Source organism: Scyliorhinus torazame, chromosome 9 (assembly GCF_047496885.1).
Source record: "Scyliorhinus torazame isolate Kashiwa2021f chromosome 9, sScyTor2.1, whole genome shotgun sequence".
Classification (NCBI taxonomy): Eukaryota; Metazoa; Chordata; class Chondrichthyes; order Carcharhiniformes; family Scyliorhinidae; genus Scyliorhinus; species Scyliorhinus torazame.
Genome location: NC_092715.1, coordinates 175,674,064 through 175,745,760, shown reverse-complemented (window position 1 = coordinate 175,745,760; position 71,697 = coordinate 175,674,064). Strand labels below are relative to the sequence as shown.

Sequence of the window (71,697 nt, the reverse complement as noted above, 5' to 3'; positions counted from 1 at the left end):
GAACTGTTTTAATAATCAGAGTATCCTACCTCCTCCCGTACATTGGTACTGAGGGGAGGGTACCCCGGTTCTCCAACACAAAATTAGTGTTTGTACTGTTTGACCTTGTATATATTTTTTACTGTTTTAATAAAAAGATATGACATACACGGCTGACCCATCTCCAGAGGTGCAGTGCAGCAATGCTGGTGTCGGTCTGGTTTGATAACGAAAAGCCCGTTTGACACCGGTCAGCATTATTCCCAAAGATGGGAAATTTAAGGCCATATTCCAGTCCAGTTATTGGGAAGATTCAGCAAATCCACCCTCAAGATTGCTGTGAGCCCAGAGGGAAGGCCTCCAGTCAGCACAATGCCAGCAAGGGACTTGTGTTCACAGAGCAAAGAGGGGCTTGGCACGAAGCTTGATAACGGCGGAGAGACTTTAACGAATAAATATTCATTTAGAAACACAGTGACAGGAAAGGGGTTGAGGAGGTTCGCTCGATCCCCTCAGTGAGAGGGTCAAGGAGACCCTTTCTCTCTCTAACACACCGCCTGGCTTCTGGCTTCTACCTTATCGTCTTCATACAGGAGGTCGCACGGGATTTCTTTACGAATGATTTTCCCAAAGATTGTGTCGCCCCCAGCTTGAGCATTTCGCGCCTTGGCGGTCTCCGCAGCCATTGCTCCAGCCTCGCACAGCCCGACACCGGAACAAGCCCGGATCCCCGCCCCGCTGTCAATCACCGGACCGTCCCGCTCCCTGATTGGACGGGGCGGGGCTCTTGTCTGATTGACAGCTGTACTGGGCCACTTGCCTTCAGCATGAAGTGTGACCGTTCTCTTCTCCCTTGACACACATTTCATTTATCTAGGGTTGCAATCGGTGTAAATCGTCTTCTGTTCAGAAAGCCCCGAGTCCCTGATTCTGCAATATTGCTGCACAACAATGCTTTTATAATTCTGAGTTTCACCAAGCACAATTAATAAGATTTGCGCTTGCAATAGTTCTGTGTTGATTCAGCAACTCACATTGCCAAGATTGCATTTAACAATCGAAACAAACCTGTTGGACTTTAACCTGGTGTTGTAAGACTTCTTACTGTGCTCACCCCAGTCCAACGCCCGCATCTCCACATCATGCATTTAAACTGGTCTTAATAGCCGGATTTAAGGGATTCCTAGTCTTGCAGTTGGCTGCACATGTCCCACACTTTAGCAATGCACAGAGCCCGGCAGAGAGTCACAGGGGCACATTTGTTAACACGTTCTACAATCAATTATGGGATTATAAAAACACATGGGGAGGGGTTGATTTAAACTTGGTTTCTGGATTGCAATTCAAAATTCTCAGATGTTCTGTCTATTAAAATCAAACATGGGACTGTTGACAACTGCAGAAAACTTAGATTGAGATTTATTGTCACGTGTACCGAAGGCAAATGCACATCTCTGCACAGGGTAACTTGATAAGGTGGATTCAAAATTGGCTTAGCTAAAGGGGACAAAGGGTGATGACAGACAGCTACTTTAGTGATTGGAAGACAGGGCCCAGTGTGATACCACAGGAATCTGTGCTGGGTGTCCTATTGTTTGTCATTTATTTAAATGACAAACTGTCATTTATTTAGATGACTATGTGGGAGGTAGGATCAGTAAATTTGCGGATGACACAAAGATTGGCTGGCTGGTTAACAGTGATGTTGAATGTTTTGGATTACAGGAAGATATAAAGTACTGTATTTAGCTTTAGCTTTCACATTTATAGTAGAAATCTAGTGCTAGGAAACAGATAGTTAACAGTAACTTAAATTTTTTTTCAAAACTTTTAACTTTAATTTACTAATTAATTGACGCAATGTCAGTTAGAGGGGTGCAGTGCTCTGACTGTGAGATGTGGCAGGTCCGGGAGGCTTCCAGCGTCCCGGATGGCTTCATCTGCAGAAAGTGCACCCAACTGGAGCTCCTCACAGACCGTATGGTTCGGTTGGAGCGGCAATTGGATGCATTTAGGAGCATGCAGGTGGCGGATAGCATCACAGATAGCAGTTATATAAATGTGGTCACACCCAAGGTGCAGGCAGAGAAATGGGTGACCACCAGAAAGGGCAGGCAGTCAGTGCAGGAATCCCCTGTGGTTGTCCCCTTCTCGAACAGGTATACCCTTTTGGATACTGTTTGGGCGGGGGATAGCCTATCAGGGGAAAACAGCAGCAGCCAGAGCAGTGGCACCACGGCTGGCTCTGATGTTCAGAAGGGAGGGTCAAAGCGCAGAAGAGTAATAGTCATAGGGGACTCTATAGTCAGGGGCACAGATAGGCGCTTCTGTGGACGTGAAAGAGGCTCCAGGATGGTATGTTGCTCCCTGGTGCCAGGGTCCAGGATGTCTCCGAACAGGTAGAGGGCATCCTGAAGGGGGAGGGCAAACAGGCAGAGGTCATTGTACATATTGGTACTAATGACGTAGGCAGGAAGGGGCATGAGGTTCTGCAGCAGGAGTTCAGGGAGCTAGGCAGAAAGTTAAAAGACAGGACCTCTAGAGTTGTAATCTCGGGATTACTCCCTGTGCCACGTGCCAGTGAGGCTAGAAATAGGAAGATAGAGCAGCTAAACACGTGGCTAAACAGCTAGTGTAGGAGGGAGGGTTTCCGTTATCTGGACCACTGGGAGCTCTTCCGGGGCAGGTGTGACCTATGTAAGAAGGATGGGGTGCATCTAAACTGGAGAGGCATAAATATCCTGGCCGCGAGGTTTGCTAGTGTCACACGGGAGGGTTTAAACTAGTATGGCAAGGGGGTGGGCACGGGGGCAATTGGTCAGAAGGTGAGAGCATTGAGGGAGAACTAGGGAATAGGGACAGTATGGCTCTGAGCCAGAGCAGACAGGGAGAAGTTGCTGAACACAGCGGGTCTGGTGGCCTGAAGTGCATATGTTTTATGCAAGAAGTATTACGGGTAAGGCAGATGAACTTAGAGCTTGGATTAGTACTTGCAACTATGATGTTGTTGCCATTACAGAGACCTGGTTGAGGGAAGGGCAGGATTGACAGCTAAACATTCCAGGATTTAGATGTTTCAGGCGGGATAGAGAGGGATGTAAAAGGGGTGGCGGAGTTGCACTACTAGTTAGGGAGAATATCACAGCTGTACTACGGGAGGACACCTCGGAGGGCAGTGAGGCTATATGGGTAGAGATCAGGAATAAGAAGGGTGCAGTCACAATGTTGGGGGCTTACTACAGGCCTCCCAACAGCCAGCGGGAGATAGAGGAGCAGATAGGTAGACAGATTTTGGAAAAGAGTAAAAACAACTCAGTTTGTTCTCACTGGAACGACGGAGGTTGAGGGGCGAGCTGATAGAGGTCTACAAAATTATGAGGGGCAAATTCAGAGTGGATAGTCATAGGCTTTTTCCCAGGGTAGAGGGGTCAATTACTATGGGGCATAGGTTTAAGGTGCGAGGGTCAAGGTTTAGAGTAGATGTACGAGGCAAGGTTTTTACACAGAGGGTAGTGGGTGATGGGACACTTCAACTTCCCCAATATTAACTGGGACTCACTTAGTGCCAGGGGCTTAGACGGGGCAGAGTTTGTAAGGAGCATCCAGGAGGGCTTCTTAAAACAATATGTAGACAGTCCAACTAGGGAAGGGGCGGTACTGGACCTGGTATTGGGGAATGAGCCCGGCCAGGTGGTAGAAGTTTCAGTAGGGGAGCATTTCGGGAACAGTGACCACAATTCACTAAGTTTTATAGTGCTGGTGGACAAGGATAAGAGTGGTCCTAGGGTGAATGTGCTAAATTGGGGGAAGGCTAATTATAACAATATTAGGTGGGAACTGAAGAACCTAGATTGGGGGCGGATGTTTGAGGGTAAATCAACATCTGACATGTGGGAGGCTTTCAAGTGTCAGTTGAAAGGAATTCAGGACCGGCATGTTCCTGTGAGGAAGAAGGATAAATACGGCAATTTTCTGGAACCTTGGATAACGAGAGATATTGTAGGCCTCGTCAAAAAGAAAAAGGAGGCATTTGTCAGGGCTAAAAGGCTGGGAACAGACGAAGCCTGTGTGGAATATAAGGAAAGTAGGAAGGAACTTAAGCAAGGAGTCAGGAGGGCTAGAAGGTGTCATGAAAAGTCATTGGCAAATAGGGTTAAGGATAATCCCAAGGCTTTTTACACGTACATAAAAAGCAAGAGGGTAGCCAGGGAAAGGATTGGCCCACTGAAGGATAGGCAAGGGAATCTATGTGTGGAGCCAGAGGAAATGGGCGAGGTACTGAATGAATACTTTGCATCAGTATTCACCAAAGAGAAGGAATTGGTAGATGTTGAGTCTGGAGAAGGGTGTGGAGATAGCCTGGGTCACATTGAGATCCAAAAGATAAGGTGGTGGGCGTCTTGAAAAATATTAAGGTAGATAATTCCCCAGGGCCTGATGGGATCTACCCCAGAATACTGAAGGAGGCTAGAGAGGAAATTGCTGCGGCCTTGACAGAAATCTTTGGATCCTCACTGTCTTCAGGTGATGGCCCGGAGGACTGGAGAATAGCCAATGCTGTTCCTCTGTTTAAGAAGGGTAGCAAGGATAATTAGGGAACTACAGGCCGGTGAGCCTTACGTCAGTGGTAGGGAAATTACTGGAGAGAATTCTTTGATACAGGATCTACTCCCATTTGGAAGCAAATGGACGTATTAGTGAGAGGCAGCATGGTTTTGTGAAGGGGAGGTCGTGTCTCACTAACTTGATAGAGATTTTCGAGGAGGTCATAAAGATGATTCATGCAGGTAGGGCAGTGGATGTTGTCTATATGGACTTCAGTAAGGCCTTTGACAAGGTCCCTCATGGTAGACTAGTACAAAAGGTGAAGTCACATGGGATCAGGGGTGAGCTGGCAAGGTGGATACAGAACTGGCTAGGTCATAGAAGGCAGAGAGTAGCAATGGAACAATGCTTTTCTAATTGGAGGGCTGTGACTAGTGGTGTTCCGTAGGGATCAGTGCTGGGACCTTTGCTGTTTGTAGTATATATAAATGATTTGGAGGAAAATGTAACTGGTCTGATGAGTAAGTTTGCAGACGCCACAAAGGTTGGTGGAATTGCGGATAGCGATGAGAACTGTCAGAGGATACAGCAGGATTTAGATTGTTTGGAGACTTGGGCGGAGAGATGGCAGATGGAGTTTAATCCGGACAAATGTGAGGTAATGCATTTTGGAAGGTCTAATGCAGGTAGGGAATATACAGTGAATGGTAGAACCCTCAAGAGTATTGAAAGTCAGAGAGATCTAGGTGTACAGGTCCACAGGTCACTGAAAGGGGCAACACAGGTGGAGAAGGTAGTCAAGAAGGCATACGGCATGCTTGCCTTCTTTGGCCGGGGCATTGAGTATAAGAATTGGCAAGTCATGTTGCAGTTGTATAGAACCTTAGTTAGGCCACACTTGGAGTATAGTGTTCAATTCTGGTCGCCACACTACCAGAAGGACGTGGAGGCATTAGAGAGGGTGCAGAAGAGATTTACCAGAATGTTGCCTGGTATGGAGGGCATTAGCTATGAGGAGCGGTTGTAAACTTGGTTTGTTTTCACTGGAATGACGGAGGTTGAGGGGCGACCTGACAGAGGTCTACAAAATTATGAGGGGTATAGACAGAGTGGATAGTCAGAGGCTTTCCCCCAGGGTAGAGGGGTTAATTACTAAGGGGCATAGGTTTAAGGTGTGAGGGGCAAGGTTTAGAGTAGATGTACGAGGCAGGTTTTTTACACAGAGGGTAGTGGGTGCCTGGAACTCGCTACCGGAGGAGGTGGTGGAAGCAGGGACGATAGTGACATTTAAGGGGCATCTTGACAAATACACGAATAGGATGGGAATAGAGGGATATAGACCCAGGAAGTGTAGAAGATTGTAGTTTAGTCGGTCAGCATGGTAGGCACGGGCTTGGAGGGAAGAAAGGCCTGTTCCTGTGCTGTACTTTTCTTTGTTCGTTGTTTGTATATAATGGGATGGTCAAATGGGCAGAAAGGTGGCTGATGGAATTTAACCCTGAAAAGTGTGAGATGTTACACTTTGAAAAGAGTAATGTGGCAGGGTGTGGTAGTCACCACTGTTGTATTGTATTGTATATACTGCACTGCAAACGAGGGTATTACGGTAAGGCCCCTGTTCTACAGGTATGGGGGTAGATCCCTGTCTGCTGGCTCCACCCAGTAGGCGGAGTATAAATGTGTGTGCTCTCCGAACTGCAGCCATTTTGGCAGCAGCTGTAGGAGGCCCCACATCTCTGTGTAATAAAGCCTACTCCATCGAGGACGCCAGGGCTGTCACCAGAGACTGCCAGGTCTGCACGGAGTGTACATCGCACTTCTACCGGCCAGACCAAGCGCGCCTGGTGAAGGCCTCCCGCCCCTTTGAACGCCTCAGCGTGGACTTCAAAGGATCCCTCCCCTCCACCAACCGCAACACGTATTTTCTCAATGTGGTCGACAAATATTCCAGATTCCCCTTCGCCATCCCAAGCCCCGATATGACGTCTGCCACCGTCATCAAAGCCCTCAACACCATCTTCGCTCTGTTCGGTTTCACCACCTACGTCCACAGCATTTCCTCATTTATGAGCGATGAGCTGCGCTGGTACCTGCTCAACAGAGCCTCGAGCAGGACGACCAGCTACAACCCCCGGGAAAACGGGCAGGTGGAGCGGGAGAATGGGATGGTCTGGAAGGCCGTCCAGCTGACCCTACTGTCCAGAAATCTCCCGGCCTCCCGCTGGCAGGAGGTCCTCCCCAACGCACTTCACTCCATTCGGTCGCTCCTGTGCACTGCGACTAACGAAACCCCCCATGAACGTCTCTTTGCCTTCCCCAGGAAGTCCACCTCCGGGGTTTCGCTCCTAACGTGGCTGGCAACTCCAGGACCCGTTCTCCTCTGCAAGCACGTGCGGCTCCACAAGGCGGACCCGTTGGTTGAGAGGGTACAGCTACTCCATGCAAACCCGCAGTACGCCTACGTAGCGTACCCCGACGGCCACCAAGACACAGTTTCCCTCAGGGACCTGGCACCAGCTGGGTCCCCAGACACCCACCCGCCACCCTCCCTCCCCCCAGTGCACCCCATCACAGCCCCCACTTCAGGACAATCCGTCCTCCCCTTGGTCCCACCCGGGGATGAAGAGAATGTCGACACGCTCCCGGAGTCACCGATGACCGAGCCGATGCCTGACTCGCCACCTGCACTGCGGTGCTCTCAACGACGGATCAAGGCGCCCGACCATCTAAATTTGTAACCTTCTCTGAAATTTTAAAGACAACCTGTACGTAAATAGTTTTTCACCACCCCCGCTGGACTCATTTTTAACAGAGGGTGAATGTGGTCGTCACCACTGTTGTATTGTATATACAGCACTGCAAACGAGGGTATTACGGTAAGGCCCCTGTACTACAGGTACGGGGGTAGATCCCTGCCTGCTGGCTCCACCCAGTAGGCGGAGTATAAATGTGTGTGCCCTCCGAACTGCAACCATTTCAGCAGCAGCTGCAGGAGGCCACACATCTCTGTGTAATAAAGCCTCGATTACTCTCTACTCTCGTAAGTGATAGTGCATCACAGGGAATATTCAATGAATGGCATGACACTGGGAAGTTCCGAGGAACAAAGGGACCTTGGCTTGTTTCTCCATAGATCTCTGAAGATAGAAGGGCAGGTTAATCGGGCGCATGGGACACTTGCTTATATCAATTGAGGCATAGATTACAAAGGCAGGGAGGTCATGTTGGGAGTTGTATAGAACTTTAGTATGGCCACAGCTGGAGACTATGTGCAATTCTGGTCGCCACATTATAGGAAGGATGTGATTGCACTGGAGGAGGTGCAGAGGCGATTCACCAAGATGTTGCCTGGGATGGAACATTTAAGCTATGAAGAGAGGTTGGATAGATTTGGGTTGTGTTTGCTAGAGCAGAGAAGATTGAGGGGCTACCTGATCGAGGTGTACAAGATTATGAGGGGCATGGACAGGGTGGATAGGGAGCAGTTGTTCCCCTTCGTTGAAGGTTCCGTTAAGAGGGGACACAAGTTCAAGGTCAGGGGAAGGAAGCTTAGGGGGGATTTGAGGAAAACCTTTTTTACCCAGAGTGTTGTGACGGTCTGGAATGCACTGCCTGGGAGGGTGGTAGAGGCGGGATGCCTCATATCCTTTAAAAAGTACCTGGATGAGCACTTAGCACGAGACACTTGGCACGTCAAAACATTGGTGGCCATTTTCCACAATTCTTTGGACTCTGGAATGCTTTGTACAGGTTGGAGAGTAGCGAATGTAACCCCACTATTTAATAAGGGAGGTAGAGAGAAAACAGGGAACTGTAGACCAGTGAGCCCAACATCAGTAGTAAGGTAGTTGCTGGAATCCATTATCAAGGATTTCATAGCACAACATTTGGAAAGCAGTGGTATAATCAGACAAAGTCAGCATGGATTTACAAAAGGAAAATCATACTTGACAAATTTAGTAGAATTCTTTGAAGATGTAACTAGTAGAGTTGACCAGGGAGAGCCAATGGATGTTGTTATTTAGACTTTTAGAAGGCTTTCGACAAGGTCTCACACAGTAGATTACTATTTAAAGTAAAAGAGCATGGGATTACGGGTAGTGTCTTGAGATGGATAGAAAGCTGGTTAGCAGACAGGAAACAAAAAGTTGGAATAACTGAGTATTTTTTTGAATGGCTGGCAGTGAGTAGTGGGGTAACTCAGGAATCTGTGCTAGGACCCCAACTGTTCACATTATATATTAATGATTTGGACGAGGGAACTTAATGTATTATCTCCAAATTTGCAGATGATACAAAGTTGGGTGAGGGGGTGAGCTGTGAGGAGGATTTAGAGATGCTTCAGCGGGAATTGGACAGACTGAGAGGGCACATGCATGGCAGGTGCAGTATAATGTGGATAAAGATGAGGTTATCCACTTCGGTAGCAAAAATAGGAAGGCAGATTATTATTTGAATGGGTGTAAATTGAGAGAGATGGATATTCAGTGAGACCTTGGTGTCCTCGTGCATCAGTCTCTGAAAGTAAGCGTGCAGGTACAGCAGGCAGTAAAGAAAGCAAATGTAGTTGGCCTTCATAGCGAGAGGATTTGAGTATAGGAATAGACATGTTTTACTGCAATTTTATAGGGTATTGGTGAGGCCACACCTAGAGTATTGTGTGCAGTTTTGGTGTCCTTATCTGAGGAAGGATGTTCTTGCTATGGTGGGAGTGCAGCAAAGATTTACCAGGCTGTTTCCTGGGATGGCGGCACTGTCATATGCAGAGAGGCTAAATCAGTTAGGATTATATTCATTGGAGTTTAGAAGAGTGAGAGGGGATCTCATAGAAACGTACAAAATTCTAACAGGATTAGACAGGGTAGATTCAGAAAGAATGTTCCCAATGGTAGGGAGAATCCAGAACTAGGGGTCATAGTTTGAGGATAAGAGGTAAACCTTTTAGGACTGAGATGAGGAGAAATTTCTTCACCCAGAAAGTGGTGAATCTGTGGAATTTGCTACCACAGAAAGTAGTTGAGGCCAAAACATTGTGTAATTTCAAGAAGGAATTAGATATCGCTCTTGGGGATAAAGGGATCAAGGGATATGGAGGAAGGCAGGATCAGGATATTGAACTTTCTAGTCAGACTTGATCAAAATGAATGGCGGAGCAGGATTGAAGGGCTGAATGGCCTCCCCTGCTTCTATTTTTTATGTTTCTAAGACTATGGGTCAAGTGCTGGCAAATGGAATTAGGTAGGCAGGTCAGGTGTTATTCATAGAATCTCTAGAGTGCAGAAGGAGGCCATTCGGCCCATTGAGTCTGCACCGATCCTTGGAAAGTGTATCCCACCTAGGCCCATGCCGGCCCTATCCCGTAATCCACTAACCCTACCTAACCTTTTGGACACTAAGGGGCAAATTAGCGTGGCCAATCCACCTAACCTGCACATCTTTGGGCTGTGGGAGGAAACCAGAGCACATGGGGGAAACCCACTCAGGCAAGGGGAGAAAGTGAAAACTCCACACAGACAGTCACCCAAAGCCAGAATTACACACAGGTCCCTGGCACTGTGAGGCAGCAGTGCTAACCACTGAGCCACCATGCTGCTGGGATTCTGTGATGCTATAAATACACAATGTAAATACATAAACGTAGACATCAGGTGCAGGATATGGAAAGTAGAGCTACAACTGTAGAGAAGATGCGTAGAAAGATCGGTTCAGTCCATTAGAGGGCTTTTCAGAAGTCTGGTAACAGCGGGTTTAAGCTGTTTTTGAATCTGTGCGTGTTCTCAAACGTTTGTATCTTTTGTCCAATGTAAGAGACTGGAAGAGAGAATAAGCCGAGTGGGAGAGGTCTTTGATTATGCTGCCTGCTTTCCCAAGGCAGTGGGAGGTGTAGACAGTCAATCGATGGGAGGTGAGCTTGCGTGATGGACTGGGCTGTGTTCACGACTCTCTGTAGTTTCTGCAAGAAGAGCTAACTGTCCAGCCCATTAAATGTTACAGTGGGTCATACACAGTTGAGACCATCATGGACCCTGTGAAGCCTGCCTGGGTCTGCACTGTGCCGGTTGCTCCCACTGCAGACCACTCGGCCATACCACTCCAGAATTGGTTAACCTCCCCTTCAGCCACGCTGTGAAGCTCAGTGGCGCCTTTTTCGGCATACTCCATGACCTGAGGTTATGGATCCCACAAACTAGTGGGTCGTACAACATGTCACTAAGCACGGTTCCAAACTCATAGTACTCAGCAAGCTGGTGAAGCCTGGCTATGAAGGCTGAGACAGACTCTTCATGGTCCCTCACGGCAAAGTTAAACTTATAACATTGGAGGATAATCAAGGGCCTTGGGTTGAAATGTTCTTTACCAATTTCACTATCTGGTCAAAGATCTTTGCGTCAAGTGTCTCCGGTGATCTGAGGTTCCTAATCAAATTACACATTTGGGGCCCGCAAGCTGTCAGAAATATCATCTTCTGCTTGTCCTCATCTGTCATCTCGTTTGTGGTAAAGAAAAAATGGAGCCGTTCGATGTACTGACTCCAAGCCTTGGCCTTTTGGTCAAATGAGTCTAGTTTCCCAATGATAGGCATTTCCACTCGCGGTTTAAATAATTCTGACTCTTGATGACTCTCTACTTCCTCAACTGTTCCTCCCTTCCCTCCTCGATCCACGACGACTGTCGGCTGTGACTGAAAACCTTTACCTCGTCGCCAAAGTGGTGATTCGAGACATACACTGGAGGCTTCCAGTAGTTAACAAAGGGGTTTATGGGGCCAGTTTAGCTCAAATAGCTGGATAGTTGGATTGTAATGCCGAGTACAGCCAACAGCGTGGGTTCAATTCCTGTACTGGCTGAGGTTATTCATGAAGGCCCCACCTTCTCAACCTTGCCCTTCGCCAGAGGTGTGGTGATCCTCAGATTAAATCAGCACCAGTCAGCTCTCTCCCTTAGAAGGGGAAAGCAGCTTATGGTCATCTGGGACTATGGCAACTTTGCTTACTTACTTATTGATGAAAGGTAAAGGCAGTTAAGTAACAAGCATAAAACACTATACAACAGGTCGTAACACTTCAGCTCCCTGGTCCACACTGTCCGGGCCTGCTCCCAGATCCCACACAAACTCCCCATTGGCCGGGGTTGGCAGTCTCCAATGTCTTTGGCCCCAAGCCAGTCAGGTGTTCTGTGGAACCCACCCCCTTAAAGGGGTCATGTTACCACAAAATTAAAAGAAATAAGCATGTAATGTTCGATGCTTTGGTCATTGATCACTCTCAATTCAAGGATTGCTATTCAGGAAAAGCTATTCACTTGCTTGTCATGGGCAAAGCTCCAGGTGCTGATGCTATATCTCCAGAACGTATCCAGCATGGGAACCACTTCTGTAGCATCAGCCCAAACTTCTCTATCCCTGCTGGAAGAAAGGGGCACTTTCTCAGGATATGCACGAGGCAAAGATTGTGACCCTGTATAAGAACAAGGCTAACCTAGGGTCACAATCTTTGCCTTCCAAAACAAAGGTGTGCCAAATCCTCACCAAAGTGTTGCTCTACTCTGATGATGCCTCATTAGCATTCCACACAGAGGAACACATTCAGTGGTAAACAGGCTCGCTCACACCTGGAAAGAGTTTTGTTTGACCGTGAGCATCGGGAAGACAAATGTCATTGCTCAGGATGTTGTCATACTGCCATCTATCAGCATTGTCAATGCAATGCTGGAGGTTACTGTTAGCTTTACATAGCTCAGCCCCACAAGCACCAGCGATCTGTCACTTGATGCTTAAATCGACACACGCACCGCAAAAGCTGCAGCTGTTATGTCCAAGCTGAGTAAGTTAGGGCCAAGCGGAACAACAGTGGTCTGACTGTGAAAAATAAACTACCAAGTCTGTGTCCACAGCACACTCCTCTACAGTGCTGGGACCTGGACAACATACATTACACATGGGAAAAAGCTGAACAGTTTCATCTTTGCTGTCTCAGACGTATCCTTGACATCTTGTTATAATTGTGAGGTTTATAAGATTATTGTGCCTGGACGTCTTCTGGTGCAGTGCGTAACGTCCCTGCCTTCCTGAGTCAGAATCTCGGATTTAAGTCCTACTCCAGGATTAGATGGCCAAGGAAGGTGCATTCATAACTTGCCAAACATGTTGAGTATCAACCTGCAAATCCTTTCAACATGGCAGGTGGTAAGAGGGAGAAATTCCTGATCAGCTATATGATAAAAAGGAAGTTGAAACCCCCACCAGCATTATCCATGCCTCTGGGCCACAGCATATATGTAAATGTACATGTTGCCATAGCAACTTGGACTCCTTGGGGGGCCTTGGTATGGATCAGATTGGTACCAACAGGTTCAATCCCTGTTCTGGCCCTGTTCTCGGGTTATGCTCCCTTGTCCTACCCGTGGTGGATGTCGTGCCGCTATGGGTCTTTGGGAAGAGAGCTAAAGAAGAAGATTATTGTATTTTGAGACTATAGCTTTAAATTTAAGATAAATTATGGGGTTCACATGTCCTGCTCTGAAGTCTACCTAACAGTAAAACTGGGTGGTTTGATTCTTAGAGATCAAAGGAAGGCTTTCTTTAGATTTAGATTATTTTACTGAGAAGAAGGCGCAAGACTTGGAGACAATGATAACAGTCGCTAAGTTTACAATGAGTCATCTTTGTGTCTTATAAAGTCCATGAAAGGTGTTGAAGGCACTAAATTGTAAATAGTGCTGTAAAAAGACAATTCGCTTCAAAGATGGAAGGGTATTTGGGCTTGCAAGTAGCTAATTACCTGGATGCAAGGTTAATCTGTTTCACGTTGGCAAGGGATGGTGGAAACCATTTTTGAGATCAGGTTACAAGCTTCCCTTCAAATCAATGGATATCACAGACTGACGGCAGTTCTGTACGGTCAGCAGAGAGAGGTCAGCTGCTTGGATTTATGGGATGTAGGAACGCTGTGCCTAGAAACAGCGGCTACCGGCCCGGGCCTGGCACACAGAAACAAAGTGTCCCTTCTTTCCGCAGCCTTTGCAGGTTGCACTCCACACCTGCAGCGCTGCCGGGGATGTTTGTTCTGCCCGCAAAAATAGCCTTTGGGCCCCCCGGGGTTGGCTGGCTGCCACGTGGCACAGGCTTGCGGTGAGCTGGAGTCGGTAGCTGGTGGGGCCCACGATATCCATGAGGGTGCCGTGCAGTCGGGGGCGTACGACTAGACGTTACGGGAGGCCACTGTTAACGAGTTTGCGAGCTGCTTGGTTCACGCAAGATCAAGCGTACCCCCTTCCAATAGGCGTTGGCGAACGTACGCAGGCCTCATGCCCGTAACGAAGGTGTCTCGGATTAAAAGTTCTGTTGCTGGACTGCCGAAACTGCCTGGCAGTCACAGTTCCTCCCCAGGATGCGCAGGGCACGCTAGAAATCGTCTAGAGACTCACCGGGGAGTTGCTGTCTCGTGGACAGGAGGTGCCTGGCGTATAGTTGGTTGACTGGCCAAATGTAATGTCCCTTCAGGAGCTCCATTGCTTCGGGGTAAGTGGGCGCATCCCGGATGAGAGGAAAAATGTCAGGGCTCACCCGTGAATAAAGGACTTGGAGCTTCTTTTTTTTTTTGGAATATCACTTTTATTGATAAGAATTTACAGCATCATTAACATTTCCATGAATGGATAGAAAAATATTAAAGGCAAAGAAACTGGAGGAATCACTGGACACTAGATGGCGATTTTCCGTACAAACTTCTGGAACCACATGTAGGACGTCGCTGCGCACAACCCATACCAGGTTAGGATATACTGCAGATGTTCGTTCCTCAAGGTGACTCTTGTCTGTCCTCCGATTGGACCTCCAGGGACTGTGCTATCCAAGTCTGCATCGATGAGGATTGGTTCAGTGCCCACAATCTGTGCCATTGACTACAAATCGCGGTAATGCCAGCAATTATTCTTAACGTCATTCTCCGGCATGAATGGTTTGCGAGTTTCCGTGAGTCGAACAACCCCAATAAGCTCGACCTCTTCTGTAATCTGTCCTTTGCTTCGTGTTTCTGGTCTGATCCTCGTTCTGGGTACGAAACCCCTGTTCACAGGAATCCTCACCCCCAGGTCTGAGCAGTTGAATGCTGTGACTACATTGGCCCCAGTCTCTGTGCTCGACATGAGACGCCCAGCTTCCTGTTTCTCCTTGTCCGGGTCCACCCGAGATCGCGGCATGATGTAGAGCTCCTGGGAGTGGTCAAATCTCCCTCGCACCCTCACTCGCCTGTACTCCAGCTCCTTCAGCTCCAGCTGATCGAGGGGAAGGGGCAGTGGATCAGAGCGAGATCTCTCCTTCAGCTCCTTGAATAGCTGCACTTTCAATTTCCGCCGTTGAACCTGCCAGGTTCCAAGGCCAAGGGTGGCGACTGGGATGAGGAGCGGAGCCCACTTCAGGATCGAATCATCAGCACTTCCGGCAACTGCTGTCGTGGTGATGTGCGCCCCATTGTGTTTGACAACAATCCCATTTAACTTTGATTTGACACTGGGCAAGATCAGTTCAGTCCCAGTGACCACTTGCGCTGAGCAAACTTTCAAAACCCGGCGGCTCAGAACCCGCAGCATCCTGAACCGGAACCGCGGACTTGGAGCTTCTGTGCGTCCGAGGGTTCTGCGGCAGATGTTCGGAGGTAGCTTCCGAAGCAGTCTAGCCAGTGGTCAAAGGTGGGCGTAGCATTGGCTGCTTGAGGGCTCAGCTGCAGGCGATCAGGCTTGATGCGAAGATACATCGTTTTAAAAATCTTTGCTCAATAAATTGATGCACTATCAATTATCAGACGAGAGTAGTGGAATAATGGAGGCTTTATTGAGCAAAGATGCTGCGCCTCCGGTAGCTGCTGCCAGAACAGCACCGGCGAGCACACACATTTACACACCGCCTACTGGGCGGAGCCAGCAGGCAGGGATTTACCCATGTACCTCTAGTATATGTGTCTTACCATAATACATATAATACAGCCAGTGGCGACTACCACAATGTTCATTTGATGGAAATTTGCATCTTTCATGTAATACGATTGCTTTACACTCTTACAAAATGCCCTCTTCATGCAAAACTGATTGCTTCGTCTTGGTGCTGCTCTGCCTCTAATAAAGTTGCAGAATTGCGATTTCGACAAGGCTGTGTGTCCTTGGGCAGCGCCAGTACGGAAGAGGATTGATACATTGGAGCGGCAGTGGGCGTGAATGAAGCTGGGGACATGTGGGATGGATACTCGCAGCAAGGTGAGTGTTGCCTTTATCCGAGGGGACAGGTGTGAACCCGGGTTAACATGGGCAGTGCTTGAAGAGGGACGAGCTCGCCTGTTCATGTTCACACGAAGCGGTGAGAGATCGCTCCCGAGTTCCATTGACATTGAACCCGAGGTGATTTGACCTAACGCGGCGATTGCTGCAACTACTGAGATAGGGACGGTGCAAATGTATTGTGCTTCGTGTTGGGACTATCGCTTTCAATATTTGTTTCTTTCGCTGATGGATCTTGTTAACTTCTCCCAGCCATGCAGAGTAAGTAAACCTGAATTATTTTACCAGCTGAACACTGCTGTCCAGTCAATATGCACAAGCCACACTTCTTGAATTTTACGTTAATTCATTGGCTTTTTCACTGGTATTGAGCAATTTACAAGTTCTCAGGTTGTACAGCAGACCACTTTGAAGTTCAACATAAGGGTCATTTGGACTAGAAACATTAATTCTGTTTCTTTTTCCACATGCAGCCAGTGTTACTCAGATTTATCCAGCATTTTCTGTTTTAATATCAAATTTCAGCATCTGCAGTATTTTGCTTTTATGTTTTGAAGCTTGTTTTGTACCAGCTGCAAAGATGAAGTGGTTGTGCACCTCTTTGCAATATTCAGTGTGGTTGGCTTTACTACAGAGTTCTAAAACTGCAATATGTTGACACCAACTCTGCAGTAAAACTAGGTTGTGTGATAATGACAGACCTGTTCATAGATTTGTTTTCTTCTAAATTGATGGTGATAAATTGCAGGTTATAGATTGATAATTTGTTTGAATATATCTGTTCTTTGTCATTTTGCTTTGGAAGGTATTGCAGCTTTTCAAGGCTTTACATAGAACAAGGAAACAAGTATTTAAAAGTGACAATCGAGCTCTAGAAGGTAAACTGAATTAAATGTGATTATAATACTACTTTTTTAAAAAAATGTTTATTCTCCTTTTTCACGTTTTCTCCCACATTTACACCCATTAACAATAAACAATAATCAACAAGATATGTCAATCCCCATAATAACAACGATCCCATCCGCCCACCAACCCCCAAACCTCAACCCACATGTTTACATAAACAAATGACAAAAAGGAATCAGGGATTACCCGTAGTCACCCTTAATCTACACGGCTCTCCACCCCCCCCCCCCCCCCAACCAATGCCATCCAGCCTCTAAGAGAGTACCGTGCATGATACCCCACAGTTGTACCACCCCCCAAGTCTCCAGCTCCTCCCGTCCACTGCCTCTTGTAAACCTCCTCCTCCCAACCTCGGTTCCCTCCCCCCAACTTTCCACCCCGGCTAGACCACTCGGACCCTGTTCTGCCAGGCTCTGATGGCCGCAGCCCCGCCCCCCACCTCACTCCCGTTCACTGGCCGGCTTAAACCGGCCAGCGTGGAGGCCCCCGCCCAGGTCCCTTTCCCCCTTGCCCGGCCCTAGGAAAGCCCAAAGATCCCCTTTTAGCACACAAACCCCACATATCCACCTACACCCCGAAGAGCCCTCCTTTCGAATGAAAGTCCCGTCCCTTCCCTTGTCCAAATATATGCAACATTGGCTCCTTTAGCCTCTACCCCCGCGCGCAGTGATACAAAAAAAAAAGAAGAAAATACAGTCATGAGGTTACATCGGCACATGGCCATTTCTCAATTTCTCAGTTCTGCCACAGTCCTTCTGCCTTCGCAAACTCCTCCGCTGCTTCCGCCGTTTCAAAATAAAAGTCCCTGAGCTTGTAAGTCACCCTCAGCTTCGCTGGATATACAATGCCACACTGCACCTTGCCAATGTACAGTGCCCTCGTCACCCGGTTGAAGGCAGCCCGCCTCCTTGCCAGCTCCACCGTAAAGTCCTGGTATACACGTATACCAGCTCCAGCCCACTGAACCACCCGCTTCTGCTTGGCCCAGCTCAGGACCTTCTCCTTCACACTGTACCTACGGAAGCACAGAGTCACTGCCCTTGGCGGCTCACCCGCCTTTGGTACAGGCCTCCACGACCGATGAGCCCGATCCTGTTCATATCGGGAGGGATCCTCCCCCTCCCCCAATAGTTTTGCCATCATCGCGGCAAAATACTCAGTCGTCTTCGGTCCGTCAACTCCTTCGGGCAGCCCCACGACCCTCAAATTCTGTCGCCTGGATCTGTTTTCCAGTTCTTCCATTTTTCCTCACAGATCCTTGTTCGTATCCCATCACCTTCCGCATCTCCTTCCCCATCGAGGCGGGTTGATCACCGTGCTGCAATACCGTCTCCTCCACATCCTTCAGCGCCTCCCCTTGCTCTCGCACCTCCGTCACTGCGCTCGCCAACGCCGTCTTCACCGGGGAAACCGCCTCCTCCACCAGCACATTCAAAACCTCCCGCATCTCCTTCCTCACCATCTCCATACATTTCTCAATCTGTGCCAACTGCTTTTGGAATTCCGCAGCCATCACCTTAGTTAGTTCTTCAGCCGTAAGCACTGTGGCCTTCCCTGGTGCTCCAGCCTCCATCTTCTTTGTTGACCCCGCGGTGACCTTTTCCCCCCTCCAACGGACTTTCAGCCGCTTTTTTCCCGGCCGTTTTTTTGGGTGTTTTTTGACATCCTTCTTCTCCTTGCGCTATCTCCCGACTTTTACTGCCGTCGCTGGCCCTAGGACCGGGCGTTACTCCCCGAAAATGCCGTTCCCGAACGGGAGCCTTCCAATGTGTGGCTGCCTCCCGCCTGCCATCACCGAAAGTCCGATTATAATACTACTGATATGGAGGGATGATACTGTGGAGTAGTGGTTAGCACTGCTGCCTACAGCACTGAGGACTGGGGATTCGATCTTAGCCCCGGGTCACTGTCCATGTAGAGTTTGCACATTCTCCCCGTGTCTGCATGGGTCTCACCCTCACAACTCAAAAGATGTTCAGGGTAGGTGGATTGGCCACGCTAAATTGGAAAAAAGAAAGAATTGGGGGCGCAATTTTCCGCTCCCGCGCCGGTTGGGAGAATCGCCTGGCATGCCATTTTTTCACATGATGCCGGTCCGACGCCCTCCCATTCACCCAAGCGGAGAGAACGGCCCCGTCGGGTTCTGTGCGTCGCAGGCCGGAGAATCACCCGACACACCCAAAATGGCGATTCTCCGCTTTCCCCGCTATTCTCCGGCCCGGATGGGCCGAACAGCCTGCCCAATATCACGGGTTCCCACCGGCGCCGTCCACACCTGGTCACTGCCGGCAGGAACAGTGCGGGAATGCTGGGGGGATGGCCTGTGGGGGGGGGGGGGGGGGGTGGGGGGGGTTCCTGCACTGGGGGGGGGGGGGGGCCTCAAATGGGGTCTGGCCCGCGATCGGTGCCCACCGATCAGCGGGCCAGCCTCGCTGAAGGAGGACCTCCTTTCCTCCGTGCCCCGCAAGATCCATCCGACATCTTCCTGCGGGGCGGCCTCGGGGAGGATGGCAACCACATGCACGGGTTGGCGCCGGCCAACCCACGCATGCGCGGGTGACGCCAGTTACGTGGCGCTGGTCGCGTCATTTACGCGGTGCCGCTTTTACGCGGCGCCAATGCCCGGCGCGCGCTGATGACGCTGCTTTCGCAACACGCCCCCCCGAGTTCCTCGCATCCCCGCTCCTAGCCCATTTTTGGGCCTTGAATCGATCACGATCGAGGCCGTTTCGCGCCGTCGTGAAACTCGACGGCGTTCACGACGGCGTGGGCACATAGTCGCGGGAGCGGAGAATCGCGCCCTGGGTACTTTGAATTTATTTTAAAAAAGAACACTGCTGATAGAACTGGTGTGGATGTAGTGTTTAAAAATAAGTATGTTACATAGTACAGCAGTACTAGATTTCTTCTCTTACCTGGTGCATGTGCCATCTAAAACAGAAAAATTCACCTATGGAAGTAAAAAGGAAAGGTATTGTGGAATTTAAATATATATATTTTGTGGGATATGGGCTTTGCTGGCTCGGCCAGCATTTTTATTGCTTATTGCTAATTACCCTTATGGCGGTGCTGGTGAGCCATCGACTTGAACCACTGCAATCCCTGAGGCCTAGGTATGCACACAGTACTGTTAGGGAAGAGCTCCAGGATTTTGGCCCAATGATAATGATATATTTCCAAGTCAGGATGGTGTGCGGCTTGGAGGGGAACGGGCAGGCGGCGGTGTTCCCATGCATCTGCTGCCCTTGTAATGCTATATGGTAGAGGCCGCGAGTTTGGAAAATGCTTGCTAAGGAGCCTTGGTGAGTTGTTGTAATGCAGGTAGTACAAAAGGTTACAACTGTGTGTTTGTGGTAGAGGGAGTTGGGGATGCCAATCAAGCAGGCTGCTTTGTCCTGGATAGTGTTGAAAGTGTTGTTGGAGCTGCACTCCTTCAGGCAATTGGAGAGTATTTCATTACACTCCTGACTTGTGCCCTGTAGATGGTGGATAAGATTTGGTGGAGTCAGGAAGTGAGTTATTCTCTGCAGAATTCCCAGCATGTGACCTGCTCTTGCAGCTACAGCATTTATATGGCTAGTCCAGTTCATTTTTTGGTCCATGGTAACCTCCCAGGGAGGTTTATAGTGGGGGATTCAGCAATGGGAATGCCATTGAATGAATGCCAAGGGGAGATGGTTAGATCCTCCCTTATGGTCAATACTTGACACTTGCATGGTGCAAATGTTACTTGCCAATTATCAGCCCAAGCTTGAAAGTTGTCCAGTCTTGACACATATGGGCACAGACTACTTCAGTATCTAAGGAGATGCAAATGGTGCTGAGCATTGTGCAATCATAAGTAAACATCCCTACTTGTGACCTTATGATGGAAGGAAGGTCATTGATGAAACAGCCGAGAACACTACCCTAAGCCACTCCTGGGCCTAGAACATTTCCCTAAGCCACTCCTGCAATGATGTGCTGGGACTGAGATGATTGACCTCCAACAATCATAATCATCTTCCTTTGTGATAGATATGACTCCCCGATTCCCTTTAAATCTAGTTTTGCCCGAGCTCCTGTATGTCACACTCGTCAAATGCAGTCTTGATGTCAAGAGCAGTTACTCTCACTTAACCTTCTGCCCCTGGTGTTCAGCTCTTTTGTCCATGTTTTAACTAAGGCTGTGATGAGGTTAGGAGCTCAGTAGGCCTGTCAGAACTCAATCTGAACATCAGTGAGCAGGTTATTGCTGAGTAAGTGCTGCTTGATAGCACTGTCGATGACCCTCTTCATTCACTTTGCTGATGATCGCGAGGAGACTGATAGGACAATTATTGGCTGGGTTAGATTTGTCCTGCATTTTGTGAATAGGACATACCTGGACAATTTTCCACATTATTGGGTTGTTATGGGCGAGGCCTTTTCAGAACCCCAAAATGTATCATGGAGTTCAACCAACCTCATCCTTTAATGTATTTGTTGCTTTTCCTAGCACACGGCTTGTTCCCTATATGGACACGTGGGTTTTTAAACACAAAACACTGTTTATTCCATGAACTCAACTTAACATCTTAAATAAACATTGGATCTCTTAACACCCCTTACTTCAAAGATAACTCAGAAAATTTTGCAACAGTAAATAATTCCTCAAAACGTTCCTTCAAACTTCCAAGAGACTTCACACCTTTAAACAGAATCCCATCAGGTTAAAGGCTTTACTATTATGAGTTTAAATCACCCAAATGATCCAGAGATAGTCTTTCATGGCAGAGATCCAGCTCACTGCAAACACAGACACGCCCAAGCTCTTTTCAAACTGCAAAACTGCAGCTCTCTGGAAACACACAGACACACACCAGCTCTTTTTCAAAACTGCAAAACTAAACTGCAAAATGGCTGACTTGACCTCCGCTCCACCCACTCTCTGACATCACTGTTTTCTTAAAGGTACATTGCTTAAACATCCATGTCTTAAAGGTACTCACATGACAGGGTAGATGCCAATGTTGTACTGGAACAACTTGGCTAGGGGCTGTTATGACTGGTTCTCAGTGAGGTCCTCAAATTTGTTACCCACCATCCCCTCTGTGGAAATTATTTTGGCATGAGCCCCAATTTATTAAACCCCAGATGGGATAGCGCTGGGTGAGGAGGGATGAACCGAGTCCCTCTATTTTTATTCAACCCCCTCAGTTGGTTGCAACAAGATTGCGAATGCTTCAGCCTTATCTGTTGCACTGATGTGCTGGTTCCCCCAACATTGAGGATGGGATATACGTAGAGTGTCCTCATTTTAGTTATATCTATCAAACCTCCATATATTCTTCAGAAGTCTGCATTGCTGGAATTAAGAACTTCCAACGGCTGCAATATTTCACCATCAACTCCACACGGTCAAGTCAAAGATTGATTCTTTTTTTTTTTGTTAATACTTAATTTTGGAGCCATTTCTCATTTCTAATCTGTGTGAATGTATGCAAATGCATTTTAAAAACAATTGTTCCTCCTGTTTAGTAGCTAATAAACTCACTCTTTCCTTAACTCAAAGCCTGGTTAAAATGGCTCCTTTGAAAACATAAATATTTGAACGGGGAAAAGGGATCTGCAAGGGAAGGGAACTTGTGAACAAGTTTACAGCTGTTTTTTTTTTATTAGAGCGGTCTCCTGTGTGTCCCTGGAAAAGGGGAGACCCCACAACAGGTCTGGGACATAACTTTGACAAAAGGTAATCTGGACTCGAAACGTTAGCTCTTCTTTCCTTCCAGATGCTGCCAGACCTGCTGAGATTTTCCAGCGTTTTCTCTTTTGGTTTCAGATTCCAGAATCCGCAGTAATTTGCTTTTACCCTGGGACATAACTTGCGGGATGTGATTCTTGCTGAGATGATCGGCTCCTGTTATCTCCACAGGATAGAATCATAGAATTTACAGTGCAGAAGGAGGCCATTCGGCCCATTGAGTCCACACCGGAAAGACGAACCCACCTAAGCTCACACCACCACCCCATCCCCACAACCCAGTAACCCCACCTAACCTTTCTGAACACAATGGGCAATTTAGAATGGCCAGTCCACCTAACCTGCACATCTTTGGACTGTGAGAGGAAACCAGAGCACCCGGAGGAAACCCACACAGAAACAGGGAGGACGTGTAGACTCCGCACAAACAATGACCCAAGCCGCGATTCGAACCTAGGACCCTGGAGCTGTGAAGCAACGGTGCTAACCACTCTGCTACCGTGCTGCCCTGTTAGTTGCTTCATGCCTTTGATGGTTTGCTGTCTGGAAAAAAAGGGTGTGATATCCCACTATCTCTCAGGACTTGGCATTATCCAGACAGGAAATTGTTAGACAGTCACTAAATTTACATTTGCAGAATTTATACCCTCAGCCGTCTTTGGCTTGTACGTCTAATTTGAAAAATACGTCATATTTAAAAGTTTAAAATGTTCAAACATAATTCGTAGTTTTGGTCTATCATGACTGAGAACAGCTAATTCTGCAGCACAAGCACTCCGCATTGTTGCTGGAATGTTGTCATATAGCTTTTGCAGTAATCCAGTGCCTTCAGCCATTTCTCGACCATGTGAAATGAATCGAATTGGCTGCAGGCTGGGAGCTCTGGTTTTGGGGACCACTGGAGGAGGCCAAGATGGATCAGCCACCTGGCACTTCTGGCTGAAGATTGTTGCAATTGCTTCAGCCTGGTCTTTTGCACTGGTGTGCTGGTCGCCCCCGGCATTGAGGGTGAGCATATTTGTGGAGCCTCCTCATTTTAGTATGCCTGCCAAACTTGCATTTATTCTCTTCGATCTTGCAATGCAATCATGAGCTCTATATTACTGTAAGTACACACATATGGACAGCAAATACCCATACTAAGTTAATTTGAAAAGATCCAATCTGCTAAAGATCGAAAAACCTGACCTTCACAAAAGCATTTTACAAAAAATATATACATTTCTCTCCTCCCCCCATTCTTGAAGGTGCTGGTTAGGTCTTCACAGGGAAATGCAGTCACTTGGTACTTCAGCCTTGTGAGCATTCTTGATTTGTGTGTGCCTTGCCCGCGCAGTGTCAGCAAGCCTGATAGGAATCTTATGTGCTTTGTGGCACAGGATAACAATCCAGAATGTTCAAGCTAGATTATGTCTATAATTCAAATTTGAAGATTCAGCTCACAACTTTGACGTGGGCATGAGTGCTCCCAACTGATTTCAGCTGACACTGAGATAAGAACAGGTCAGGGAAACATTGTAAACGTGGAATTTTTGCGATGAAAGCAGATTTCTGTTCTTCACATTGAGACAAAGAAGTTTCTTCAACTATCTTGTGTTGACCTTTTGATAGAAAAGGGCATGGAATTGTAACTTCACAAATAGTAGTGCATTGGGCCTCTATTTTGGGAGACAGAATCATAGGAATTCACAGCACAGAAGAAAACCATTCAGTTCATTGTGTCTGTGTCCCCAGATTAAAAAATATACCTGTTGACCTAATCCCAGTCTCTTGTCTCGCCTTGCAGGCTGTAGCACTTCCAAGTGTTTTGTTTCCATTTTTAAAAATAAATTTAGAGTACCCAATTCCTTTTTTCCAATTAAGGGGCAATTTAGCGTGGCCAATCCACCTACCCTGCACATCTTTGGGTTGTGAGGGTGAAACCCACGCAAACACGGGGAGAATGTGCAAACTCCACACGGACAGTGACCCAGAATCGAACCGGGGGCCCCAGCACCGTGAGTCTGCGGTGCTAACCACTGAGCCACCGTGCTTCTGAGTGTTTTTTAAACATGATGAGGATTTTTCCTCTCCCACACTTTCAGGATGAACTCCAGACCTTCACCACCCACTGGGTGAAAATATTTCTCCTAAAGTGTTGGAGAACACTTTTTTAAAAGCTTCAAAAGTCCGAACACGTGACGTATTGAAGAAGTCATTAGTCTTTTGCACATAAAAAGGGGCAGTCTTTTATTTACAGCCTGTTGAGTAAACCTCCTCATATTTTTACCTTCGTGGTCTGCAAGCCTATCTTTTAAAAATATCACATGAACCATCCACCAACCAGTTCTTCCACCTATTACTTGAAAATGTATGACCCTGGTTTTTGGCCCCTCTGCTGAGGAAAATGGAGCCCTCCCATTCACTCTATCCACACCCCCTCATAATTTAATACACCTCAATTAAATCTTCCCTCCACCTCCTCTGTTCCAAGTAAAATAACCCAGTGTCACAAATGCGTAGATGTGATATTATGGATTTGGAAAAAAAAAGCTTATCTTTCTTTTAAATGGACAAAGTAGTTGAGAAAAAGGCTGCCGAAATGCACTTGACTTTTTATGACTGCAATGTTTGCCAAGCTTCTAGGAGGCTCCAAGTTGGAATGTAAATCGACACACGAAGACACTTGAAATTCAATGCGCTTTCCCACAAGGGTAAACGGGAACTCATTGACGATGCCTTTCTATGAGGTGCGACTAGCTCTTTCCAACTTGCCAAACCTGGAAGAACAAGAACCATTCAAATTAAAGGCTGAGGCATTTGAAAGGTTAATTATCTCCGCGCGAGAACAATGGACAAGACTGCGCCCCCAAACCTGAGCTAACCCAACACACAATATGGAAGCATAATTTGAGGTAGTTTGGGATAGCAGCCATTGCGTTTTGAACTATATATAGAGTGGCTGGCAGAGAACCCAGAAGACCTCTGGAAGACAGGCCCAGCCCACAGCTCTCGGTTGGGCTAAGTGTGGACAACATGTGAGGGCTGGATTTCTTCCTGTCACCAGTAGTCATAGAGAAGTTGTCCAGAAGTCATTCTACTTTGCTGAAAAAGGAATTCTGGCTGTTAAGTGCCATGCCAGCAAAACCAATAAATAAAAGAGACCTTCACTCCCCTATGCTGCTCGATCTGAAAAGGGAAATGCTGACTATTCAACCATGGAAGCCATCACAGCTGTTGGACACAACCTTTTAACTTCAACCCTTTGCTCCAGACAACTGGCATGCCAAGCTAAGGGCCTGCAATACCTTCAAGGACTAAACTGAATCTCATCTTTGCATGCATCTTTTATCCTTATCTGCATTTAACCTTTGTATGTATTTAGTTACTAACTTTATTATTTCTATTGAAGTAACATACAGCAGGTAGTTTTGTAATAAACAAACCTTTATCTCGTTTAAGTCTAAAGCTTTGCTGCTGGTTATTTTTAAATTGAAACACTCACCAGTTCACAACACACAAAGAACAAAGAAATGTACAGCACAGGAACAGGCCCTTCGGCCCTCCAAGCCCGTGCCGACCATGCTGCCCGACTAAATCTTCTACACTTCCTGCGTCCGTATCCCTCTATTCCCATCCTATTCATGTATTTGTCAAGATGCCCCTTAAATGTCACTATCGTTCCAGGCACCCACTACCCTCTGCGTAAAAAAACTTGCCTCGTACATCTACTCTAAACCTTGCCCCTCTCACCTTAAACCTATGCCCCCTAGTAATTGACCCCTCTACCCTGGGGAAAAGCCTCTGACTATCCACTCTGTCTATGCCCCTCATAATTTTGTAGACCTCTATCAGGTCTCCCCTCAACCTCCTTCGTTCCAGTGAGAACAAACCGAGTTTATTCAACCGCTCCTCATAGCTAATGCCCTCCATACCAGGCAACATTCTGGTAAATCTCTTCTGCACCCTCTCTAAAGCCTCCACATCCTTCTGGTAGTGTGGCGACCAGAATTGAACACTATACTCCAAGTGTGGCCTAACTAAGGTTCTATACAGCTGCAACATGACTTGCCAATGTCTTACTTCGTTAACCACGTCGAAGAAACACCTTTTACATGGTTGTGACACCAGGTAATGTAATCTTTCCTCGTCCTGAATCTCCCCTCTAGTGCAATCACATCCTTCCTACAGTGTAGTAGTGTATGTAGCACAATCAATCACTCACGAGACGAGATGAGAAGGAGTCAATCGATGGCTTTATTACGCAGAGTTGTTCCCCAGCAGCACAGTTACAGAATGCGGCTGCCGGGAGAACCCGGGCTCTTATACTCCGCCTTACTGGATGGAACCAGTAGGTGGCTGATCCAATCGGGACCCTATCCACCAATAGCCTCTCAGCATCACAGGGTACCATAATACCCCTAATGCATACCCACCACATTTACCCCTTGTTAAAAAAGAACCCGGCCGGGCTAGTGGGCCGTATGGTGGTAGGGGTTTACAGAATCGGTACCTGGGATGCCACTAACACAGCGGCTATGCTCCGATATCAAACTACCAGCACTATTTACAATGCCGCTTTTACTGGGCAACTGAATTATTTACAGAGGCATTTCTTGCTTTGTTATAATGATTCGATGAGTCGAATGGATGCCCTGGTCATCCTCCCCGATCGTCTCAGCCCCGGCGGTGATGCAGGCGCTGGCTCGGGCACCATCGTCTCTGGGAGCGTAGCGATGTCTCTTCCTGCTTCACTACTCCTAGGCGGGTCCGGGGGAAGGACCGATCCACCCGGGAAGGGGGCGGCTGTGGGGCGAGCCGGTGGGAGGGAGGGGGTGATTGGTGTTGGGGGTGTGTGTGTAGATCCAGCAGGCGCCAGGTCCCGCAGAGAGACCGTGTCCTGTCGGCCGTCGGGGTACGCGTACTGAGGGTTCGCGTGGAGGAGGTGAACCCTCTCAACCAACGGGTCCGATTTGTGTACCCGCACATGTTTTCGGAGCAGGATGGGTCCCGGGGCTGCCAGCCAGGTCGGGAGTAACGTTCCGGAGGAGGACGTCCTAGGGAAGACAAGGAGGCGTTCGTGAGGTGTTTGATTTTTTGTGGTACACAGCAGCGACCTGATGGAGTGAAGGGCGTCCGGGAGGACTTCCTGCCAGCGGGGGACTGATTCTGGACCGTAGGGCCAGCAGGACGGTCTTTCAGACCGTTCCGTTCTCCCTCTCGACCTGTCCATTATTCCGGGGGTTGTAACTGGTCGTCCTGCTTGAGGCAATGCCCTTGCTGAGCAAGAATTGACGCAGTTCGTCGCTCATGAAGGAGGACCCGCTATCGCTATGTATATAGGCGGGGAAATCGAACAGTGTAAAGATGATGCAGAGGGCTTTAATGTCCGTGGCCACGGTCATGTCGGGGCAGGGTATGGCGAATGGGAAACGGGAGTACTCGTCAACCACGTTCAGGAAGTATGTGTTGCGGTCGGTGGAGGGGAGGGGGCCTTTGAAGTCCAGACTGAGGCATTCAAAGGGACAGGAAGCCTTTATCAGGTGCGCTTTATCTGGCCTGTAGAAGAGCGGCTTGCACTCTGCGCAGATTTGGCAGTTCCAGGTGGCTGTTCTGACCTCGATGGAGTAGGGCAGGTTGTGGGTCTTCACGAAGTGATAGAACCGAGTGACCCCGGGTGGCAGAGGTCCTCGTGGAGGGTTCGGAGGCGGTCCACTTGTGCGTTGGCACATGTGCTGTGGGAAAGGGCATCAGGAGGCTCGTTTAGCTTCCCGGGACGATACAAGATCTCATAGTTATAGGTGGAGAGTTCGATCCTCCACCGCAAGATCGTGTCGTTCTTGATCTTGCCCCGCTGTGCATTATCGAACACGAAGGCAACCGACCGTTGGTCAGTGAGGAGAATGAATCTCCTGCCGGCCAGGTAATGCCTCCAATATCGCACAGCTTCCACTATGGCCTGGGCCTCCTTTTCCACTGAGGAGTGGCAGATTTCTGAGGCATGGAGGGCGCGTGAGAAAAAGGCCACGGGTCTGCCCGCTTGGTTGAGGGTGGCCGCCAGAGCTACGTCGGACGCGTCGCTCTCGATTTGGAAGGGGAGGGACTCGTCGATGGCCTGCATCGTGGCCTTTGCGATATCCGCTTTGATGCGGCTGAAGGCCTGGCGGGCCTCTATCGACAGGGTAAAGACAGTGGACTGAATTAGCGGACGGGCCTTGTCCGCGTATCGTAAAATTTACAGTGCAGAAGGAGGCCATTTGGCCCATCGATTCTGCACCGGCTCTTGGAAAGAGCACCCTACCCAAGGTTAACGCCTCCACCCTATCCCCATAACCCAGTAACCCCACTCAACACTAAGGGCAATTTTGGACACCAAGGGAAATTTATTATGGCCAATCCACCTAGCCTGCACATCTTTGGACTGTGGGAGGAAACCAGAACACCCGGAGGAAACCCACGCGCACACGGGGAGGATGTGCAGACTCCGCACAGACAGTGACCCAAGCCGGAATCGAACCTGGGACCCTGGAGCTGTGAAGCAATTGTGCTATCCACAATGCTACCGTGCTGCCCGTTGGGGACCCACTGGGCATAGTTGGGGACCCACTGGGCGTAATAAGAGAAAAAGCCCAGACAGCGTTTCAGGGCCTTGGAGCAGTGAGGGAGGGGGGAACTCCATAAGGGGGCGCATGCGTTCCGGGTCTGGGCCTATAACTCCGTTTCACACTACGTAGCCGAGGATGGCTAGCCGGTCGGTGCTAAACACTCATTTCTCCCTGTTGTATGTGAGATTCAGGGCGTTTGCGGTCTGGAGGAATTTTCGGAGGTTGGCGTCGTGATCCTGCTGGTCGTGGCCGCAGATGGAGACGTTATCGAGATACGGAAACGTGGCCTGCAAACCGTACCGGTCAACCATTCGGTCCATCTCCTGTTGGAGACAGAGACCCCATTAGTGACGCCGAATGGAACCCTTAAAAAGTGATAGAGCCGCCCATCTGCTTCAAAAGCAGTGTATTTGCGGTCACTCGGGCGGATGGGGAGTTGGTGATAGGTGGACTTAAGGTCCACCGTGGAAAAGACCTTGTACTGTGCAATCCAATTGACCATGTCAGATATGCGGGTGAGAGGGTACGCATCCAGCTGCGTGTACCTATTGATGGTTTGACTATAGTCTATGACCATCCTCTGCTTCTCCCCAGTCTTTACAACTAACACCTGAGCTCTCCAGGGACTATTGCTGGCCTGGATTATGCCTTCCCTCAGCCGCCGTTGGACTTCTGACCGGATAAAGGTTCGGTCCTGGGCGCTGTACCGTCTGCTCCTAGTGGCGATGGGTTTGCAATCCGGGGTGAGGTTCGCAAACGGGGAAGGCGGGTCAACCTTGAGGGTCGCGAGGCCGCAGATAGTGAGAGGGAGTAAGGGCCGTCAAATTGGAACGTTAAACTCTGGAGGTCGCACTGAAAATCCAACCCCAGGAGTGTGGCAGCGCAGAGGTGGGGAAGGACGTAAAGCCGGTAGTTCTTGAATTCCCTCCCCTGCACCGTGAGGTTCGCGATGCAGAACTCTTTGATCTCTACAGAATGGGATCCTGCTGCCAGGAAAATCTTTTGATTACTCGGGTGGATCGGAAGGGAACAGCGTCTTACCGTATCGGGATGTATAAAACTCTCCGTGCTCCCAGAGTCGATCAGGCAGGACGTCACGGGTCGCACGCGGTCGGGGGTGGACAAGATGGCACCGCCCATTGATCGCACGTGGCTGGAGGAGCACAAAATGGCAGCGCCCATCCCTCCCGCATGGAGTCCGGGACCCAAGATGGCGGCATTCGGTGGCCGCACATGGATCGTTGGGGGGGATTGAGGTTGGGGTCCTGATTCTCCCCCGGAGATTGCGGCGACCCCCCCTGGGCCTGGCACACTGCAACAAAGTGCCCCTTTGTGCTGCACCCTTTACAGAGGACTGAGCGGGCAGCGCAGTCGGAGGTGTTTCGCTTGGCCACAAAAGTAGCAGCGGGGCCCACCCAGGTGATCTGGCGCTCTGGCAGCACAGGCCTGCGGGGGGTGTCGGGGGTTCGGTCGCGGCGGGTGTCCACGGTCCCCAAGGGGCTGCTGTGCGGGTCGGGGGCGTAGGCACGGGCGTTCTGTGATGCCACAGCGAACGAGGCAGCGAGGGCCCGTGACTCCTTGAGGCCTAGTGAGTCTCTTTCCAGCAATCGCTGGCGAATTTGGGACGAAAGCATACCTGCCACGAAAGCATCCCGAATCAGTAGCTCCGTATGTTCATTAGCCGGAACCGGTGGGCAGTTGCAATTTCTCCCCAGTATTAGCAGCGCACTGTAGAATTCATCCAGCGATTTCCCCGGGGATTTGCCGTCTCGTCACGAGCTGGTGGCTTGCGTAAACCTGGTTGACGGGCCGAACATGGCGTCCTCTCAGCATGGCGAGTGCCGCCTGGTAATCGTCTGCGTCCTCTATGAGAGTAGATTTCCGGGCTCACCCTGGAATGCAGGACCAACATTTTCTGGTCTGTTGGTGGCAGGTGGCCGTTCGGAGGTATCCTTCAAAATACGCTAACCAGTGTTTAAAAGTGGCCGCTGAATTTGCCACGTGGGGGCTGATTCGCAGACACTCCGGAATGATTCGGAGCTCCATGTCCTTTAAAGTCTGCGTAATAAATTGTAGCACAATCAATCATTCACGAGACGAGATGAGAAGGAGTCAATCGATGGCTTTATTACGCAGACTTGTTCCCCAGCAGCACAGTTGCAGAATGCGGCTGCTGGGAGAACCCGGGCTCTTATGGTCCGCCGTAGTGGGTGGAGCCAGTATCCGGCTGATCCAATCGGGATCCGGCGTCTATCCACCAATAGCCTCTCGGCATCACGGGACCGTAATACCCCTAATGCTTACCACCACAGTGTGAAATGAAAATGAAATGAAAGTACTGACGAGCTCTACACAGTGCTGTAGCTATGGCCTAACTAGTGTTTTGTACAGTTTAGCATAACATCCCTGCTCGTGTATTCAATGTCTCACTTAGTAAAGAAATATAGCCTGTATGTATGCATTTGTTTAAAATATATATATTTTTATTAACCATTTTTTAATCAGTATAAAGCAAGAAAGACAAACCCCAAAAAACAACCCCCCCGCCCCCTCAACTGCTGATTATGACTAGCTCTTTGAAGTACAGAATTGCATCCCTTATGGTGTACTTAATTTTCCAAGGTTAGAAACTGCATAAGATCTCCCAGCCATACTGAGGTCTTGGGTGGAGAAGCTGATCTCCACTTCAACAGAACCCGCCTGCGAGCAATCAGAGAGGCCAAGGCTAAAACATCAGCCCCCGCCTGCAGCTTCGGCAGGTCTGTCACCCCAAATAGGGCCTCTAAGGGACTGGACTCCAATCCCATTGGCAGAATCGGCAACATGGTGCTTAAGAAGTCGACCCAAAATCTGACTGACTCAGGACATAACCAGGACATATGCTCACACTTGTCTTCCACTTACTCAAACAGCCGACTGATCCTGCACCTTGTTAAATGCACCCGGTGTACCACCTTTAACTGTATAAGTCTCACGTATGAAGACGTGGCGGTCAGCCTTCGCAGGGCTTCATATCCCCTCCAATCCCGCCCCCAACTCCTCCTCCCACTTGGCCTTAATCCCCTCCAGAGGTGCAATATCCTCGGCCAAGATCACCCGTACATTCCAGGAGTACTCCACTCCTCCGTCCTAGCGAGAAACCATACCTGTTCCAACAGCGATGATGACGGCACTGCCGTGAATCACGGCAAAACCTTCCCCACAAAGTCCCGAACCTGCAGATACCTAAAGTTTTCTAACTGCGAAAACCCAAAGTTCTCTGACAGCTCCTCTAAACTCGCGAAGCGCCCCTCCAGAAACAAATCCCTCATTCCTCCCCCACCCCCCCCCCCCTTTTTCCTCCCAGCCCCTAAACCTGCCATCCAATCTTGCCAGCTCGAACATATGGTTCGCACAAATTGGCGCCATCTTCAACACCGCTCATAATTTAAAGTGCTACCGAAAGTTTCTCCGCATTTTCATTGTAGCGACCACCACTGGGTGAGCGGTATGAATGTATTAATCATAATTCTTTGTCCTACTACCTTCAGGAATCTGAAGACATGTATTCTAAAGTCCCCTTGTTCCCCTTAGCCTTTTAGTATCTGACCATTTATTGTTTATTCATTTTTGTTTGTCTTCTCCAAATGCATTGGGCGCGATTCTCCGGCCTCGTTACGCTCTCACTCGAGCGATACGATGCCGGTGAATAGCAGGAGGGGCCAAACACCAGAATCGCGCCAGGCGCCAAACAGTTTGCGATGCAACCGGCTCTCTTCGATCGGCAAAATCGGGATGCTGCCAAAGCTTGGCAAGAAACCAATTATCACCACTTAAGTCCTATTTCCATACAGTTAACGGGAGCCACTCCATATCCAACAGCCTCCCGTCATTCATCGGCCTGCCCAGCAAGTGGTCACACTGGCGCCGCTTAGTACTCCTGTTTATAAACATGAACCTGGCGGAAGAGCTTCTGTGGGGAGCCCAGGAGGTGAGTAACCATTTTTACTCCCAGGCAATGAACCCAGGTGTGCTGGACCTGCCGCCCATGTGCTCAGCAGGGGTTGGGGGACCCTCAGTTGGTAGGGCGGCGGGGGTGGGGGGGGGGGCGATGACACTTGAGACCAGTCCTCCTGGTCACACCTCCCGAGCTCACGGCTGCCGCCACCTCATCCCAGGCAGCACTTGCTGCTCTGTGGCTCACCCTCGGGGGAACAGGACAACCCTCCTGACCTCCACCACATCCAGGAGCCACCCCAGATCTGTGTCTGCAAATGTTGAGGCGGAGGCCCACGAGGAAATGTGCAAACTCCACACGGACAGTGACCTGGGGCCAGGATCAAACCCGGGTCCTCGGCGCCATGAGGCAGCAGTGCTACCCACTGTGCCATCTTGCCACCCTACCTGCAAATTTCTTAATCATGCCTGCTACATTTAAATCAAAATCATCGATATATTACACAAGAAACATAGAACCTAGTGCTGTGGCCCACTGGAAATCTAGCTTCCAGTCACAAAAGACATTGTGGACCCATTACCATATGCTTCCTGCCACTGAGTTGATTTGGACCGACTTGCATTTTGCCTTTGATCTCATGAACTGTTACTTTTTGGACCAGTCTGCCAAATGGAACCTTGTCAAAAGCCTTGCTAAAAGCCATGTTGATGACATCAGCTTCCCTCCTTCTTACCTCCTCACAAAAGTCAATAAAGTTAATCAGGCACTATCTTCCTTGACAAATCTATACTAACTGTCCTACGTTAACCTGTGCCTTTTATAAATGACAGTGAATACTGTCCCTCACAAATTTACCAACCACCAATGTTTGGCTCACAGACCGAGGAGTGACGACAGGCCTATCTCTTCCCAAGCCTTTTTCAGAAGCAGTACAGCATTAATTGGTGCAGTTTCTCCGGCACCACAGCTGGAGTCAGAGTGGATTGGAAAATGTTGGTTAGAGCCTTCTCTATTTCCTCCCTTGCTTCTCTTAACCTGGATATTGTCATAATATACACCAGTATATTATGGTGCAGACACACGCACTGATGGACATACAGTGGGACCAATCAGCATACACAACACCGCAGCCAATCACCAGTGAGAGCACACGCACTATAAAGACAGGGGACAGGAGAGTCCCCGCTCATTTTAGTAGCAGCCAGCTTGGAGCACAGAGCTCACAGCCTGCAACACAGACAGTCACCATGTGCTGAGTGCATCACCTGGTTAGGACTATGCAAGGGTCAACAGTTAAAGCTGGTATTGCATTTACCCACAGTTCAAGTATGTTAATATAGTTAACCTTATAATAAATTAGAGTTGCACCACTTCCAGTGTTGGTGACCTGTTTGTGATCCAGAACACCCAACGCATCAGATATATTTCATCCAGGCCTGGTAATTCATCTACTTTTAGTGAAGACATTTGTAGAAAAATGGGACTTTCCAAACAATGGCAGTTTTGTGACAGTTGACTGTGAACTGGAAAGTGCTTTGGGGCGGCACGGTAGCACAGTGGTTAGCACGGTTGCTTCACAGCTCCAGGGTCCCAGGTTCGATTCCCGGCTTGGGTCACTGTCTGTGCGGAGTCTGCACGTTCTCCCCTTGTCAGCGTGGGTTTCCTCCGGGTGCTCCGGTTTCCTCCCACAGCCCAAAGATGTGCCGATTAGGTGGATTGGCCATTCTAAATTGACCCTTAGTGTTCAAAAAGGTTAGGTGAGGTTACGGGGATAGGGAGGAGGTGTGGGCTTAATGAGGGTGCTCTTTCCAAGGGCCAGTGCAGACTCGATGGCCCAAATGGCCTCCTTCTGCACTGTACATTCTAGGATTCTATGCATTGGTCAATGGAGTTGGGTGTCATAAGAGTTTTTGCATCAGTCGTTAACATGTGTTTTATTGCTTGCATTTTAATGGAAAACAAAGCAGAGTTGAAGTAAATGTTCTTGCCAGTTGTAGTGTCAGTCGTTCTTAGTTGCTAGCATTCTAGCCCTGCAAAAGCACAGTTGTTCCCGTAAGTGCAAGTGCAAATCCTTAGCATTAGCGATATCCACAGGAGGAGAAAAGCTGCATTCCATTACTTTGTAGGTAATGTTTAGATTTCGAGCTGGTGGCAGTAAGAAAGGGAAGGAAGACGAGAAGGAATGATTGGGTATGGGGAAGTGATATGAAAGGAAAGGAGCGAAAGAATGCATAATCAAGGAGGAATGGAATGGGGTAAAGAGGTAATGGCAAATGTGTGAGAAATTGAGAGGGGAAAAAAGATGGGAAAATGTAAATGAAAGGGAGCAGTCTTGAGTGCAAGTAAGTATTTGAAAACCGAAATCAGAAGTTTTGTTTTGCCAGGTGAAAACTTTCTTAAGTAGTGTAAGAGTCCTTCTTGCTTATTTTCCTTTGTTCCATTTTCTTTTTCTTTGATTATTTTTGGACCATGGACCCATATAATATGCCTTTAAGCAGAAATCCCAACCTGAATCAGTCTGCTTGTCAGGGCGTTACGTTCCAGGTTTTGTATTTTGGAGACGAGAAACCAGACGCTTTGGCGCCAAGTGGATCTTAGGAGCCAGCTTTAGAGGAAGTCGGTTGGATTGGTTGGCTGGCAACTGGTGGGTAAGCCAGGGGCACTTTTCTGCCTGACAACGGTCAGTGATTGGTTCCTGCATGATACTTTTTGAGAGTTTGGCAGATGCATGTGTGCGTCTGTGTGTGCGTGAGGAAGGGTATTAAGTAGTCAGTTACATTGTTGTCAGTTTAACAATGTTGTACATAATATTGGTTAACTGGTGTTCAGATTTTACACATTTTGTGACTGCAGTTTATTGGGCTCAGCCAAGATCCTCTGCTATTTTAAAATAACATCTCATTTCACTTGTGTTGCAACTTGGGTGAGTTGGGGACTGGAATTGACTGTGCACTGGCCCAGGGTTTTGTGACAGTACATTATATTTAATGCTGCTATACAATTGTTTTGGATTCACATAGTATGACAGCAAACAAAATCTGAAAGCTCGACAAGCTGCTTATTACTGTGCGATGTGACTATTGTCAACATTTCCTTTCTTTCTTTTCTGGCTTTGAGTTGTGAGTGCGAACCAGTCCAGTTATTTTTTTCTATCAAATTTTGACTTCTGCAAAACCTGATTTGGATGATCTTTTAAAGAAAATACCCGATGGTTCACTGACATAGAAAACAAACATTTGGGGCGGAATTCTCCGACCCCCTCCCCCCCGGCCGGGTCGGAGAATCGGCGGCGGGCCGGACAAATCGCGGCACGCTGCCCCGATGCTGGGACTGCGGAGAATCGGTACCACTGGGGCCGGCTGTGCGCCGCCGGTTGGGGTATGCGGCGACTCTCCGTACGTGCCGGTGCGCTGATTCTCCAGCCCGGATGGGCCGAGTGGCCGTCAACAAAAAGCCGAGTCTCGCCGGCGCCGTTCTAACATCCTCTGAGCCGGCGGGACCTCGGTGTTGAAGGGTCCGGGGCGGCCTGTGGAGGGGGGGGGTGGGTGTTTGACCCCAGGGGGGCCTCCGTAGCAGGGCCCACCAATTGGCGGGCCGGCCTCTCTGTTGGGGGGGCCTCCTTTCCTCCACGCCGGCTCCTGTAGCCCTGCGCCATTTGGCGTTGGGGCCTGCGCGGGGAAGAAGGCCGCTGCGCATGCGCTAGTTGGCGCAGGGCCATCTGCGCTTGCGCGGACCCCGCGGCGCTGGGTTCACGCCGGGATCGGCAGCTTGAGCGGCGTAGGCCACTCCAGCGCCGTGCTACCCCACTGTGGCCCGGAGAATCGGGTCTCTGAACGGGCGCCACGCCGGAGTAAAACACTCCCGTTGTTACGCCAGCGTCGGCACTTAGCCGCCCGATGGGAGAATCCCGCCCGATTTTCAGTGACCGATCTCTAGTTACTCCAAGCTTAAATTAACAAAGATTTTACCGATCTTTGAAGGCTTTAAGTCTATGTTTTGAGTTTTTGATAGTTTGTACGTCGCTTACATACATGCAGCTAGACGCTTTTGTTTAAGTTGGGTTCCCAGGAGAGCGATGCTCAACTTCAGATCAGTGACCCCTTAAATTCAGTCATGCTTCTTGTGTGTCTGTAATTTTCATGCCTGCCTGTGTACAGGTGGAAGTAGAGGTCACAAAATTGCCTCATCTGGAATTATTTATTTATTCTGTTACTTAAGCAACAGAATAAAATTTCAGCTTGGATCAAAAATAAGAGATGTCAGAAGCGTCAGAGCAGAAATTCTTTGTCTGCACATCCTCTTTTCATTATCATTTTAATTTGACATATTTCACTTCAAATTTGTGTAATTGTGTCAGTAACAGATTCAGGAATCCATCTGAAGCCAGTTCATTCTGCATACTGGAGTTTAGCAGGCTATAAGAAGCTGTTTACTCTGATAACGACTTGCAAGGTTCAAAAATCTAAATTCAATATATTTTAATTTTGGAGACAGATGAAAAGAAAATAAGGCTGCCATCCATCTTGTGTCCTTTTCCTCTTTTTGACATTATACTAATAATAGTCCTCCTCATGCTTAATGTGTCTTTGAACTATGGATCCAGTGTATCTCAATATATTCAACCAACTCCGACCTCTAAATTGTGCTCCTGTCATCTGACATCTTGGTTATCGGCCTGAATTTTCACAGGATAAAATCTTGCACAGAAAAGAGCCTCATTGCACCATCTACCAATACCAACCTTATCGAGATTTAACTCTAATCAATGTCATCCAAGAAACACTTGTACTGTGCATGCCTTCATCCTCTTGTCGAACTTTAGTTGTGTGCACAAGCTTAGATTTGAAGGACTCTGAATTCTATACCAATTTCCATTATATGGCAGAATCATATACAGAGCCTTTTGTCTTTAGAGGATATTTGAAAAATTCCCTTGCTATCTTTGTTGTATTTTGTTAATCATATTTGTTAAATTGCAATTCCCTGACTCGTGTTCTTTTCATTATTCACTGCTAACTCTTTAGAGGGCATTTAAAAGGTAGAAAACTTGTGTGATGTTTCTTGGGGCCCTGAAAGAATTACTCAGGCCTGGATTATTATTTTAACACATGAGACCCGAATTTATGGATATTTATGTTTAGAAATTGATCGTGTAGCGAAAATAATTTTGTGACCTGTTGTTTAGCTGCAAGACAGAAGATTAACTCTGAATTCCGGCGCAACATTACTGAGTTGGCTCCAGAGAAAATAACTGAGGTAAGTTCATTGTGGCCATCTTTACACTGTCTTCCCCCACTAAATATTCAGCTGGCTGACAGCTATTCACCATGAACTCAGTGACTAATTGAACAAGGATGTGTCATGGTTACATTTACATATATTCTGTGGGTGTGTGTGTAATTTTGGTTTTAAAAGATCGAGGTTAATCGTGGTCAATTCTGTTATTGGTATGAGCAGCTGTATTAATGTCAGTTGTAATTATTTACATTTTAATGAAAAATCATACATTCTGTTCAATTTAATAGTATTTGTGAATAGGTATCATTTCTTCTTGTGGTGTCTCCCTGCAGCAGCCAAGTTGATTATAAGAGCAGTGAAATTCTTGAAGAGCGCCTTGGGAATAATAAATATTGTTTCATAAAATTATAGAATCATACAATTTAAGGTGCAGATGGATGCCATTCGGCCCATTTAGTCTGCACCAGTCCTTGGAAAGAGCACCCTACTTTTTAAAATAAATTTAGAGTACCCAATTAATTTTTTCCAATTAAGGGGCAATTTCACGTGGCGAATCCACCTACCCTGCACATCTTTTTGGGCTGTGGGGGTGAAACCCACGCAAACACGGGGAGACTGTGCAAACTCCAGACGGACAGTGACCAAGAGCCGGGATCGAATCTGGGACCGTGGCGCCGCGAGGGAGCAGTGTTAACCACTGCGCCACTGTGCTGCCCTAAGAGCACCCTACCTAAGCCCACTCCTCAAACCTATCCCCATAACCCGACCTAACCTTTTGGACACTAAGGGACAATTTAGCCTGGCCAATCCACCTAACCTGCACATCTTTGGACTGTGGGAGGAAACCAGAGGAACCCCATGCAGGCATGGAAGACCGTGCAAACTTCACACAGACAGTCACCCAAGGCTGGAATTGAACCCGGGTCCCTGGAGCTGTGAAGCAGCAGTGCCAACCACTATGCCACCATGCCACCTATTGGGGCGGTGGCACTTATTTAAAGGATTTCCCTGACAGTGGTCGGATTTTAGTGGGTCAGCTTGTGAAAGCCAAAATGCAAGGTAAAATTTGTACTCTTAGAAATGTGAAAATTAGACACAGCCAGCATGAGAGTGAATCAGAAAATCTATTTCCACTGGTCAGTAAATCAGGCACTAGAATTTCTACATTAATCACAGTCAAAGACTGGTGGGGAGATTACAAGTACTCACTTTTGTTTTTGCAGATATATAGAAATTGTAAATGTCTCATTCGGTTTTTAAAGGAATAGGATGAAGAATTTCAAGACTTTCGAGAAGGTGCAGAAGAGATGTACTGGACTTGTAGTAGCATGGACGAAGGACTTCACTTATTTAGAGACTGGAGAAGGCTGGGAATGTCCTTGGAGGAGGGGAGAAAAGGTTCCAGCTACCATGGAGGTCCTCAAAATCATGAGGGGATTTGATTGAGTAGCTCGGGTGAAACTCTTTCTATAGGCAGAAGAATAACTAGAAGACTCTTTGGGGGGGGTGGGGGAAGAGGTTGGCATAGTGGTAATGACACTGGGCTAGAAATCCATAGGTCAAGGTTAATGCCCTGTGGACATAGATTCAAATCCCATCATGGTGGAATTGAAATTCAATTAATAAAACCTGGAATTGAAAGGTTCACTAATGTCCTTTAGGGACAGAAATCTGCCATCCTTACCTGACCTGGCGTACATGTGATTCCAGATCCACAACGATATGGTTGACTCTTAACTTGCCTCGCAAACCAATAAGTTCAAGGGTGACTCGGGGTGAGCAACAAATACTGGTTTGCCACATCACATCACATCAAAGAATAAAATATGTCTAGAGATGCAATGGGCAAAAAAAGCCATAGGGGAGATGAGGAAAACATTTCTTGCACAGTGAATTATGATCTGGACCGCACTGTCTGTAAGGATGATGGGAACTGGTTCAATAGTAATTGGATATACTTGAAAAGAAAAGCTTGCAGGACTTTGGAGAAAGCAAAAGAATAGGACTAGTTGGATAGTGCTTACAGAAGCTAGCACAGGCATAATGGGCCAAATAGATTCCTCCTGTGTAGCATGATTCTAAGCAGATAATACCTTTTGAGAGCTGATGGGAGTCATAATAGAGAATTGTTTTCTCCAATTGTGGAGAATTATCAAATTGTGCTTCTATCGATCATTTTTCTTCATTACCACTGAGGAAATCATTTTAATGAATTCCTTGTTTCCCTTCTGTTATTTCTTTTTATCTGCATGAAGCAACCATGCCTCCCACTACTGACCCTCCTCCCCCGAAAATCCAATTTAACCTTGCCAGTTCTCCAATGCCTTGTTGCTGCCATCCCAGTGTTGCCACACCAAGCCTAGCCACTACCCTGGCACTTTGCGTATACCATACCAGTGAGTATACCATACCAGTGCTCTGTCCTCTTTCTTTGCCCTGCGGCCCTACTCTCCCTGTGTGGCCTCACTCCCATTCCTGCTAGGTCTTACACCTGCCTTCCTAATGCTTCCATGTCATTTGTGCAGTTTTGTAGTCTATACTTCTGTATTTGTTATTTAAATTGGTATGTTTCTCATTTATCCGCTTACTCTCATCTAACCAATTGTAAATAGTCTCATTCATTGAACAGAAATGTTAAACTACATTGTAGCAAAGTGCCTTTCCCCAATTTTTGCATCTGCACAATGGCACACATTTGAAGCATGCTTCTGATAAAGGTTTAAGTTTGTGAAATGGATTGTTAGCACTGCTGAATCACGGCACCAAACACCTAGGTTCGATCCCAGCCCTGTGTCACTGTGGGTGTGGAGTTTGCACATTCTCCCCCTGTCTGCGTGGGTCTCACCCCCACAACCGAAAGATGTGCAGGGTAGGTGGATTGACCATGCTACATTGCTCCTTAATTGGGAAAAAAATAATTGGGTACTTTAAATTGATTTTTAAAAAGTGTATGAAATAGGTTATTTAAAAACCGCTTGCTAGCTTTATTGTAGGAAAACCTGGAGCATTAGCAAGTCCAATTTGATACCAAGCCTCAACGGAGATGTTAAGGCAGATGACAAAAAGCTTGGTCAGAGGTTGGTTTTGGGGAAAGCCTGAAAGAAGAAAAGATAGGTCAAGCGGTTTGTGGAGGGGATTCGATGCTTCGGGCTGAAGGTGTAGCTGCTAATGTGGAGCAATTAAACCTGGGGATATTCAAGAGGCCAGAATTTGGAGGACTGCAGAGATCTTGGATGGATGTAGGGTTGGAGGAAATTACGGAGATAGCAAGTGGTGAGGCTGTGGAGAAATTTGTAAAAAGGATGAGAATTTTAGAATTGAGGCAGTGTTTACCGGGAGTCTACGTAGATCAGTGGCGAAAGGGACTTGACCTGTGCTGAACACATGCTGAAAAGGTGGAGGTGACCAGCATGTCAAATATGCCAAGTTCTACATTTATACAATTGCTCAGAGGTCTGTTACGTTACATTGAGTGTCATTGACTTGGTTTAAATGGATCTAGAATTTGTTTAGTAATTGTTTCTGAATCAAGTGTTTTGTTCTCTTCACAGTTACTTAAATTTGGTTCAGATGTTGAAATTATTCTCCGAAAAACAGTAATCCAGGGAGTTCTCACAAACCACAATACAATTTGTAAGTAAGATCCCTTTTGAAGCACATAAATCTAACCAAAAAAATACATTGTATGCTAAAACAGAAATTGCATTGTTTTCTTTTTGTTTATGATCACATTGGGCAGACTTTTCCGTGCGGCAGTGTGTTTCGTGGTTGTGGCCTGTCGTTGGCCAGCGGTGGTATCTTCTGGTTCTGCCACTGTCAACGGTGCACTGGCTAATAGTCCTAGAACAAGAAAATAAGACCATAGCGTGCAGGACACAAGGCAACAACCATTCGAGCAGCAGTGACGATGGCAACTCATTGAAAGATCTACTCACTCTGTCTCGTTCCTGTTCCTATTTCTTTTTCTTTTCAGTTAATTTAAGTGATACATCCACCACTAATTGGGTGGGCAATCTGTGTTCAAACAAATATCTGGGTTTTTAAAAAGAGTTCTCTTAATCCGACCTTTCATTCTTTCCTTCAATCGTAAATTCACGCTCTTCGTTTACCAACTGACTTGCAGTGTAAATTGTCTTTTCTAAATGCCTCTGTCTGATCATCCCTTAACCTCCTTTTGTTTGACTAAAAATATATCCAGTTCCTCAATTCTTATTCTCATAACAAGCCTTGGAGTTGTTCTTTTATAGAATATGCAGCATAAAATTCCACCCATTCAGTCCATACTGGTGTTTATACTCCTGTAAAGCTTCCTCCCATCTTTTTGTATTGTAACACTCTATTCCCACCTCCCTTGTTTGTCCAGCTTCCCATTAAATGTAACTATACTAATCTCATCAACCACTTCCTACGTAGCAAATTCATTCGAGTGGCGAAGTTTCATCTAATTGATTACCTCTAGTTATGTTTGTTGCAATAAGAGGAAACATTCTCTGTATATTCACTCTGGCCAAACCTTTCAGAATTTTAAAGATCTCTATTCAAGAGAAATGAGACCCAGCCTATCGATACTTCCTGACATGTATCCAGATACAGTGTCTTAAAACTGACATGCTCGGGACGGAGCCTTGTCGATGGTAGACCGGCTATGGAGAGCTAGGAAGTGAGTTAAGTCTCTGCAGAATACCCAGCCTCTGACCTGCCCTTGTTGCCGTATGGCTGGTCCAGTTCACCTTCTGGTCAGTGATAATCCCCAAGATGTGGAAATTCAGCGATGGACATGGAATGCCATGGGGAGATGGTTAGATTCACATTTTGTTGGACATGGCCATTGCCTGGCACTTAAGTGGCAAGTAACATTTACATCTATACTAAACATACTGGGGGGGGGGGGGGTACGGCTAGCACAGAGTCAGAGGGATATGCCCACATCTGGCTGAGTTACAGTTAGAATTAAATTTGTTAGTGGGAATAGACAGGATGCCCCAGATCCATTGTTCTTCAGAACACTCCTGTCTGACCAGCTATTAGCCCATTACAGAGTCTGATGGCCTCTTTGTCAATGGGAGATTAGTTGCATATCATAGCATGGCTCTGTTTTGTATAAACGGGAGTGGGCAATCAAACAGCGAAGTTAACGCTGATGGGTTCAAGTCTGGAAACCCCAGCGGAGAATCTTTTGTTTGAGGGGCTGGGCAGAGCTTAGAGAGAGATGGGGAAAGAATGCTACAGGGGAGAAGGCTTTGGAAGTCGACCAAGAGAGGCCATGAAAGTTGCAGGGGATAATGCTTTGGAAATCAACTGAGAGAGGTTGCCACCGAGGCAGGCTTTGAAAAAGTTTCAGAATGAATTTCCCTAACAGAAGAAAAATTGTTTTGTAACTGCAAGTATTGCCTTTACCTGTGAAAGTGGCACGTGAGCTGCATGTTCTGTTGCAGTGTTGTTTAATGGGAATTAATGTGTTACGGTTAAGAAACTGCATGTAATCTGTTATTGTTAGGGTTGAAGTTTAAAAGTTTATATATTGTTTTCTTTCGTTTTAATAAAATTAGTTTAGAAAATAACAAAGCCCTATTTCTTACATTATCACTCCTGGAACGAATCGATCTTTCCGTAATGTCATAAAACTTTAAAAATGTATGGATCTGGTCCAGAATCTTAGCCACTGCTGAGAGCTCACCAGGCGTCCGTGACATGCCATATGTCAGCCAAAGCCTAAATATCATCAGATCTCACTGCATGTGGACAGAGAGTGCTTCACATTTTGAGGAGTCACGAATAGTGCTGAACATTGTGGTGTAATCATCAGCGAACATCCCACTTCTGACATTATGATGGAGGGAAGGTCATTTATGAGGCAGCTGAAGATGGGTGGGCCGAGGACACGCCCCTGACAAACTCCTACAGCAATGTCCTGGGATTGAGATGATTGATCTCCCAACAACTACAAGCACATTCCTGTATAAAAGATTTATATTTTATTAAATATTAGATTAAAATAATAAACAATTCCCATCACAGGTTCACCGGATAAATAAATCCTTTTCGTTGATTTTTAAATGTCTCTTTTTTTTGGGGGGGAGGGGGGGGTTAATTTTAAAAAAATAACCTCCAGGCTAATAATAAGGCAATGAGGCCTAGGGTTCCCAATTGTAACTTGGTCAGTATTACAATCAGAAAAGCTAGAGCATAATTTGTAATAGTGTTTTATTAGGCCAACAGCATTAGAATCAATGTGCACGATGGCACAGTAGCTAGCACTGCTGCCTCACAGCTCCTGGGACCCGGGCTCAATTCCAGCCCCAGGTAACTGTCTGTGTGGAGTTTCCACTTTCTCCCCGTGTCTGCATGGGTTTGGTCCGAGTGCTCAAGTTACCTCCCACAGGCCAACGATGTGCAGTTTAGGTGGATTGGCTGCGCTGAATTGGCCTTGGTGTCCAAAAGGTTAGCTCGGGTTGCAGGGATCAGGTCGAGGTGTGGGCTTAAGTAGCGTGCTCTTTCCAAGGGCCGGTGCAGACTCGATAGGCCAAATGGCCTCCCTCTGCACTGTAAATTTTATGATTATCTCTATGATTATTTTTGAAAGTATAATCATTTGTACAGATAAATATAACACAAGAAAGAAGTGCAAAAAATGCTCCATTCAGAGGTGATGAATTATGTTTTTTTTCACGGACTTGACTTTCATCCACATTTGATGATCTCTTCAAAGCTTCTCTTTCCCCTTCCTTGTAAAAAGTCTGCAAAAGTGCCTTTAATATCTCTATGGCCCTCAGTTTCCCTTCTCATAACCATACTGATCCAAATAACCAGTCTTTTTTACCCCCACAGCTGTAACGCCCAGGAAGGAAATTCTTCTGGATAACCTGCCTTTCAATGAGAATCCCACAAGGAAAGATACCTAGTACAGGAAATATTTCACTGCTGGATTCAATTTATTACAGTGTTTTTTATTGGAACAAATAAGGTTTGTCTTTTTTGAAGATGCTAAAGGGCTAAGTGTATCTAAAACTTATAATGAAAAAAGCTCGGATGTGGTGACACAGCATCTCATTTGTTTTTGTCTGGTGAACAAGGTCGTTAGCAATAAGAATAAAAACCGCATATGCTGGAAGCACTCAACAGGTAGGCAGAGAGAAAGGGTCAGCATTTCAGATTAATTGCCTTTCATCAGACCTATTTGTAATACCAAACGTTGCATAAGACTTGAAAAATGAAATTACTGTTTTGTATTTCTAAATACAATTGTGTACAGTAATCTAGTAGCTATACCGTATACCACAGTGCAATGGAATATTTTATGTTGTATGGATTTGGGAATTTCCTTTTCCCTGACCTTTAAAGGAATCTCTCTTCATTTGAGCTAAAAGAAGCATTGTTTGAGCTTACAGTCCAGGAACAAAGTTGTGGAATAATTACCAAATAGATAACATGATACTGCTCCTAAGAAAATTGGAACTCCTAGATGAAAAACAAAGCGCAGTTCATCTAGTTCGCCTGTTACCATCCTGGTATTGCAAGATACAGCAATAATGGATTTGTCACAACAACCAATCTCTCTCAATTAGGCTGCAACCGACCCAGACATGATGTAAAGAAAATCTGTGGGTGAAATCATGGAATTATTACAACACAGAGGATGGCCATTCAGCCTGCTGTGTCTGTGCCAGCTCTCTGCAAGAGCAACCCAGCTAGTTGTACACTTCCCCCCACCCCCCATCTTTTCTCTTCCAGCCCTGCAAATATTTTCTCTTCAGATAATCATCCAGTTTTTATAGATTAACTTTTTTATTCCACTGCCATTGATTCATGACGCACAGGTCTTGTCTATTTTCTATTGCCTTGTCTATTGTCTATGGCACTGGCGAATATAAAATCACCGAATTCTGCACGACATATGACAATCCTTTTTTTTTGTGTTTGTGTTTCCTTCTATTACTTTCCCTGTTTTATACTGTAAAACATGTGGAGCCAGCTGGCAAGCTTGTATCAATGTAAAATTACATCATGACAGGAACATGCATGGCAAATTGAGCTGGCTCCATATCTGTTTGAAGACATGCAACTATTATCTTTTTATTAATCAGAGGAGTTGTCTATTATCTGCACATTGTGTGGGCCATTGAAGAGTGCTGTGGAGAACAGAGCATCTTATCTCCTGTTTGTGGTTCCGAACAAAGACTTGTTTGATCGGATTATTGTTCTAAATCTATAACTCGTTCTTTCTTTTTAAAAAGAAGCCTTGAGGGCAGTGTGATCATGGCCTCTAGGGTCGGTGCACTTTTTTTTTCCAAAATCAGTGCTTCGCAATTATATTTTCTTTTGGACTGATTTCAGCTGGAAGAAGAAGACATCCTCCTCAGTGACTCAACAACTGTGCTGTTGCAATTGGTTTTACCCACGCAAGTGTATAAAATGACTTGCTAACCTAATCCTACTTGTCTGTCGATTTACAATTGGATAATGTTAACCAAATTAAATCATTACTGGGTCAGCATTAAGGAATATGTTCATATGAACTGTAACCGCTAAAGCATTGTCAATCAAGTCTAAAGCACTTTTTATATATCAAACAAGTTTGAGATTTTTGTTTTGTGGCAGTTAGAATTTTCAGAATATGTTTTTTGGAAATATGTTGTTTTTCCATCCATGTTCATACAAATACAATTTTGAACCATACATTGCTGTTTTCTGTGGTATTTTTAAATTATTGTCCACATGTATATTTCCGTTATTTTATTTAAAGTATTCCTATTCCTTGAGAGATGGCTGGTGCATGAATCTTTACTGTTATTTCACAACCAACTTTGTTGAGTCTGTCTTCAAACTGCCCTGTATAAGTATTACATGTTCTAATTTATGTTAACTTGCAGTACAAAAGGGACCGGTTATTATTGACAAAAATTCTTAATTTACCTTTCAACTCTGCTTGTGGTGAAATGTTATACAGATTTTCCCTTCAGCCACATCTTTTTGAATAGGAGAAAGGGCTATTGGTTCAATACCTTAATTCATCCATCCATGCACCCAACCTCTTTAATCTTTCCAAATACTGTAACTTGAATTCTTGCTTTCCAGAATTGTCGTAATTTCTTCCCTCCTTGAATAGTATCATAGAGGCCCTACAGTGCAGAAGGAGGCCATTCGGCCATTGAGTCTGCACCGACCGTTCGATAGAGCATCCTACCTAGACCCATTCCCTTCCCTATTCCTGCAGCCCCACCCCCTAAGGGGCATTTAGCATGACCAATCCACCTAACCTGCACATCTTTGGACTGTGGGAGGAAACCAGAGCACCAGAGGAAATCCACACAGACACTGGGAGAATGTGCAAACTCCACACAAATAATCACCCAAGGTTGGAATTCAACCCGGGTCCCTGACGGTGTGAGGCAGCAGTGCTAACTACTGTGCCGCTCAATCCTTTTTTATCAGGCACCAATAATTGTACACAATACGTAAGATGCGATCTGTTCATTGTTTTATACAGCAACAGTTCACCTACTTAAACACTGTTATGCAAATGCAACTAACTAAACTGCTAACTGTTTGTCTAATATTCCTTAAACCTCTTCTGCGATCAGCAAAATAGAGCACTGTTCTTGTTTAATACATGCTTTTAAACATTTTAATTCCCTGGTAAGGTACAATTTATTTTATATTTATCCTCATTAATCATCCTCTCTTTTTTAAAAAAATTTACAGTACCCAATTTTTTTTTTTTTCCCCAATTAAGGGCCAATTTAGCGTGGCCAATCCACCTAATCTGCCCATCTTTGGGTTGTGGGGGTGAAACCCACACAGACATAGGGAGAATGTGCAAACTCCTCACGGACAGTGACCCAGGGCAGGGATTCGAACCCGGGTCCTCAGCGCTGCAGTCCCAGTGCTATCCACTACGCCACATGCCGCCCTCATTAATCATCCTCTTTTAACTGCCACTTCTTTGGCCTTGTTGATTAAATTACCTGTTTCCTCTTTAATCTGCATTGTTGCCGAATATTTGCTCTACCTCCAGTTTTGACATTGTATGTAAACATGGAATTTTGTTTGAGACATTCAACCAAGTCATTAATGAACATTTGACATAGCAAGGGTCTCAAGACCAAATGAAGACTGAGGATATCAAAGATTGTTCCAGCAAAAGAGTAAATTGCAAATGGCAGATCAGTTAGAATACCCTCCATGGTGACTGGAGCTTTTAATGAGATTCTGTTGATGAACAACATGGGTATCATAGTATGATTTTCGAAGTAATGGATTAGGCCTCACAAACCTTTGGAAATATTTGCGTAGGTAGTGAATTGAGAGGTAATCTAGTAAGCATCATTTATTTGGGTTTTTAAAAGACACAATGCATTTTCTTAATGATTTTGGAAGCAATGATTAACAGTAATGCTGTATAATCGCTTAGGACAGCTGGTTGCGTGTGACATGATTGACTCAGTTACTGATCCAATCTCATGTGCAAAGTTTTATCATTTGATTATCCTTTGGAGCACAGGACCTGTGACACCAGGAACAGCATTTACATGCCCCCCACCAAGCATGTATTCAGTGGGTAGAGCATAGAGTGGGTACCAACCCCACCCACCCTGAACTGGCCATTTTAATAAGGGAGTCCAAAATAAGCAAAAGTAAACAACATTTATTTTACAACACCTATATACATGAACACCGGTAGGACCTCACCAGGTACTCTCATCGGTCGGTTGCAGACTGGCCGACCTTTTATACAAGTACGGGTAAGCTACCCTGCCCCTAGCGGAGGAGCTTGCAGACGACACAAAGGTTGGTGGAATTGCGGATAGCGATGAGGACTGTCGGAGGATACAGCAGGATTTAGATTGTTTGGAGACTTGGGCGGAGAGATGGCAGATGGAGTTTAATCCGGACAAATGTGAGGTAATGCATTTTGGAAGGTCTAATGCAGGTAGGGAATATACAGTGAATGGTAGAACCCTCAAGAGTATTGAAAGTCAGAGAGATCTAGGTGTACAGGTCCACAGGTCACTGAAAGGGGCAACACAGGTGGAGAAGGTAGTCAAGAAGGCATACGGCATGCTTGCCTTCATTGGCCGGGGCATTGAGTATAAGAATTGGCAAGTCATGTTGCAGCTGTATAGAACCTTAGTTAGGCCACACTTGGAGTATAGCGTTCAATTCTGGTCGCCACACTACCAGAAGGATGTGGAGGCTTTAGAGAGGGTGCAGAAGAGATTTACCAGAATGTTGCCTGGTATGGAGGGCATTAGCTATGAGGAGCGGTTGAATAAACTCGGTTTGTTCTCACTGGAACAACGGAGGTTGAGGGGAGACCTGATAGAGGTCTACAAAATTATGAGGTGCATAGACAGAGTGGATAGTCAGAGACTTTTCCCCAGGGTAGAGGGGTCAATTACTAGGGGGCATAGGTTTAAGGTGAGAGGGGCAAGGTTCCGAGTAGATGTACGAGGCAAGTTTTTTACGCAGAGGGTAGTGGGTGCCTGGAACTCGCTACCGGAGGAGGTGGTGGAAGCAGGGACGGTAGTGACATTTAAGGGGCATCTTGACAAATACATGAATAGGATGGGAATAGAAGGATACGGACCCAGGAAGTGTAGAAGATTGTAGTTTAGTCGGGCAGCATGGTCGGCACGGGCTTGGAGGGCCGAAGGGCCTGTTCCTGTCCTGTACATTTCTTTGTTCTTTGTTCCTCAAGGAGCACAGGGAAAACCATCATCCCCACACTGTATGTCCTGTGCAGGTTATTACAGCCATCATATAGGGAAGGGGGAAGGCACTGAAATAAGCAGTTATATTTAAATAAATCATCAAGGATCAATTGAGCTTGTAAACAAGCCAGTCAAGCCTGATAATATGCTGTCCATGCCATAATGTGAGCAAAGATGTGGCAAATGCAGTATAATGGGAACATGTGAAATTGTCCATTTTTATAATAATCTTCATTGTCACAAGTAGGCTTCCATTAACACTGCAATGAAGTTACTGTGAAAAGCCTCTCGTCGCCACATTCTGGCGCCTGTTCGGGTACACAGTGGGAGAATTCAGAATGTCTAAATTACCTAACAGCACGTCTTTTGGGATTTGTGGGAGGAAACCACGCAGACATGGGGTGAACGTGCAGACTCCGCACAGACCGTGACCCAAGCCGGGAATCGAACCTGGGACCCTGGCGCTGTGAAGCCATAGTGCTAACCACTATGCTAGTAGGAAGAATAAAAAATAAGCGTATGGGAAAAATAAGCGTAATGAGGCCGCAGAATCACGCCCTGCTGCGAATTAATTTCAAGGGCCGAGATACCTCGGGCTAATTTGCAAATTCACATTCGTGTGAAGGATTATTTAAATAAAATGCCGTGTAATTCTGGATGCGCCATCAAAGATCACATATATAACATGATTTATTTCAGGAAGCCTCAATTACATTGTCACAGTGCTTTGGGGAATAATTTTGAACTGGAGCATGTTACTTTTAAGGAGGAATGTCCAGATTGTGCTGACCTGGATTTGACTAATTGTCAGCTTGTGGGAAGACTGGAGCTGACTCGTGCTATAACCCATAAAACTCTACACATAAAGAATGGACTGGAAAAGTCTTAAATATGTAAACACTGTCAAATTTGATTTTCAAAACATTTTCTACAGCAGCATAAGCAGCCAAATCACTTATAGTGAAAACAGTAAATGTGCATATCTGTACTTTTTTTTTAAAAGAGCACGTGGCTGGCCACAATTTCTCCTCCTGTTGGTATACGGTATACATTTCTGTCAACCTTTCCCATTGTAGATTGGTGATATATAAACATATTCAGTTATTCTATGCGTTTGCAGCATTCTCACTACAGGTGGTGCTATGGAACACCCATCTCCCATCACAATTTCTCCACCAATTATGACATTGAAAGCCATGCTCTAATTTGTCTCAAGTGTATGGGACAAAACTTCCTATATTACAACTTAGTCAGTCTTTCTGTCCCCCCAGAAGATTTAAAAAAATGATTTTCCCTGCAGTCTACTTTGCGGATTGGAAATCTTTTAAAATAGCATTGGGCTCCATATGGAAAATAGTCTTTTTGGCATTCCCCAGATTAATTCAGTGTTGCCCTTTTTTTCAGAAAAGGCCTTTATTGCTCTCTGACCCAGAAAATGTCAATGGGTGCCTCCATTGATATTCTGTGTGGTGTGGCCCTAGCTCATTTCAGCTCTGGCAGTTTCTTTTTTCCTCTCTTTCTTTCACCATCTAACTCTTTCTCTACCCCCCCACCCCACCCCCCCCCCCCCCCCCCACACACACACACACACCCTCTTTTAGCTATTCTTATTTCTGTTTTCCAAGATTTCTTCTTTTTTTTTTGCTTCTCATTTCTATTTCTATTTACCGCTCCCAGTTCTTAGTAAAAGGGCCTTTTAGTACAGAGGTGAGAATTTGTTTCTGAGGGTGGGTCACTTTGGATCACTGAATATTTTTAAGGCAGAGCTAGTTCGATTCTTGTTGGGCAAAGGGAATCAAAGGTTATCATAGATAGATGGGGAATTCGAAACACAAAAGATCAGCCATGATCTTATTGAATAGTAGAGGAGGCTCGAGGGGCCAAGTGGCCGACTCCTATTTCATGTGTTGGCTGTGACCACCTTAACTGTTAATCTTCATTTTACAGAGGTTTATGTAATATATTTAACAGAGAAACAGGCCATTTGGCTCAACCAGTATATGCTGGCAGATATGTGCCACTCCAGCCTCCTCCCATCCTTCCTCGTCTACATTCTTCATCATAACCCTCTCTTCCCTTCCCCCTCAAAGCTACTCCTTAAATGTATCTACACCATTGGGTTCAACCATTCCCCTCTGCTATTGAGTTACTGATGTGCAGGTTAGGTGGGGTTACAGAGATATGGCTTGGAAGTGGGCTTGGGTAGGGTGCGCTTTCGGAGGGTTAGTGCAGAATCAATGGGCAGAATGGCCTCCTTCTGCACTGTGGGAATTTTGAGTTCTACATTCATCCCACTCTTTGGCTAAAGAATTTTCTCCTGAATTCCTGATTAGTGTCCTTGTAAAGCTCACTTGGAGAGCATCCCAGACTTCAGCTTTCCGTAGAAGGTTCACTTTGGTAAGTTATCTCACCATGGTGTGTGGACACTTGGCAGTCCAGCTCTGATGAGGATCTCTGTGTCTAGTACTTTTGTCCTGTTATCTGATCTTCTGAAGGCAGCCCAAGTGAAAGTGGGCGAGCTTCTTGATGCTGGTACAACGATCCAAGTCTTGCATGCATACAGTAGAATGGGAAGGGCGTTTGCTCCATATTCCAGAGTTTTTCAATGTGCGGGTCATGATCTGTGGGAGGGTTGCAGAACAATCAATCACAGGTTCCTACGGTGGTCCTGATCGTCGGAGGAGTGCCACTACCAACATTTCTATTGAGAATGGCAGCCACTGCCGCTTTTAAAATAAGAAGGAAATTAGGCTATGTACAGGCTTCCGGCCAGAAGCAGCAGCAGTGAGCAGGTTGCATACCCTGCACATAAAGCACCCTGAAACAGAACATACAGTGCAGAAGGAGGCCAATCAGCCCATTGAATCGGCACCGACCCACTTAAGCCCTCACTTCCACCCTATCCCTGTAACCCAATAACCCCTCTTTTTGGTCACTTAAGGGCAATTTATCATGGCCAATCCACCTAACCCGCACGTCCTTGGACTGCGGGAGGAAACCTGAGCACCCAGAGGAAACCCACACAGACACGGGGAAAACATGCAGACTCCGCACAGACAGTGACCCAGCGGGGAATCGAACCTGGGACTCTGGTGCTGTGAAGCCACAGTGCTATCCACTTGTGCTACCGTGCTGCCCTATGTGCTTTTGGTGCCAAATCACAGAGGAGAGCTTCTTTCAGTTTTTCACTGCTGGCAAGCAAAGCAGGAGGACTGTGATGATGAATCATTTTCTTACCAGTAAGAGACAGCCAGAGACACAAATAAGCAGTGTACCTACTTGCCAAAATCTCACAGCTGATGGCGGGAGCTGCAGGGGAGTCCAAGGCAGGATAGAGCAGTGTTAGTGTTAGCTCTGTACAGAGCTCCAGGCTTCGGGTTAACAACCTACAAAGAAGAAATGTAACACTGGACAAAGCAGTATGATTTCTTGAGGTGTAGTTTTGACAATTGTGCCAATGCAAATAAGGATGTCTGTTATATGCAGGGAAGCATTGGCAAATGAGAGGAGAAGGGTAGCACGGTAGCACAAGTCAGGGCAGCACGGTAGCACAAGTGGCTAGCACTGTGGCTTCACAGCGCCAGGGTCCCAGGTTTGATTCCCCGCTGGGTCACTGCCTGTGCTGAGTCTGCATGTTCGCCCCGTGTCTGCATGGGTTTCCTCTGCGTGCTCCCGTTTCCTCCCACAGTCCAAAGACGTGCAAGTCAGGTGGATTGGCCATGTTAAGTTGCCCTTAGTGTCCAAAAAGGTTAGATGGGGTTATTGGGTTACGAGGAAAGGGTGGCAGTGAGGGCTTAGGTGGGGTGGTGCAGACTCGATGGGCCGAATGGCTTCCTTCTGCACTCTGTTTTTTTTTCATAGAATTTACAGTGCAGAAGGAGGCCATTCGGCCCATCGAGTCTGCACCGGCTCTTGGAAAGAGCACCCTACCCAAGGTCAACACCTCCACCCTATCCCCATAACCCAGTAACCCCACCCAACACTAAGGGCAATTTTGGCCACTAAGGGCAATTTATCATGGCCAATCCACCTAACCTGCACATCTTTGGACTGTGGGAGGAAACCGGAGCACCCGGAGGAAACCCACGCACACACGGGGAGGATGTGCAGACTCCGCACAGACAGTGACCCAAGCCGGAATTGAACCTGGGACCCTGGAGCTGTGAAGCAATTGTGCTATCCACAATGCTACCGTGCTGTTCTATGTAAGTTTCAGATTTTGAAAGAAAAGTGGTGGGTGAAAGATTCCTTTTCAGGTCGAGACCCAAGAGTCAGTTATTAACTTACAGCTGACTCCAAATGAAAAGACTAAGCTGCTGTACCTGACCTGATTGCACATTAAACACATACCAAAAGCTTTTTGTGGATAGATCATACTTTTTTTTCCAATTAAGGGTCAATTTAACATGGCCAATTCACCTACTCTGCACATTTTTGGGGTTGTGGGGATGAGACCTACGCAGACACTAGGAGAATGTGCAAATGCCACAGTGACCCGGGCCCGGGATCGAATCTGGGTCCTCAACGCTGTGAGGCAGCAGTGCTAACCGTGGCACATCTTTGGGTTGTGGGGGCGAAACCCACGCAAACACGGGGAGAATGTGCAAACTCCACACGGACAGTGACCCAGGGCTGGGATCGAACGGGTCCTCAGCGGCGTGAGGCAGCAGTGCTAACCACTGCGTCGCCACACTGCCCGATAGATCATACCTAAGCAACGTTCATGTTGTAGCTGTACTGCAACAGCTTAGCTATTGGTGCAGCTAATTCTGGAGTGCAAGTACTATACTATGATTGTATTAGGGCTCATTTCACATAGAGTGAATTGAATTTGCTGGATTGTCACCTGTAATTGGTGTGCAATAATTTCCTGGCCAATTAAATTTACACCAAAATAACCTATTTACTACCCAAGGGGATGAAAAGCTTTACGATTAACATTGTTTTGGGTTCAAGGTTAAAGCATTGATTAGTGGGTCACTTTCCAAAGTGGACACACAGCTCACTTCTTATGGCAGGAAGTGGAAATGTCGTGATATCGCTGGAGTGCCAATACTCAAAATCAAGCGAGTAAAATGTCCCATTGTATTACATTGCTTTGGATGTAAGTCCAGCTTTGGCCACTGTTTAATTTTCAGCAGCAGATGGCACTGTTGCATACCAAGAAACACAATGCACAGGATCACTTAGCCTCACCTTTGAGACATGGTATTATTTTTACCTGGAAATGATTCATTTGACAGCAGGTGACTTTGAGCCCCCTTGAATGATTTACCTCAAAAGCTATTTATATTTTCATATTATTTATATTTTCAGAACTTGGAAAAAATTGATGTTACCAGGTTGCATTTGCATATCAATAACCATATTTTTATACTTTCTTGTGATTTTATGGAGATGCGGAACAATATTTAAAATGATTGTTGAAAATCAACCCCGGCCATCATGCAAAGTTGTGATTGCATATCTCCATCTAATCTATCTGTGTGACCTTCAACTTCTCTTACCACGCGCACACATGTACAATGTTGCTCAATATTTATTTACCAATCAAAAACTATGTTTATTTGAAACTAAAATTGAAAAGGGTGGGCTGAAATTTCCAAAATAGAAACCTGACATCTAAATGTCTGTTTTCAAAACAAAACTCCTGTTTTTAAGTTGTGGAAGGATTAATTACTCTGGTTACTATGATCAGCATCAAAGAGAACATCAGAATAAATTTACTCCTTTGCCCTGCCGCCATTTTGTCTGCTTCTGGAATGAACAAAAGATGTCAGTCTAAATTAGGGAACACAATTCAGTATGGGGCGGATATAATGAAAAGCTGAGTCATTTTTAATAGCTTCTTAACATATTTAGATTAAGCAATTGTAAATTAATATTTCCATTATTTGATGAGATGTTTTATGCCCATCTCAACAGCAATAATCTTTGACTAAGTTCCAGCAGTTTGTCATGCAAGAAGAATTCTTTGTCAGACCACATCCTCTGAGATTTCATTGCAGCTTCAGTCTGGAACAAGTTTCACTACTAAATGTAAAATTATCTTTTTTGGGGGGGGGGGGGAATGTTTCTAGTAATACAAGTAGTTTAAGCTATAGCTTGCCCAACATATTTTGAAATGCATTCAAGTTTTTGAAGCCACAGAGGTTTTCTTGAGCGAATGAGATTATTAAGCAGCTGTCTTTCATTGTACAAGAACCACTCTGGCGCCAATTTTCAAAAGTACTAATACTGCACAAGAGCATTTACAGCCCATGTTATCTGCGAGTTCTTTCACAGTGAGGAGTTCTGACGGTAGGCGTGTCCCTGCGAGGGAAGTAAAGTACTTTATTTTCCCAGGACTGCATATTGCAAATCATTCCTGCATATCTTATAATAGATTTGGATTTGCTTTTCCCCTACAAATCAAACTTGAAAATGATGTGACCGCATCAACTTATCTACAGTACAAGGCTCAACTCTTTACTCAGAACAAGTCATAAAATGTGCGAGTGGTATAATTCAGTTCAACCACTGAGGCACCCCAACCTCTTCTGCAACATCTTCACCTCCAAACACCTCCCCCCCCCCCCCCCCCCCCCCCCACCTCAAAGAAAGTCCCCATTTCCCAGCAGAAACTATTTTTCAAAACAAGGCACATTCTTTTGAATATATTTGTCCAAATGTAGGACATTCTGTACGAATGATCTGGGAATATTGAAATAAATACTGTTCAGTGTTTCATAATTAGTTGTTTTTCACAGTTAATTTACACCACAAAGCACGTTTAGTTTCCAATGGGGGTGGGGAGATAGGTTGTAACATTTGGTTGTAACATTTTACTTTTGTTTTAATGTGGTGTTTTGCATTTAATTGAAATAACTAGCTGATCATGCAATGCTCAGCAGACCACTTATCAAAGTGCCTGCTTATCAAAGCACGGTCGCATTGTGGATAGCACAAATGCTTCACAGCTCCAGGGTCCCAGGTTCGATTCCGGCTTGGGTCACTGTCTGTGCGGAGTCTGCACATCCTCCCCGTGTGTGCGTGGGTTTCCTCCGGGTGCTCCGGTTTCCTCCCACAGTCCAAAGATGTGCGGGTTAGGTGGATTGGCCATGCTAAATTGCCCATAGTGTCCAAAATTGCCCTTAGTGTTGGGTGGGGTTACTGGGTTATGGGGATAGGGTGGAGGTGTGGACCTTGGGTAGGGTGCTCTTTCCAAGAGCCGGTGCAGACTCGATGGGCCGAATGGCCTCCTTCTGCACTGTAAATTCTATGATTCTTATGAGTGTTGTTTATTTTTATTGGCACTTCACAGTACACAGGACGATTTGGTTCATAGTAAAATCAGGAGTTGTAAGCCTGTTGAAGTGCCACTGGTAAGCACTGGACTGAATTCAAACCCCACCCTGTGGTCAGGAACTGAGGTCGGTGGCTCAAAATTGCCGATAGCACAATGTTAATCAGGGTGGGGAAGAGGGTAAGTCTGCAATCCTAATCGCCTCATTGAGGTCCCATAAGAGGTCAGTGGGGCTAAGACGATCTCAGCATTTGGTAAGAGGCTGCCCTTGGCAATGCAGGGGTTTGGGAGAATGGGCAGGAAGTGCTGGGTATTTAACAGAGACCTCTGGCCTGCTATTCTGTCCTCATGCTGCCAGGGGGTAAGGCTTTCAAAGACAATTGGGAAGCCACCTGTCCAGAAGGAATGCTGTAGCTCTCAATGGGAGTACGGTGGTCAGGTTTTGGGCCCTGAAGGGCAATACCCTCCTCAGGAAAGGTGGAACCTCAAGCAGTGGAAAAACACATGTGAGACAAGAGAGGCAGAAACGGGAGGCCCAAGCATCAACACAGGATTTACCACCATAGATACAGCTACCTCAAGGTGACGTAAAACTAGTGATTACTGAACACCTCACAGTCCTGGTCACCATGCCCTTCTGGTAGCCATCAAAGTCACTGTGACCTTGAATCTTTTTGCTCCTGGTTCCTTCCAAGGATTAACTGCGTTATTGCATGGCATCACAGAAACAGCTGCACACTTCTGTGTCGCAGAAATCACTGGTGCCTTCTTTGCCAGACCTGAAGAGCACATTCAGTGCACAACAGACCAGGTCTCACAGGGACAGAGGGCATTGGATTTTGCTGCCTTCACTGGATTCCCCCAATTTTCAAATGATCCGTGACCACAACAGGAGTTTCCTCCATATGTGCCATCACTGTAGGGGAAGCTGTCATGAATCCTCCATCCTCCAGCAGTCCAAGCCGCCTCAGATCTTCACTCCAGTCCTCAAAATGTCTGCACATGGACAAGAAGCAGAGGTTGGCCATTTCGCCCCTTGAGCCTGCTCTGCCATTTAATAAGACCATGGCTGATCTGGTAGCAGCCTGAAATCTGCATCCCACCTCCTGACAACCCCACCTACTCTTGTGAACCCCACCTACTCCTGACAACTCCACCTACTCCTGATAACCTTTCACCCCCAAGAATGCTTACAAAGAATCTATCCATCTCTGCTTCCGCCATCCTTTCAGGAAGAGAGTTCCAAATACTCACAGCCCTCTGAGTGAAAACATTTCACCTCATCCTCATTTTAATGTCAACTACTTTTTTGTAAACCGTGACCCCCTAGGATAGATCCTAGACAGCAACAAATACCCTGTGAAGACATATCTACTAAGGCCCTACAGGACCACCAAATGGCATTATAAAATTGTAGGCTGATAAACAAAAGTCAGCGTGGATTGAGTTCTTTGATGAGGATAGTACAGCTTATACTGTGTGTCAGGACTTTTCAAAGGCGTTTGACAAAGTTCCACATAGTAAACGTGTTAACAAAACTAAAGCCCATAGGATAAAAGGGACAAATGGGAGCATGGATACAATCAAAGAGTTAAAAGTAATGAGTAGTGGTGAACAGTTTTTCAGACGAGAGATTTACAATTTCCCAAGAGTCAGTGGTCTGGAAGTTTGCCAATAATATGCAACTTGGAAATGTAGCAAATAATCAGAATGGGAGTAACAGGTTTCAGGGGGCCAGAGACAGACTGGTGAAATGGACAGATACAATTTCAGTCCGAGAAGTGTGAAGTGAAATATATTGGTCAGAGGAATGAGAAGAGGCAATATAACTGAACTAAATAGAGAAAAAGGACTGGGAAAACTAATGGGACTAAAGGCTGATCTGTCCCTGGGACCTGATGGCCTGCATTCTAACATCTTGAAAGAAATGTCTGCAGAGCTAGTGAATACATTGGTAATCATCTGAAGTTTCCTATATTATTGAAAGGTCCCAGCAGATTGGAAAACGCAAATGCAATACCTCTATCCGTGTGTGGTGGTATGTATTAGGGGTCATGTGGGACTGTGAAGCCGTGATGCTATTGGCTGACAGATCCCGGGTCCTGGTTGGCTGTTGACTCCTGGCTCCGCCCTGAAGGCGGAGTATAAGAACCTGAGCTTCTCCCCGCCGCTTCATTCTGTTGCTGAACTGCTGGGGACAAGTCTCGCTTAATAAAGCCTCATCGACTTCATCACTACTCGTCTCTCTCGTAAGTCATTGTGCGCTACAATTTATTAAGCGAGCTTAAAGGACTATGGAACTCCGGATCGCCCCGGAATGCCTGCGGATCAGCCCCCACGCAGCGAACTCGGCAGCAGTATTTAATCACTGGCAAGCATGTTTTGAAGGCTACCTCCGAACGGCCCCCGGCCGGATCACAGAAGACCAGAAAATGCAGGTCCTGCATTCGAGGGTAAGCCCGGAAATTTACCCTCTCATAGAAGACGCAGAGGATTTCCCGACGGCGCTCGCATTACTTAAGAGCATCTATGTTCGCCCCGTGAACCAGGTCTACGCGCGCTACCAACTCGCAACGAGACGGCAAAGTCCCGGAGAATCGCTAGAAGAATTCTACGCCGCGCTGCTAATTTTGGGACGGGGCTGCAGCTGCCCGCCGGTGAACGCGATCGAACACACGGACATGCTAATTCGCGATGCTTTTGTGGCAGGTATGAACTCTCCCCAAATCCGCCAAAGACTTTTAGAAAGAGAGTCGTTAGGACTCTCAGAGGCACGGGCCATTGCAGCTTCCCTAGATGTGGCCTCGCAAAACGCCCGCGCCTACGGCCCCGACCGCGCGGCAGCCCCTTGGGCTCCGTGGACCCCCGTCGCGACAAACCCCCCCCCCCCTCACAGGCTTGCGCGGTTAAAGCGCCAGACCATCCCAGGGGGGCCCGCTGCTATTTCTGCGGACAAGCGAAACACCCCCGGCAGCGCTGCCCGGCCCGCGCAGCTATTTGTAAAAGCTGCGGCAAGAAGGGCCATTACGCGGCTGTGTGCCGGTCCCGGGGGGTCGCCGCAATCCCCGGAGAAGAACGAGCCCAGCATAGCCCAAACGCTCCCCAACCCCCCCAGCGGCCCATGTGCGACCCGCGGGCGCCGCCATTTTGGGTCCCGGGCACCATGAGGGGAGGATGGGCGTGACCATCTTGTGACCCCCCAGCCACGTGCGATTCATGGGGGCGGCCATTTTGTCCACCCCCCACCACGTGCGATCCATGGGGGTGGCCATTTTGTCCAACCCCGGCCGCGTGCGATTCATGGACGCCGCCATCTTGGATGACAACAAAGGACCCCAGCATCGACGGCTCCACGGGGTCTGAAGAAGACGACGCAACACTACGACCACGACTGGCTTCGGTGACTCTGGATCAATCACGGCCCCGGACGCTCCAGACGACGACAACAACGGTGCTGATCAACGGACACGAGACATCATGCTTGATCGACTCCGGGAGCACCGAAAGTTTCATTCACCCAGACACGGTAAGACGCTGTTTTCTGACCATCCATCCAAGTACGCAAAAGATTTCCCTAGCTGCAGGATCCCACTCCGTAGAGATCAAAGGGTTCTGCATTGCGAACCTAACGGTGCAAGGGAGGGAGTTTAAAAACTACAGGCTCTACGTCCTTCCCCAACTCTGCGCGCCCACATTACTGGGATTAGATTTCCAGTGTAACCTGCAGAGCCTAACATTTCAATTCGGCGGCCCAATACCCCCACTCACTATCTGCGGCCTTGCAACTCTCAAGGTTGAACCGCCGTCCTTGTTTGCAAACCTCACCCCGGATTGCAAACCCGTCGCCACTAGGAGCAGACGGTACAGCGCCCAGGACCGGATATTTATTCGGTCTGAAGTCCGGCGGTTGCTGAAGGAAGGCATAATCCAGGCCAGCAATAGTCCCCGGAGAGCCCAGGTGGTAGTAGTAAAGACCGGGGAGAAACAAAGGATGGTCATAGACTATAGCCAGACAATCAACAGGTACACACAGCTAGATGCGTACCCTCTCCCCCGCATATCCGACATGGTAAATCGGATTGCCCAGTATAAGGTTTTCTCCACCGTGGACCTCAAGTCCGCCTACCACCAGCTCCCCATCCGCCCAGGTGACCGCAAGTACACAGCCTTCGAGGCAGACGGGCGTCTATACCACTTCCTAAGGGTCCCATTTGGTGTCACGAACGGGTCTCGGTCTTCCAACGGGAGATGGACCGAATGGTTGACCAGCACGGGTTGCAGGCCACGTTCCCGTATCTCGACAACGTAACCATCTGCGGCCACGATCAGCAGGACCATGACGCCAACCTCCAAAAATTCCTCCAGACCGCTAACGCCTTGAACCTCACATACAACGAGGAAAAGTGCGTTTTTAGCACAAACCGGTTGGCCATCCTGGGATACGTAGTGCACAATGGGATAATAAGCCCCGACCCCGAACGCATGCGCCCCCTTATGGAATTTCCCCTCCCCCACTGCGCCAAAGCACTGAAACGTTGCCTGGGGTTCTTTTCATATTACGCCCAGTGGGTCCCCCAGTATGCAGACAAGGCCCGCCCGCTAATACAGACCACTACCTTCCCCCTGTCGACAGAGGCTCGCCAGGCCTTCAGCCGCATCAAAGCGGATATCGCAAAGGCCACGATGCGCGCCATCGACGAGTCCCTCCCCTTCCAGGTCGAGAGCGACGCATCCGGCGTAGCTCTGGCGGCCACCCTTAACCAAGCGGGCAGACCCGTGGCCTTTTTCTCCCGAACCCTCCACGCCTCAGAAATCCGCCACTCCTCAGTGGAAAAGGAAGCCCAAGCCATAGTGGAAGCTGTGCGACATTGGAGGCATTACCTGGCCGGCAGGAGAGTCACTCTCCTCACCGACCAACGGTCGGTAGCCTTCATGTTCGATAATGCACAGCGGGGCAAAATTAAAAATGACAAGATCTTAAGGTGGAGGATCGAGCTCTCCACCTTCAACTACGAGATCTTGTACCGTCCCGGAAAGCTGAACGAGCCGCCCGATGCCCTATCCCGCGGCACATGTGCCAACGCACAAATAGACCGTCTCCAAGCCCTCCACGAGGACCTCTGCCACCCGGGGGTCACTCGGTTCTACCATTTCATAAAGTCCCGCAACCTCCCCTACTCTGTGGAGGAGGTCCGTACAGTCACCAGGAACTGCCACATCTGCGCAGAGTGCAAACCGCACTTTTTCAGGCCGGATAGAGCGCACCTGATCAAGGCTTCCCGCCCCTTTGAACGCCTCAGTTTGGATTTCAAAGGGCCCCTCCCCTCCACCGACCGCAACGCATACTTCCTGAACGTGGTGGACGAGTACTCTCGTTTCCCCTTCGCCATCCCCAGCCCCGACATGACAGCGGCCACAGTCATTAAAGCCCTTGGCACCATATTCACACTGTTCGGTTGCCCCGCATATATCCATAGCGACAAGGGATCCTCCTTCATGAGTGACGAGCTGCGCCAGTTCCTGCTCAGCAAGGGCATAGCCTCGAGCAGGACGACCAGCTACAACCCCCGGGGAAACGGGCAAGTAGAGAGGGAGAACGGCACCATCTGGAAGACCGTCCTGCTGGCCCTACGGTCCAGGGATCTCCCAGTTTCCCGGTGGCAGGAGGTACTCCCGGATGCTCTCCACTCCATCCGGTCACTGCTGTGTACCACCACTAACCAAACGCCCTATGAGCGCCTCCTTGTCTTCCCCAGGAAGTCCTCCTCCGGAACGTCACTGCCGACCTGGCTGGCAGCCCCAGGACCCATCTTGCTCCGGAAACATGTGCGGGCGCACAAATCGGACCCGTTGGTCGAGAGGGTTCACCTTCGCCACGCGAACCCGCAGTACGCCTACGTGCCGACGGCCGACAGGACACTGTCTCCCTGCGGGACCTGGCGCCCGCCGGCAACATACACACCCCCCCCCGACACCGATCATCCCCTCCCTACCACCGCCGCACCCCGCGACCGCCCCCCTCCCGGGAGGATCGGTCCTCCTCCCGTGCCCGCCCAGGAGTGAAACAGGAACGAACACCGAAACGCTCCCGGAGACGACAACGTCTGAACAAGCACCTGCACCACCACCGGGGCTGAGGCGATCGACGAGGAAGACCAGACCGCCCGCTCGACTCGTGGCATCGGCGTGACACCAAGAATGTTGCTGGATTGTTAAAAAAAAAAATTTCTCTTACTAATATTGTAAATAGTTTCACAAACTTTGTACATAGCCCAGTGTAGGGCTAAAACTGTAGTAACATGCCCGAAATTTTCCTCCCAGGACCAGCCTTGTAAACCCCTACCACCATGCGATCACCATCCCGCCGGGTTCCTTTTTAACAAGGGGTGAATGTGGTGGTATGTATTAGGGGTCATGTGGGACTGTGAAGCCGTGATGCTATTGGCTGACAGATCCCGGGTCCTGGTTGGCTGTTGACTCCTGGCTCCGTCCTGAAGGCGGAGTATAAGAACCTGAGCTTCTCCCCGCCGCTTCATTCTGTTGCTGAACTGCTGGGGACAAGTCTCGCTTAATAAAGCCTCATCGACTTCATCACTACTCGTTTCTCTCGTAAGTCATTGTGCGCTACACCGCGTCAATAGATTACGCCGAATACCATATTCTCTTAAGAGTTTTTTGAGGAAGTAACAAGCAGTTGAAGAAAGGAGAACCAATAGATGAAGTGTATTTGGATTTCTAAAAAGGACTCAGTGACGTGTCACATAAAAGGTCATTACACAAGATATGGGCATATGATATTCGGGTGATGTATTAGCATGGATTGAGGATTGGTTAATTAAGGGAAGCTGAGACTGAGGAATCTTAGTCATTTTCAGGTTGTCAAGCAGTAACTAGTGGAGTGCCTCAGAGATCAGTGCTGGAGCCGCAACTATTTACAATCTATATTAATGACATGGTTGAAGGGAGAGACTGCATTGTAGCCAAATTTGCTGATGAAAGCAAAATAGGTAGGAAAGCAAGTAGTGAAGAAGACATACGGGGCGCGATTCTCCGGTAAGATTTCTAAGTGTGGTAGCGTGCGGGAACTGCCGCGGGCTTCCAGGCGCTCAGCCTGGCGAGGTAATACAATGTTAATTGGTCCACTTAACAAGGCTCCACGGGCTTCATGCCGCAAATGAAGACACTTAGCCGATTCGCCTGGACTGTGCTTGCCAGACCCCCGCGAACAAGGTCGAGCAGCACTTAAACAGCACTTGCACAGCCAACCCCACTCAGCTCGCAACAATGGCACCGGGACGTCTGGCCCTGAAATTTGGAGACAGGGACCAAGGGAGACTCCTAGATGCGGTCGAGGCCAGGAGGGATGTCCTGTTCCCCAAGTGTCCCGGAAGGTGAGCCACAAGGCCGTCAGTGCTGCCTGGGATGAAGTGGCAGCAGACATCAGCTCAGGTAGCATGACCAGGAGGACTGGCCTCCAGTTCCGCAAGAAGGTCAACAATCTCCACCCGGCCACACGCGTGGGTTGACACCACCGCCCCCCCCCCCAAGACCTTTCCATCCCCACGCGAGCATCCACCCCTCCACGTGCCCCCTAACCCTCCCTTCACACCCCCTTCCTTCACACACATTCTCCGTCCAGACTCCCCCTCCCTTCAACTCTTTCCCCCCCCAAGCTGTCCTTCACCAGCTCTCCCCCCTCTCCCCCCCCCCCCCCCCCACCACCACCACCACCACCACCACTTTGAACCACGCGTGCGGCTAACTATGCCCCCTCTGAGTCTTCGCAGGAGAAGCTCACCCACAATCGCCTAGAGGGCCCAGACCGGCGGAGGGCTGCCGAACATAAGAATCCGAATGACCTTCGAAGAACAGGCCCTGGTGGTGACAGCGGTGGCTGAGGACAGAGCGGTCACCAAAGCGGTGGTTGCCACATGCTACAGGGGTGAGTATTCACCGGGCCCCACCCGGAGGACCTGTCAAACGTGAGTTGTTATTGCCTTCCAGACTAATCGAGGGCCGAAGGGCCTGTACTGCGCGGTAATGTTCTAATCCATCCCTCCCACTGACTACATGTCTATTCTCCTGCAGGTCCACCAGCCAATGTCGCCGGCCCATCCAGAGTGAAAAAAAATAAAATGAAAATCGCTTATTGTCACAAGTAGGCTTCAAATGAAGTTACTGTGAAAAGCCCCTAGTCGCCACATTCAGGCGCCTGTTCGGGGAGGCTGGTACGGGAATTAAACTGTGCTGCTGGCCTTTCTTGGTCTGCTTTCAAAGCCAGCAATTTAGCCCTGTGCTAAACCAGCCCCTCATTCCTTGCCTCCCATAACACCACCTCAGGGTAGAGTTGAGGATGTCACAATCGAGGTGTCACAGCTGTCATCCCCACCCTCCACCAGTGCAGATACACACACCTCAGTGGGCAACATTAGTGATCAGGCTTCTGGGGCACAATCTGGTGAGCACCATACAGCTGCTGATGCACATTAGGATGAGGCAGTAACGCCCAGGCAAGAGAGCACTCGGAGGTCTGCTGGATCCCAGGACCCAGCTGGGTTCCAGACAGATGCTGAGCCTTAGGAACAGGCTATCCCGGAGCTGATGGAGACGTTAAGGAGCGGCCAGGACACTCAGAGGGAAATGTCAGTGACACTATGGGTCCATAACCGATTGGAGAAGTCCCACAGGCTATGGGTACAGGAGATGTTGCCGGCAATGCATGGCACCGAGGCCAACACTACTAGGGTGGTGACTGCAGTGGAGAGCCTGGTATACGACCTCAGCAGCATTAGTGGTCAGGCATCGCGCAGTCAGTGATGGCCATGACTGAGGACCTCAAGAATGTCTGACTCACAGGGCAACGTGACCCAGTATCAGGCTGATCTTAATGAGGTTCTGCGGGACATGTCCCGCTTTCAGATGGGAATGGCTGAGGGGCTGCGGAGCTTGTCCCAGTCGCAGGTGGGCATTCCCTAGGCACTGCAGAGCATGTCCCAGTCACAGGAGCATTGCCGAGAGCGTCGACATGTTGGTACAGACATCGGGAAGCCGCCAGGGCTGGCAAAGCGAGTGACGCAGGCGCAGCCAGGGCTCAAACCAGTTTTCTTGGTGAACCCCGGGCCCTATGGGCACCACCAGGAGGAGGGGGCGGTGGGTGCCAACACAGACCCATCCCATGGAGTGGGGATGGTGACCACCAGTTCCCCCGAGTTCCACCCCTCTGATGAGGCCGTGTCTCGCAGTCAGCACACGGGACAGGGCAGCATGGCTGTGCGTGTGCGCCGGGTCCCTCTGGCCCCAGAGACCCCAGAGGATGCCCTCCAGGGGCATCCAAAGTCAAGGGACATGGTAAACAGCTGGCTGTCTCCACTTCTGATGTGCATCCTGGGAACAGATCAAGACATAGCGGCAGAGCAAGGAAGGAAAAGCACATCGAGGATCACAGAGGGCACCCAGGGAGTGAGGGGGGGGGGAGGGGGGATGTTGGATACCTGTGAAACATTAAAAACCCTTCAGCACAACCAGTATGACGCCTCTGTCACCTTCTTCCGCAATGCAGGCTGACCTCCGAAACCTTGGCCCATCTCTCCAGGCATCATCCCCAGGCACACAGCGTGTAGGTGATGGGTGTGAGCGAGCACTCAGCAGATGGGTAGGAGCCAGACTGGCGTAGATTGAGGAGTGTTGATCTTATTAGCCTTAGTTTTATTAGCTCTGATTCTGTCACCTTTGCTCACGAGTCGCCAGGTATCTTTCTGATACCGCCACGTGGTTCAAGCTCCAGTAATGATTAATAATGCAGCACACCGCTTAGTAAATGTTAAATCAACGATCATTTATTATATACAGCAATAAATACTTATACAATAATCCTACTTCTAGACTATTACCTACCACTAAAGGCCAATACTTAACTTTGGTGATGGCCCACCAGGTCAGGGAAATGAATGGTCTATCGAATTAGGTCTGGCCTGTGGGATTCAAAAGGCTGGTACGGGTCGATGGTACCCTTCTTTCGTCGAAGGGTCTCGAAGGTTGCGAGTAGGAGAAGAAGGGTCGATTTGAACTTGGCCCCTATTTTTATAGTCCCTAGGGGCTTCCCGCCTCTCGGGGTGGACCTTGACCCTGGTCCCAAGTGATTGGACTTGGTCCCAATCACTGGGTTCGATATGCTCCAATAATGGGGCAATTCCTTGATCGGGGGGTGGTCGTTCACCTTTCTTTGTCTCAGCCACTGCTGGCGCCGAAAGGTCTGGATCGGCTTTATGTTGCTAATTTGTAGCAATTGTTCCCGGGGATGGCCGATTAAAATGCAGATGGCTGGGTTGATGTGCTGTTAATGGTTGCAGGTATCGGTCTGGGCCGACTTCCCCAGAGCCAAATACACTGTTCTGTCTGCAGCTGTCCGTTTGAGCCCTGTTGGTTGATTTTCCCATCAGCCTCTTTCGTTCGCCATTTTACATCGGGGTTTGGCCATTTTACTCGGGAATCAGCCATTTTAGGTGGCTACAGGAGCACCAGTGTTCAGCTCTCTGCGGGTTATCATCACTCCCCCTGCCCTCGACAGTGACCCGCTGACAGTGCTGACACAGTTCCAGCAGACCCTGGCAGAGTGGGGAATGTGGCGTATGGTGTGGAGGGGGTAGGGTGGGGTAGCGATGATGGACCATGCCATGTTCTATGAGAAGCAGGCGAGTACGAGGGATCCCTCGCCCTCCGGGCTTGCCAGACCCTCGCCGCTGCCGCCTGTCCTGCAGCCTCCGATTCCACCTCTGGATCGTTCTCCAGCCCCTGCTGGTCCAGCGCCGCCTCATCCCCCTTGTCCCCATCCTCCTCCTCAGAGGTGGCCAGCTCATCACCCCATTGCTATGCCAGGTTGTGGAGGATATAGCAGACCACTGTGAAGCAGGCGACCCTCCGGGTTGTGTACTGCAGGGCACCACCGGAGCATTTTCAGCAGTCCGATGCACTGCTCAACGGCAGCTCGGGTGGCCACATGGGCTTCGTTGTATCGGGTCTCCGCTTCAGTCTCCAGCCTCCGCACTGAAGTCATTAGCCAGTTCCTCAGCGGTACTCCTTATCCGCCAAGAGCCAGCCGGCCATCCTGGGGTGGTCCTCGAAGAGGCCGGGGATGTCTGACTGCCTCAGGATGTAGCTGTCGTGCACACTCCCTGTGAAGGGTGCACACACGGGTCACACACGAGCTGTATGTTCAGGGCGTGGAACTCCGTCTTGTTGACGTAGAGCACTCCCAGCTGGCCTGGTGTGCGCAAGGCGATATGCGTGCAGTCTTATCAGCACCTGAACCTGGGGTATCCGGGCAATGGCAGAGAATCCTCCTGCCCGGGCATCTTGTTGGGCTTGCTCCATATCAAAGTTGATATAGTTTTCCGTCCGGGCAAATAGGGCATCTGTGACCTGCGGTTGCACCTGTGGGCTGTAGCCTGCGAGATGCCACACAGGTCCCCGCTCGAGCCCTGGAAGAATCCAGAGGTATAAAGGTTCAGGGCTGCAGTGACCTTAACGACCACAGAGAACAGGAGTTTTTTTCCACCACATGGTGCCAAGTCCGCGAGGACATGGCACACTGCCACACCCCCTCGAGTGGCGGAGCCCCCTATGGCACGTGCTGTCCGTCATCTGTTCGAAAGACCAGCGACGCCTGTACACCCTGGGTTATTGCGGGCTTCCCCCTCTGGGTCTCATCCTGGCCTGATGGGTGGCTGGGTCCTCAGGGTGTGGGGCGGGGTCCGCTTCGAGCCTCTGTAGAGCCTGTTGCTGCTGCCATATCCGGCGTCTGGCCACCCCACATACCAGCAGCACCACTAGGGCCTGTTCTGTGGTCAAAGTACCGTCAAAACGGTTCAATATCTGTAAGGAATTGGGAGAGAGTGTTTGACTGACTAACACCGGTGCCTCCCACCCCGGGACCCTCCATTCCCCCATTGATTCTCCCCATCCCCCCACCCCCCCTCCACGCACCCCCGGCCCTAGCGGGACCCCCTCAATGGATCTCAGACCGTGTACCCCTGACACCCACACATAACGTTACTGGCGCTGGTACCCTCCCCGTTGCACTCACCCCCCTCCAACCAGGGCGCAACTCCTGGGTGTTCGGATGTTGGCTGCTGCGTGTGTGGTGTTGCCTCCCAGTGTCCAGGCATCACGGTGTAATTGGAATGTTAGGCAATGACTCCCACATGCAACATGGCCGCCACCCATGGGAATCCACTTGGGATGTGTGAAGTGCTCGCTTTACTATGATTGCCAATTCCCTATTAGCAATAGCCTTCAGCAGCACGGCCAGAGGCCTCGGTGGTTGGTGGGGGTTACGGGTGTTCGGTGGGGCAGATGGGCAGGGACAAGGGTTCCCCCGGAAGTGGTACACATGATCCAGGGGTTGGCATGGTGGAGCCGCTCGCGGTTACCCCCCCCAGTAAACCACCCTCCTCCCATCGCGGGCCATCCCAGCCGAGGGTGCCCCCCACACCCTGCCGAGCACTGGGGCAGAAGGGCCAGTCCCCCCGGCCTTTTAGCCTGTGACCGAAGATGGCTACTCACCTCCTCGGCTCCCCACAGAAGCACTTCCGCTAGATTCACAGTTTTAAAAAGGAGTACTATTCGGCGCCGGCGTGACCACTTGCTGGGGAGGCCGCTGAATGACAGGAGGCCATTGGATGTGGAGTTGCTCCCGTTTATTGTATGGAAATAGGACTTAAGTGTTGATAATTGGTTTCTCGACAAACTTCGGCAGGCTCCCGATTTCGTCTATCGGAGCAGGCCGGTTGCATCACAAAGTGTTTGGCGTCCGGCACGGTTCTCTTTTTTGGCCTCTCCCACTATTCACCAACTTCGTCGCGCTCTCGCTCGAGCAAAACAAGGCCAAAGAATCCCACCCACGGAGTTTGCAAAGGGTTTGTAGATAGGTAAAGTGAGGGTACAAATTTGACAGATGAGTAGAATGTGGAAAAATGTGAGGTTGTCCACTTTGGCAGTAAGAACAGAAAAGCACTATATTATTTAAATAGACTGCAGAATGCTGCACTCAAAGGGATCTGGGTGCCCTGATACTTGAATTGCAAAACGTTAGCATACAAGTACAGCAGGTAATTAGGTTGGCAAATGGAGTGTTGGCCTTCATTGCAAGAGTGGAATATAGAATTAGGGAATTCTGGCTACAACCGTACAGGTCATGGTGAGACCACATGTGTGAAGCTTTCTGAAGGAGGGATGTACTTGCATTCAAAGTGGTGCAGAGAAGGTTCACTAGGCTGATTCCTGGGATGAAAAGATTGTCTGATGAGGATAAGTTAGGCAGGTTGGACCTATCGTCACTGGACTTGAGAAAATAGCATGGTGTTATTGAAACATTATTTTCTGAGGGGGCTTGATAGGGTAAATGCTGAGAGGATGCTTCTCCTCACGGTGGGGAGGGGGGGCGGGGGGGGGGGGGAGGGGGGGCGGAAATGTAGAACAATTGGATACAGTTTAGAAGATGTGGATAAATTTCTTCTCTCAAAGGCTCATTACTCAGAGAGACCAGTGGAGACTGGGTTATTGAACATATTCATGGCTGAGTTGCACAGATCCACAAGGGAGCCAAGGGTTTGGGGGCCAGGCAGGACAACGAATTTAAGATCACAATCCAATCCGCATGACCTTGAGGGACCAAATGGCTTAATCCTGCTCCTGGTTCTTATGTTCCTAAATACTTCAATTTTAAAGGAGACCCGGAATACAGAAATCTCGGAGGATATGAACTGAAATCTTTGAAGGTGGCAGGACAAGTTGACGAACCTGTTCAAAACTTTATGACTCCTTGGTTTTATTAATAGAGGAATAGAGTATAAAAGCAAGGGATTTTCTGTTACAAATATATAAAAGACTGGTTTGACCTCAGCTGGAGTATTATGTTCAATTCTAGACATCACATTGACAAGAGGGATGTCAAGGTCTTGAAGAAGGTGCCAAAGATATTTATGGGAATAATATCAGTGATAAGGAATTTCAGTTTTATGGAGACTAGAGAAACGTGGGTTGTTTTCCTTAGTAAAAGTTAAGCGGAGTTTTAATAGGTGTTCAAAATGAATGGTTTTGATGCAGTAAATTAGGAGAAACTGGGCCCAAATTTAACCAATTCAGAATCCATTCACCGACACAGTGTTAAAATCGGGCCCACTTTTGCAGTGGCAGAAGGACTGGTTACCAGTGGGCACAAATTTGAGGTGAATGGCAAAATAGCCAGAGACACCATGGGAAAGCATTAATGCTGCTGAAGGCACGGCTGCAAAAAGTGGAGTATTGAAAATCAGGGATGCACAAGAGGCCAGAATTGGAGGATCTCAGAATATTAGGGCTGGAGAAGGTAACAGAGAAAAGGATGAGCGAGGCCATGGAGGAACTCTAAAACAAGGATAAGTGTTTTAAAATTGAGGTATTCTTCAAAACAATGATCGTTGGAGAAAAATGATCTTACCCCCAGGACATCACTGTAGGTGTTCCTGAGGGGTCCTCGG

At 48.0% G+C, this 71,697-nt stretch overlaps 3 protein-coding genes across 4 annotated transcripts in view; 1 reads left to right on the top strand and 2 right to left on the bottom strand.

Annotated features, from left to right (window-relative positions):
* The window catches only part of hint1 (histidine triad nucleotide binding protein 1), a 10,758-nt gene extending 10,026 nt beyond the window's left edge, over window positions 1–732 (bottom strand). Inside the window, exon 1 of the mRNA XM_072516847.1 lies at window positions 555–732. Within this exon, the coding sequence (XP_072372948.1) occupies window positions 555–665 (111 nt within the window). The 5' untranslated portion in view covers window positions 666–732. The remainder of the gene's footprint in view (window positions 1–554) is intronic.
* Window positions 733–14,117: 13,385 nt separating this feature from the next.
* LOC140429601 (surfeit locus protein 1-like) lies at window positions 14,118–15,155 on the bottom strand. The gene is given in 1 exon segment (XM_072516846.1): window positions 14,118–15,155. A coding segment is annotated over 1 exon segment (888 nt). The 5' UTR covers window positions 15,115–15,155; the 3' UTR covers window positions 14,118–14,226.
* A 489-nt stretch (window positions 15,156–15,644) lies between these two features.
* lyrm7 (LYR motif containing 7) lies at window positions 15,645–46,861 on the top strand. Of its 2 annotated transcripts, none has more exons than XM_072516845.1 (5): window positions 15,645–15,774; window positions 16,601–16,673; window positions 38,133–38,203; window positions 41,737–41,818; window positions 45,014–46,861. In XM_072516845.1, exons 1-5 carry the CDS (start codon window positions 15,736–15,738, stop codon window positions 45,085–45,087), a joined length of 339 nt encoding a protein of 112 aa, XP_072372946.1. In that variant the 5' UTR covers window positions 15,645–15,735; the 3' UTR covers window positions 45,088–46,861. The 2 variants fall into 2 exon arrangements, with proteins under 2 accessions (XP_072372946.1, XP_072372945.1); XM_072516844.1 differs by lacking the exon at window positions 15,645–15,774 and adding an exon at window positions 15,782–16,056.
* The last annotated feature ends 24,836 nt before the right edge of the window (window positions 46,862–71,697 follow it).

Coding starts and splice junctions, on each gene's coding strand:
- lyrm7 (XM_072516844.1), top strand. CDS start 15,970: ATGTATTGTGCTTCGTGTTGGGACTATCGCTTTCAATATTTGTTTCTT. Junction 16,057..16,600: donor ACTTCTCCCAGCCATGCAGA/GTAAGTAAACCT, acceptor TTGCTTTGGAAG/GTATTGCAGCTTTTCAAGGC. Junction 16,674..38,132: donor TGACAATCGAGCTCTAGAAG/GTAAACTGAATT, acceptor CCTGTTGTTTAG/CTGCAAGACAGAAGATTAAC.